Source organism: Phaseolus vulgaris, chromosome 8 (assembly GCF_000499845.2).
Source record: "Phaseolus vulgaris cultivar G19833 chromosome 8, P. vulgaris v2.0, whole genome shotgun sequence".
NCBI classification, from domain to species: Eukaryota; Viridiplantae; Streptophyta; class Magnoliopsida; order Fabales; family Fabaceae; genus Phaseolus; species Phaseolus vulgaris.
The window spans coordinates 31,132,466-31,203,921 of NC_023752.2; the positions used below are offsets into that span (position 1 = coordinate 31,132,466).

At 50.1% G+C, this 71,456-nt stretch overlaps 1 protein-coding gene across 1 annotated transcript; it reads right to left on the reverse strand.

Moving 5' to 3' along the window:
• Window positions 1-30,762: 30,762 nt before the first annotated feature.
• LOC137824930 (uncharacterized) lies at window positions 30,763-32,925 on the reverse strand. Its single transcript, XM_068630605.1, has 2 exons — window positions 32,281-32,925; window positions 30,763-30,795 (listed from the first exon to the last, which is right to left on the reverse strand). The coding sequence occupies exons 1-2, from the start codon at window positions 32,923-32,925 to the stop codon at window positions 30,763-30,765; spliced, it is 678 nt and encodes a 225-aa protein (XP_068486706.1).
• Window positions 32,926-71,456: the final 38,531 nt, after the last annotated feature.

Consider the following 71,456-nt stretch of genomic DNA (forward strand, 5'->3'; position numbering starts at 1 on the left):
TTTCCAGCACCCTCTGTGGCTGGATCCTGGTCTGGGCGCGTGGCCTGACGGGAGCCACACTGCCTCTCTTCTCGGCGACCTCACTCTCGTCAGCGATGTGAGCCACCGCAAGTCGCCTTACTTCAGCAAACGTCGCTGGATGAGCCCTGATCAAGGCTTCGCAGAATGGCCCTGGCTGCACGCCCTTCTTGAAGGCATAAACCAGCATTTCTTCATCCTTGGCCGGCGACCTGACCATCTGCGCTCCGAAGCGATTGAGGTAGTCTCTGAGGGACTCCCCATGGTACTGCCTTATATCAAACAGATCATAGGACACCCTGGGCGGTGCCTTGTTCACAATATACTGCTCGACAAAGATTTTCGAGAATTGCTGAAAATTAGTTATGTGGCCATTAGGCAGGCTCACAAACCACTTCATCGCCGTTCCCTGGAGTGTGCTCACGAACATCTTACAATAGACAGCATCCGACCCCCCTGACAGCATCATCTGTGTGTGGAACGTGGTCAGATGAGCCTCTGGATCTTCCACGCCAGTAAAAACAGCTTTAACCGGGACTACGCTCGTGGGAATTGGCGTGTCGGTAATCGCCTGAATGAAAGGCATTGGGAAAACACGAGGCGGCGTCGACGGTGCCACCTCTTCAGCGGAAGAACGAACCTGTTGCTCCTGAAGAGCTCGACGTAGCTCTTCAGCTACTTTGCTGAGCTCCTCGTTCCTGGCGCGAGAGGCGACCAGGTCTTCATGTATCCTGGCCTGCTCGACGCGCGAGGCTTCTACAGTAGCCTGTAATGAGCGCATCATTTCTGCCATCTGCGCCATGGTCATGGTGGCGTCGCCTTCAGCTGCGACGGGAGCCACGGGACTGGAACGATTGCTCCTCATCTTTCTCATCAACTTCAGCGAACCACAGAAATACAGCAAATAACGTTTCAACCACGAACGAACTAGCGACCGATCGGAGAAGATTCAAGAAACTGCGCAAGAACACCGCGAACCTTCGAAGAAAATCGCAGCTTCACCAAAAACCACCGTTTCTCCGCGAACCAAACAACCACTCGAAAGCACTCGAGTCCACCGATCGAAAAGCCAAACGAACGGTTTAAAACACAAACTTCACCGAACAAAACTCAGAGAAACCAAGAACAACGGTTGCACCAGCACACAACCCGCGCAGAAAACCTCAAAACCTCCACGAACTCACGCTGTGGATGGGAGCACGTTTTACACGGCACCACGGTGGGCGCCTGATGATCCTGCCTGTTGACCGGAGCGCTGGAGAATGCCTCGTCAAAGGATCGATGTGCGCGCCGCTTCTCACTTCCGTTCCTCCTCCGGATCTATCTCAAGAACCTGCAAAGAAACGATACGGCGCCGCTGCGGCCGATCGCACTCCGACGCTCAAGTCAGTGACGGTATCACCAAATACTAAGAACTGGAACCGTGCAAATCTCTCTCACAAACAGCTCTGTCACTCGCAAGCGTAAAGTGTATGAACTGAACGTGCGTACCTTAGAAAATCTGTTAGGAACTCTTATATACCTGGTGGTTTTCTCTCTCCTGGCAGTTACAGGTTTGGACACGTGGCCTGCATCCAACCGTACACATGCCATCATCTGGAGGCTCACTGACTTGGCGCTGCTTCTACTCTCATTTTGGCTAAGTTACCTATGCATGGTACTGCCCAGTGCATAGTTAACTCAGGAGTGCGATCTCTACTGAAACTGGCGAGGTAGGGCCTTCATACACCTTCCCTGTGGTCTCGCCGGCCGCCTTCATAATCTGCTTCTCCTTTAACTTCGGCGATGTGCTTGTTCTGGCGATCTCCGACTGCCTGGTCGCCTGAGTCTGTATCTGGCGACTTCGTCTTCAACCTGGCGATCGCCTATCCTGGTAAGCTAGAGATCGGAACACGCCAACTTAACTATCGGCGACTACACGTGCCTCCCGACTTCCTTCCCAACTGTCAACCTGGCGCCTTGTCAACACGCCTACACTGTAACAGGATGCCACGTCATCGCATCCGACCAGCAGGGCGGTACAGTAATGAAAGAAACAAGAATCAAGCAGAAGAGTAGGATAAAGGGTGCTGCAGAAAGGACGTATTAAACTTCGATGGTGGTTAAGCTTTGGCGGAATTAAACCTTGGTTCTGCGTTTATGTGCAGCAATGCCCCGTTGGCAGCTCATTTGGACATTCATGCAGCACCTGTGGTGCTCAACAGGACAAGGTTGTTATGGCCTATAGGAATTAAGCCAAGTACTTCTGTTCTCGAACTAGTTTGGGGACTGGAAGAACTATTGTCTTCAGATGCTACTCGGTCGGTCGTGTCTCACGCTCCTCCTTCCAACTTCTTCGTCGAACGGCTCCTCAGACTGGTGGGGTACCTGCAGATGGCACTCCAATGCTCAAGTCACTGGGGTATCGTACTCGGCTGGTTAGAATACTGTAGATAATGACATACCTTCTTCCTTGGAATGCGTGATATTTATATTACCTTGATGGGCCCTTGCTGTTGGGCCGAATTAGGGGGTTGTTTAGCGATTAAGGTTGGATTAGGTCGTTTCCTAACCATGGGTTAGTCTTTGCTAATCGGGTCAACCTTTGACTTGAGTATCTTACGTCGGTCGGCCTCATATGCCACGTGGTCGACCTCGTACCTTAAGGTGGGGTCTGGTTACATAGGTTGACCAGGTCAACAGACCGGTCGGTCATCCCAGTACAGTTGCCTCCCAGGCTCGAGAGGTGGTACAGCCGAAGAGTCTGAAGTATAGGCCTCGGGCGGCTCGCGTAATGATGGGTGAAGTGATGTTTTAGGGGCGCCTGAGCGATTGACGTGACGCGCATTTATGAGGGGGTTTTTGGGCGCCAAGTGATATGGACCGTTGGATCGAGCGAATCTAACGGTTGTGGTTTTGTGACGCTTGGAATTCCGAGATCCCTCCGGGCTATAAATAAGGGCTGGGAACAGTTGCGTTTTACGCGTTATCTTTGTTTGAGCTCCGACACCTCGAATCAACTGACCGATCTCAGTCTGCCTTCCTCGTTTGTCCCAAGGTTAGTCATGTCTGCTTCTTCGCGTCCGGACTCTCCCTCTAAATCTCCTCCCGCTTGCTCGTCATCATCTTCTTCTTCCTCTTCTTCTGGTCGAGCCTCCCCTGTCGGAGATGTGGAGGGTGTTCCTTCTCCGGGGTTGGTGAGGGAAGACGCTGGCAATGCGTCGGACCATTCGGCCCCTTTGGAGGGGCCGCGGCCCCATGTGGGGCCGGCTTGGGTTGATCCCTGAGTGTGTGAGGTGTTGTCCTCCTTTTATACCGATACCTCCATCGCCGAGTTTTGGGACAAGGTTCCTGTTTTGAAGGCTTCGGCCGAGGAATCCTTGTTGGCGTTTGGTCCTTGTTCTTTGGAGGATCGTGTGTACAGGGAGCGGTCATCCACCGAGCCTCCCTTTTTCTTTATGTATAGTTGTCTTTTTGCGGACCTACATGTGTCCCTTCCCTTTGATGCCTTCACGGCCGGGGTCCTGAAGGAGCTCAATGTGGCTCCGACCCAGCTTCACCCCAACTTGTGGGCGTCCATGCAAGCGTTTCGCATCGTTTGCCGGACGTTTGGGTTGCGCCCTCTCCCTTCTTGCTTTCTTCATTTCTATTCGTCATACCCGGCTAAGCTTGCTAGTTGGCAATCGCTGGTCAGCCGGGCGGGTAGCGTGTTGTTCAAGCCCTTCACGGCCTCTTATAAGAACTTTAAAGAGAAGTTCTTTAAAGTGTACGTGGAGCCGGCTGGGACACGTTACTTTTTTGACGAGGTCGGTCAGCCTCGTTTCCCGTTGTTTTGGTCGAGGAGTCCAACAAAGATAACGGATTGGCCGAGGCCAGCATATCCGAGCGAGCATGAGCGTCTTATTTTTTCTTTGTTCGATATCCTTCCCAGGAAGCTCCCCGCTCGGCCGCTCATGTCGCTGTACAATGCGACCGACCGCGAGGAGGCTTTTGAGGGTATGCCGTTTAACGCTTGTCTTGTCTTATTTATTGCGTTTTGTTTTGACCGACCTTTTCTTGTTTTGCTTGCAGAAATTGCAAAGAAGGAGATACCCCAAGCAGTCGACATGCTGCATTCTTTTAAGAACAAGTTAAATGAGAAGAGGGGGGCCGCTGGCGCCAAGCCCCGGGTTGAAGAGGGCTCCCGGGGGGGCCCTTCGAAGAAGCGCGGTCGCGAGGGCGACAATATTGCCCGCACCGTGCAGGCGGCGGGACAGATGCCCATTCCTCCTCTAGCTCGGTCGGCTAGACCCGCTTCTCCGCCAACCGATGAATTTAACCGTCCTATTCCGACGGGGGTGGCGGTGCCCTTGGCTTCCTCGGGTGGTTCAACGCTTGCGTTGCTGGGGGGTGATCGGTCCTTCTCACGGGCCGTGAGCTTCAAGTTGCCTCCCAGCATCGAAGGAGAGATAAGGTCGGTCCCCGACGACGACCTTCTTGACGGCGGTATCGAGATGATATGCCGAGGGTTGGTCTTGGCCCGCCGGGGTGCCGACGCTCGGAGGAGTCGAGTCGAGGATATGTCGCGCCTCGAGCACGAGCTTCAGGAGGCCGGGCAGAACCTGAAGCAGGCCGTGGAGGCCAACACAACTTACGAAAAGCAGTTGTGTGCGCAAGCGGCCGAACTGGAGCTGCGCTAGAACAGGTTGGCCGAGCTGGAGAAGTCTGACGCCGACAAAGCCGCGGAGGTTGTTCTTCTTTGCAAGGCATTGGAGGCGGCCGACCGTTGGGCTACTCTGATGGAGGAGGAAGCCGTGGCCGAGCGCGAGGGGAAGAAGGCGGCCGAGGCTGAAGTTTTGAAGACCATGGAGGACACCATGGTTCTTATTGGGCAGAGCTTCGACCTTGCCGTCTGCCAGGCCGAAGTGCTCTACGACGGCCCTCCCCCTTTTGGTCAATTTGACCAAGATATGGAGGTTGTTGATGGCCGTTTGGTTCCTGCGGCGGCCTCCAATGCTATTTTGAATATTGTAGACTAGGCCAATCAGACTTTTGGTTTTGTTCCCCTGGGGCCGGGGTGTGGCCCCCTTCTTCCTGATTAATATAAGTGTTTTTCCTTCAATTGTTTTTACGCTTTTTCTGGACGAACGAGCCTTTACGAGCCTAGTTGGTTGGAATAATTAATCTTGAACTGGGGTAAAATTAACTAAGTAAAAATAACTAAGTAACCGGTCGGTATGTGAAATCAGCTGAGTGACTTGTGATAATTAAGATCAACCAAGTGATTGTGATAATTAAAATCTGATCCTGCTTGTTGACCGGGACGCAAGAACTTTGCCTCGTCAAATCTGGATCGACTCTGCGCCGTGTTAGCTTCGGTCCTTCGCCTTGATTCGCCTCAAGAACCTGCAAAAAGACAGAACGGCGCCGCTGCGGCCGATCACGCTCCGACGCCCAAGTCAGCGACTAAACCACCAAATACTAAGAGAAAACTCAAGAACTCTCTGGAACCGTGCAAGATTCTCTCTCAGCGTACTCTCGTTCTCGCAAGCGTAAAAGAAGTAATCTAAAACGCGCGCGTACCTCAGAAGTTCGTTAGAATCTCTTATATACCTGTGCACTTTCTCTCTCCTGACAGTTACACCTCCGGACACGTGGCTCGTATCCAGCCGTACATGTGTCACCATCTAGAGCATCCTTGACTTGGGCGCCACTTCTTACTCTTCAGGCTTTTTGGCTAAGTTACTTACGCAAGGAACAACTCAGCGTATAACTGCTTGGAGCGTGATCTCTTATGCGTGGCAAGTACGGGTGCCTTCATATACACCTTCCCTGTGGTCTCGCCGGCCGCCTTCATGATCTACTTCACTTGCTTCACCGTGCGTGTTCAGGTAAGCCGTTCCCCGATCTCAACCTCTGGCTAGCTAGGAAATGACTATCTGATGGCTTCATCCTCTGCCTCGAAAGCCTGGAACAAGCTTCGCTGATCTTTCGGCGATGTCCTCCCTTCGGCGATCTCTGATCATTTGGTCGCTTGGGTTTGCATCCGGCGACTTCATCGTAAACCTAGTGACAGCCGGTTTAGGTATGCTAGAGATCGGAGCACGCCAACTTAAAGACTGGCGACTACACGAGCCCCTCGATCTCCTTCCCTTCTGCCAGCCATGAGCCCCGCTCAACACGCCTACATAATAGCTCGCTGCCACGTCATCACCTCCGACTACCTGGGCGGTACACAAGCCCCCCAGTCTTAAGCGAAGACTTGTCCAGCGAAAAGACTAAGTGGTCACGTCACTGGCGATCTACGTGGCACTTGCGCAGAATTCCAAACGTTCGTACCTTCTGCTTTCCTGACGCTCCACCAAACACCTTTTCCAATCGCTCGACACGTGGCTTCATCAACGGTCATCTTCAGCTGTCGTTTGCACTTCCAAAAATCGTTTGAAAAACCCTTAAACCCTTTTCATTTTTACTGTTTCATCATCTTTCTGCTTCGAAATGCTCTGAGTTTTCTCTGCAAACCCACGACGCTCTTCGACTCTCTCAATTCCCAACTCCCTTCAACGTTTATCTAATCATCGAAAGGTACCTCTTTTACTTCCTCTGTTGATATTTGTTGCATTTTAACCGATTCGCATCATCCATTAACTGTCTGGTGCATACGTTGTGGGTTGTTTCTTCTGCTTCTCCCTTCTCGTAACTTAGGGCTTCGTCTTCCATCACAACGAACTTTCGTTCGTTCGTTTTTCATCCTTCTTTCACAATCGAGTCGACCTCTGCAACCTTCGCTCATCTTTCCCTTCCTTTTTCCTTTGCAGTTTCCGCGATGGCTCATTCAAAGATCACGGCGAATCCTCCTCCTTCGTCGCAAAACCCTTCATCCCAAGCGCATAACCCACCGCGAGCACCTGGTGCTCCCTCTTCCCAGGCTGAGAGGCCTGCAACCTCTCACCCCAACCTTGCTCAGGCAACTCCACCCATCGCCGGAGGTGCCTCCATCGCCTCTCCAGACTACAAGAAACTATACCCATGGGCCACCTCAACTTTGCTGAAGGAGACTTCTTCAGTAAACTCTGCTCTGGCGATGCTTCGATTGAAGAAAGGGGACGAACCCAACCTCTCGTTTCACAAGGAGCACGATGACAAACTAACGGTGCTGTCTTGCCCCCCCGACGTGCCAGTCTGCGCTGATGACAAGGGGAACAATGGCGAGTTGTTCTGCTTTGTGTATACTACCCTCTTTAAGAAGGTGAAACTCAGGTTTCCCCTTACCCGTTTTGAACGGGAACTCTTAACCGAGCTCGACATCGCCGCCGCCCAGCTCCATCCCAATAGCTGGGCATTCGTGCGGGCGTTTCAAATTTTGTGCACGCATTTGGGACTACCGGCCTCGGTAGATGTGTTCCTTTTCCTGTTCGAGGCCAAGAACCCTAGAGATCGCCTTTGGGTGAGTCTGAACGGAATTGCTGGGAGGTCGATCCTTTCTATCTTCCAACAATCTTACAAGGATTGGAAGGGAAAATTCGTCCAAGTGCGCCAAAATGACCGGGACACTTCGCTGCTCGACGGCTTTCCCTTGTACTGGGTAAACAAGGGAAATAAAGACTCCAAGGGAAGCTTTAGAAGGCCAAGAAGCCCCGACAACATGGACGAGTTGGACAAGGACCTATGCCTCTTCTGGAAGAGCGTGGCAGCCGCTAACATCACCTTTCCCACCTATTCAATCATCTCCTTCGAGTTCTTCGAGGACCAACTCGAGGCTCACATAGGTTAGTACTTACCTCGACATTTAGGTTTTTGCCCCGTGCTGCATCTCTGTTATCTATTATTGGGCGTCCTGTTTGTTGCGCACTAGACTTGGTTTTTATTTCCTGCTCCATTTGTTTGTCTCATTTGCACATGTACTCACACATTTCACCTTTACCTTTGCGCTTACTTGTATATTTTTGCACTATGCAGATCTCATGCTGAGCAAAGGCAAGTTAGCCGAATTGAGGGCGCTCGCCCGAACCCACGGATTGGCGTCGGGTTCCCAAACTGTGCCTAACTCAGTGGTGGAGATCGCCGCTGCTCAGGGCAGATCGCCCCCTCAAGGCCCATCGCCTCCAGAAGCATTGCCCGCTCCTCAACGAAAGAAACTCATCTTGAGGAAACCAAAGAGGAAAACTCCTCAAGTGGTCCAAGAAGATGAAGAAGAGGACGACGAGGCAACTGAGGATGGCCTCATCACCAAAAGGAGAAGGGTGGCACCTTCTTCACCACCTGCTCCACCTGCTCTTCCGACACCAACACCGCCTTCTCCCCCAGCTCCCACGCCGCCAGTTCAAGCAGTACCTTTGGCGGCTGCATTTCCTGCGGTTGAGGCTAACGAGCCCAACTTCATGGAGAACCCTCCGAGCGCCTCCACGCCATTCGTATCCGCTGGAGAGGGTCCTCCTTCAACAGCCTCAATCGCCGAAGCTGCGCCAGGTGGGGATGAAGGCGCTCATAACTCGCCAATAATCATCACCGAGTCCCCCACGTCACCGCCACGCCAAGAAGCCCAACCTCAACCAATCCAAGAGGGCGGTGGTGAGAGCCAGCACCAGGCTCCTTCAGCGCCTCCACCAACAGCGGTTGCAAGCCTTCCCCTCGCGGTTAAAGGGATCTGGGGACCCTTCACAGCCAAACTTAGAATGATGACAGAGGACCTTCCCTCCATCATAACAAAAGCTGTGGAGAGCTCCAGCAAGAAACTTCAGGACGACATCTCCGTGCTCCAAGAGGAGAATCGCCTAATAAGGATCGAGGCGGAGAAGTTGTCTTGCAACCTCATGATGGCAGAAATCGAGCATTCGAGAGTGGAGGACGCCATGAGAACTAAGCTGAGGGTGGCGCGTAAGGAGGCCACCGATCTGCGCCAGAAGGTGCACCTCTTAGCTCAAGAGAAAATTGAGCTGGAGAGCAAACTGGTTCCCTACCGTCTCAAGGTGGCTGACCTGGAGGCATCAATCAAAGCAGATGCAGCCAAGGTAGAGAGCCTTGAGAAGAGGTCAGTCGATCGGGAGGTCCTCTTAGGAAAAGTTGAAAAAGAGAGGGATGACACCGTGGCTGAGCTCGCCGAAGCCAGAAAGGAGAATGAAAAGATCGCTGCAGAGCTGGCCCAGGCGCAGGAGGAAAACAAGAAGGTTGCCGAAGACCTCGTCCAAGCTCGTGAGAAAACTGAAGAACTAAAGAAACGAGCTGATGAGCTAGAACAGCAAACTGAGGGGCTCAAAAAGCAAACTAAAGAGCTCGAGCTGAGTTCCGCCCAAGTCCTCGCTGCTGGGTTTGACGCCGCCCTGGAGCAATTTGCCTGCCAGTACCCTGATTTGGACCTCTCCATGGTGTCACTAAACAACGAAGTGGTGGATGGGAAGATCGTTCCTTCTAAAGATTAGTTGCTTCCCTCCATCACTTATCTGCCTATTTGCTTTGTACAAACTTGTAATGACTTTCTTTCTTTGTATTTGAACTGATACCACCTTGCTATGAAGTTTTCTGCTTCTTTATATAATCTCTCTGTTTGCCTTGCTTTTCCTTGTACAAAATCGCTTAAACGAAATTGACTTAGTAATTATGCGAGCGCAACTGTTCACTAACTGCTTCAAACTATCAAGTTTTGAACGATAGCATTCTAATAACTTGTGAACTTAAGGCAATCGAGCTTCAGCGTGAGACTATTTACTAAACAACAAGTTTCAATCCAACTGATAGTTTAAGACATAGTTCACCTGATCTGCTCCATCAAAACGGGCCTTTACTCTTGCCATCGTTTGAATTTCTTCTGATCACCAAAGAGCCTTGGCGATACCAGCTTCCTCTTGCCTTCATAACTTGGCCATTGTTCCCTCATCTGGGGGTAGAGGCGCCTTTCGGATCCTTCCCTACCTTCCCTGAATTTCAGAACAGTAAGCCGGATAGCTAGGTGTTCTCTTCGAACCTACCTTAGCTATCCTTTAAACTTCTTCCACCCTCTACACCGTACCTGAACTCGTTCGAGACGAGAAGGATTTTATCTTGCCTGAACTCGCTCGACGGCGAGAAGGTCTTTAACTCGCCTGAACTCGCTCGACGGCGAGAAGGTCTTTATCTCGTGCCTCTACATTGCCCCAGGGGCTACATCTTCTCTCCCCTGGAGGCACTGAGGACTTTTTACTCGTGCCTCTACATTGCCCCAGGGGCTACATCTTCTCTCCCCTGGAAGCACTGAGGACTTTTTACTGGTGCCTCTACATTGCCCCAGAGGCTACATCTTCTCTCCCCTGGAGGCACTGAGGACTTTTTACTCTTTCTCGCTTGCACTCGCTCGACGGCGAGGAGGTCTTTATCTCTTTCTCGCCTCAGGACGCGCGAGGGCGTTGAGGTCTTTTAAACATTGCTGGTGCCTCCGATCGCCGAAAGACGATGAGGACTTTTAACTTTAACTGATGCTGCCAATCGCCGAAAAACGATGGGGACTTAGAAACTGTTTTAGAAAGCATGCAACATATAACTTCAAAACTCGCCTTAAATCACATTCGAGTGACAAGGTCTTTTTTTCAAAACTTTCGCAACAATAACAAGCATGCAATCTAAAACACTTTAAACTTCGAAAACTCTTCTTTATTGGGTGGCCTCATCAAAAACCCTCATTAGGGAAAAAAGAGTGCCCCCTTCAAACTGTTTTAACAGAAAGCTTGCAAACTCTTCGTGTTTGTTTTTACTTACAAAGCTTTTAACTGTAATATAACTTGAGGTGCGTGGCGTTCCAGGTGCGAGGAATCGCCCCTCCTTCCAACGTTTCTAATCGGTAGGCGCCGTTCCCGAGCGCCTCGGTTATCCTGAACGGTCCCGTCCACTTAGGCGACAACTTGTTCTCCATCTCGTACTGGTGGGCCTTCCTCATCACCAGGTCGCCTTCTTTAAACTGCCTTGGCATCACCTTCGAGTTATACCTTCGTTCGATCCTTCTTTTCACTGCCTCAGCCTTTACTTTCGCCTCCTCCCTGACCTCATCCAGCAAATCCAGATTCAGCCTTCTTTCCTCGTTCGAGTCTTCCGCTACAAAATTCTGGAATCTCGGCGAGCTCTCCTAGATTTCCACTAGAATCATTGCGTCGCATCCATAGACCAGGCTAAACGGGGTCTCATGGGTTCCTGACTGCTCGGTGGTGTGGTACGCCCACACTATACGGGGTACCTCCTCAGCCCACGATCCCTTGGCTTTCTCTAGCCTTCTCTTCAAACCTCTAAGCAATACCCGATTGGCTGACTTTACTTGGCCATTTGTCTGAGGGTGCTCGACGGATGCAAATACTTGTTGAATTCCCACCCCTTCGCACAGCTTCTTCAACAGGTGACTTGCAAATTGAGTCCCGTTATCTGACACCAGGCGCTTGGGCACACCAAACCGGCACACGATGCTATTCCACACAAAGCTCTCGATCTTGTGTGCGGTGATCTGGGCCACTGGTTCCGCTTCAATCCACTTGGTGAAATATTCAATTGCCATCACCAAGTACTTCATCTGTCTGATCGCCAGTGGGAAAGGTCCCAGAATGTCGATCCCCCATGTATGAAACGGCCAAGGGCTGTAGATCGACTTCAACTCCTCGGGAGGCGCTTTGTGCCAATCGGCGTGCTGCTGGCATTGCTTGCAACACTGTGCGTACTTCTGGCAGTCCTCCCTCATTGTTGGCCAGTAGTAACCTGCACGGAGGGTTCTTGCGCCAGAGCTCGACCCCCGACATGACTTCTGCAAATCCCTTCATGGAGCTCGGCTATGATTCTTGTACATTTCTCTCCGTGCACACATTCTAGAAGTGGGTGTGTGAACCCAAACCTATACAACTCGCCATCAATCATCGTGAACTTGCTGGAGTTCTTCTTTATCTTCCTGGCCTCCGTCGGATCCAGTGGGAGAAGGCCATCCGCCAGGCATCGCTTGTACTGTGTTACCCAGGTGTCTGGCTCATGGGTAGTGCAGACCTGTGCCACGTTTACCTTCTCCTCCCGACACACTCTTATTCTCGGCGATCTCAAGGTCTCCTGAGTTAAAGACCTGTGACTCCTTGCCGCCTTCTCCATCGACTTGCTTATCTGAAGAACCAGGTGATCTGCCACAAATGCTCTAGGCGTCTTCAGAGTTTCTTGGATCACCGTCCTCTGCCTACCCCCTTTGCCTGAACTGGCGAGCTTAGCTAGCAAGTCAGCTCGGGCATTCTGCTCTCTAGGCACATGGACCACTTCGAAGGAGACAAAGGAACTCTTCAACTTCCGCACATACTCCAGGTAAGCGCCATTTGTGGATCCTTGGTCTGGAACTCGCCTGTTACATGTCCCGTGACCAACAACGAGTCACTCTTAGCCATTAACACCCTAGCTCCCATCTCCTTGGCCAGCAAGATTCCGGCGATCAGCGCCTCATACTCTGCTTGATTGTTGCTGGCTTTGAAGGCAAACCTCAGGGACTGCTCAATCAGCACGCCGTTGGGCCCTTCCAAGATGACTCCCGCACCGCTACCCTGCTGGTTCGACGATCCGTCCACCGAAAGCACCCAACGAAAATCATCCCCCTCAACTCGTGTTGCTTCTGACGAGAGCTCGACCACGAAATCTGCGAAAAGCTGCCCCTTGATCGGACCTTGGGGCTCATACTTGATATCGAACTCCGACAGCTCCACCGCCCACTTCACCATCCTCCCAGCTACATCGGGCTTCTTCAGAACCTTCTGGATGGGCAAGTCGGTCATCACCAGTATTGTGAAACTGTGGAAATAGTGGCGTAACCTTCTCGCCGAAAAAACCACTGCCAGTGCAGCTTTCTCCAAGGCCTGATATCTCACCTCCGGGCCCTGCAGCACCTTGCTGACGAAATAAATAGGTTTTTGAGCCTGGTCCTGATCTTGGGCGAGCACCGCACTCACCGCCCTCTCAGTCACAGCAAAATACAACCTGAGAGGGATCCCCACCAGCGGTTTGCACAAAACCGGCGGGCTCGCCAGGTACTCTTTAAGCTTGACGAAGGCCTCTTCACACTCATTCGTCCAGGCAAACTTGTTGTTTCGCCTTAAACACTGAAAGTACGGATGGCCCTTCTCTCCGCTGGCTGATACGAAACGAGACAGGGCGGCCATCCGTCCTGTAAGTTGCTGCACTTCCTTCACGGTAGCCGGGCTCCTCATCGCCAAGATGGCAGCGCCCTTATCAGGATTGGCCTCTGATCCTGCCTGTTGACCAAAACGCTGGAGCCTTGCCTCGTCAAACTTGGATCGACTTCTGCGCTGTGTTAGCCTCCGTCCTTCACTGCGATCCACCTCAAGAACCTGCAAAAGACAGAACGGCGCCGCTGCGGCCGATCACGCTCCGACGCTCAAGTCAGTGACTGAACCACCAATTACTAAGAGAAAAACTCAAGAACTCTAAGGAACCGTGCAAAAGTTCTCTCTCAGCGTACTCAAGACTCGCAGTTGTAAAGAAGTAATCTAAACGCGTGCGTACCTCAAAGTTTGTTGGAAACTCTTATATACCTGGGCACTTTCTCTCTCCTGGCAGTTACACATCTGGACACGTGGCTCGCATCCAGCTATACACGTGCCATCATCTGGAGCATCCTTGACTTGGGTGCCACTTCTTACTCTTCAGGGTTTTGGCTAAGTCACTTATGCATGACACAACTCAGTGCATAGTTGCCTTGGAGCGTGATCTCTTCTGGGTGGCGAGTTCGGGTGTCTTCGTACACACCTTCCCTGTGGTCTCGCCAGCCGCCCTCATGATCTACCCTTCTTGCTTCACCGTGTATGCTCACGTGAGCTATCTCCCGAGCTCATCCTCTGGCCCGCTGGGAAAGACTATCTGACTTCATCTTCGGCGATGTCCTTGTTTCGGCAATCTCTAATCACTTGGTCGCCTGGATTCACATCTGGCGACTTCATCTTCAACTTGGTGACCGCCGGTTTAGGTATACTGGAGATCGGAACACGCCAACTTAATAACTGGCGACTACACGAGCCCCCCGACTTCCTTTCCTTTTGCCAGCCAGGTGTCCCATCCAACACGCCTATATAGTAGCTCGACGCCACGTCATCACTTCCGACTACCAGGGCGGTACACAAGCCCCCCAGTCTTAAGCGAAGACTTGTCCAACGAAAAGACTAAAGAAGTCACGTCACTCCCGATCTACGTGGCGCTGGCGTAGAATTCCAAGCGTTCGTACTTTCTGCTTTCCTGACGCTTCACCAAACATTCTCCTAATCGCTCGACACGTGGCTTCATCGACGGTCATCTTTAGCTGTCGTTTACGCTTCCAAAAATTATTTGAAAAACCCTTAAACCCATATCATTTCTACTGTTCCATCATCTCTTCGCCTTCTCAAACGCTCTGAGTTTCTTCTGCAAAAACCCACGAAGCTCTTCAACCTTCTGATTCCTCAACTTCCTTCAGCGTTCGTCTGATCATCAAAAGGTACCCCCTTTACTTCTTCTGTTGATATTTGCTGCATTTTAATCGATTCGCATCATCCATTAACTGCCTGGTGCATACGCGGTGGGTTGTTTCTTCTGCTTCTCCCTTCTCGTAACTTAGGGCTTCGTCTCCATTACAACGAACTTTCGTTCGTTCGTTTTTCATTCTTCTTTCACAATCGAGTCAGCCTCTGCAACCTTCGCTCACCTTTCCCTTTCTTCTTCCTTTGCAGTTTCCGCGATGGCTCGTTCAAAGATCACCCCGAATCCTCCTCCCTCGTCACGAAACCCTCCGTCTCAAGCTCACAACCCACCGCGAGCACCTGGTGCTTCCTCCTCCCAGGCTGAGAGGCCTGCAACCTCTCATCCCAACCTTGCTCAGGCAACTCCACCCATCGCCGGAGGTGCCCCCATTCCTTCCCCAGATTACAAGGAGCTATACCCATGGGCCACCTCGACTTTGCTGAAGGAGACCTCTTCAGTAAACTCCCCCTGGCAGTGCTTCGATTGAAGAAAGGGGACGAGCCCAACCTTTCATTCCACAAGGAGCATGATGACAAGCTGACGGTGCTACCTTGCCCCCCCGACATGCCAATTTGTGCAGACGACAAAGGGAACAACAGCGAGTTGTTCTGCTTTGTATACACCACCTTATTTAAGAAGGTGAAACTTAGGTTTCCCTTCCCTCGTTTTGAAAGGGAGCTACTAACCGAGCTCGACATCGCCACTGCCCAGCTCCATCCCAACAGCTGGGCATTCGTGCGGGCGTTTCAAATCATGTGCGTACATCTGGGACTGCCAGCATCAGTGGACGTTTTCCTTTTCCTTTTTGAAGCTAAACATCCAGGAGATCGCCTATGGGTGAGTCTGAACGGGATTGCTGGGAGGTCGATCCTCTCTATCTTCCAGCAATCTTACAAGGATTGGAAAGGCAAATTTGTCCAAGTGCGCCAAAACGACCAGGACGCTTCGCTACTCGACGGCTTTCCCTTGTACTGGGTAAACAAGGGAAATAAAGAATCCAAGGGAAGCTTCAGGAGGCCAAGGAGCCCTGACAACATGGGCGCTTTGGACAAAGATCTGTGCCTCTTCTGGAAGAGCGTGGCAGACGCCAACATTACTTTCCTCACCTCTGCGATCATCTTCTTCGAATTCTTCGAAGGCCAGCTCGAGGCCCGCATAGGTTAGAACTCGCTTTAATGTCTAAGTTATTGCATCGTGTTGTACCTCTGTTACCTGTTGCTGGGTGTCTTATCTGTTGCGTAATAGACTTGGCCTTCATTTTCTGCACCACTCGTTTGCTTCACTTGCATACTTACTCATGTGTTTATCTTTGTCTCTGAGCTGACTTGTATACTTTCGTATTACGCAGATCTCATGTTGGGCAAAGGAAAATTGGCTGAATTGAGGGCGCTCGCCCGAGCCCATGGGTTGGCATCGGGCTCCCAAACTGTGCCCAATTCAGTGGTGGAGATCGCCGCTGCCCAGGGCAGATCGCCCCCTAAAGGCCCAGCTCCTTCAGAAGTCTTGCCCGCCCAACAACGCAAGAAGCTGATCCTCAGGAAGCCAAAGAGGAAAACCCCTCAGGTGGTCCATGAGGATGAAGAAGAAGACGATGAGGCAACTGAAGATGGCCTCATCACCAAAAGAAGAAGGGTGGCGCCTTCTTCACCACCTGCTCAACCTCCTCCTCCAACATCAACACCACCTTCACCACCAGTTCCAACTCCAACACCGCCTCCTCCCCCAGCTCCCACATCGCCAGTCCAAGCAGTTCCCTTGGCAGCTGCATCCCCTGTGGTTGAGGCGACTGAGCCCAACTTTATGGAGAACCCCCCGAGCGCCTCCACGCCATACGTATCCGCTGGAGGGGGTCCTCCTTCAACCGCTTCCAACGCTGAAGCCGCGCAAGGTGGGGATGAAGGCGCTCACAACTCGCCTATCATCATCACCGAGTCCCCCACGTCACCACCGCGCCAAGAAGCTCCAACTCCCCAACCAATTCGAGAAGGTGGTGGCGAGAACCAGCACCAGGCTCCTCCAGCGCCTCCACCACCAGCGATTGCCAAGCTTCCCCTTTCAGTTAAAGGGATGTGGGAACCCTTCTCAGCAAAACTCAAGATGATGGCAGAGGACCTCCCCTCCATCATATCAAAAGCTGTGGAGAGTTCCAGCAAGAAACTCCAGGATGACATCTCCGTGCTCCAAGAGGAGAATCGCATAATAAGGATTGAGGCGGAGAAGTTGTCCTGCAACCTTATGCTAGCGGAGATCGACCACTCGCGAGTGGAGGATGCTATGAGCACCGAATTGAGGGTGGCACGCAAGGAAGCCACCGATCTACGCCACAGGGTGCACCTCTTAGCTCAAGAGAAGATCGAGCTGGAGAGCAAACTGGTCCCCTACCGTCTCAAGGTGGCTGACCTGGAAGCGTCGATCAAAGCCGATGCAGCCAAGGTAGAAAACCTTGAGAAGAGGTCAGTAGATCAGGAGGTCTTCTTGGGGAAAGTTGAAAAGGAGAGAGACGACACCATGGCCAAACTCGCCGAGGCCAAAGAGGAAAATGAGAAGATCGCCACAAAGCTGGCCCAGGCGCAGGCGGAATCCAAGAAGGTTGCTGAAGACCTCCTTCAAGCTCGGGCAACAAATGAAGAATTCAAGAAACGAGCTGAAGAGTTGGAGCAGCAGACCGAGGGGCTCAAGAAGCAAACTGAAGAACTCGAGCTGAGCTCTGCCCAAATCCTCGCTGCTGGGTTTGATGCTGCCTTGGAACAATTCGCCTGCCAATACCCTGACTTGGATCTCTCCATGGTGTCGCTGAACAATGAAGTGGTGGACGGGAAGATCGTTCCTTCTGAAGACTAGCTGCTTGCTGCTTCCCTCCATCACTTACTCATCTGTCTCTCTCTTATACAATTTACTTGTAATAAATTTCTTCCCTTTTGGTACATGTAATTCGAACCGATGCCACTGCGTTATGACATTTCCTATCTCTTTATATAATCTCTCTTGTTAACTTTATCTTCCTTGCATAAATCTCTTAGACGAAATTGACTTAGCAACTCCGCGAGCGCAATTGTATGCTAACTGCTTCGAATCATCAACTTACGAACAATAACATTTTAACAACTTGTAACCTTAAGGTAACGAACCTTAGCGCGAAACCGCTTTCCACATAACGAGCTTCAACCCAACTAGTAGCTTAAGACATGGCTTACCGGATCTGCCTTATCAAAACGGGCCTTGGCTTCTTGCCATCGCTTGAATTTCTCCTGGCTGCCAAAGAGTCTTGGCGATACCAGCTTCCTCTTACCTTCACAACTTGGCCATTGTTCTCTTATCAGGGGGTAGAGGTGCCTTTCAGATCCTTCTCTACCTTCCCTGACCTTCAGAACAGTAAGCCGGATAGCTAAGTGTTCTCTTCGAACCTACCTTAGCTATCCTTTTAAACTTCTTCCACCCTCTACACCGTACCTGAACTCGCTCGAGACGAGAAGGATTTTATCTTGCCTGAACTCGCTCATCGGCGAGAAGGTCTTTAACGTGCCTGAACTTGCTCATCGGCGAGAAGGTCTTTAACGCGCCTGAACTCGCTCATCGGCGAGAAGGTCTTTAACTCGCGCCTCTACATTGCCCCAGGGGCTACATCTTCTCTCCCCCAGAAACACTGAGGGCTTTTCACTGGTGCCTCTACATTGCTCCAGAGGTTACATCTTCTCTCCCCTGGAAGCACTGAGGACTTTTTGCTGATGCCTCTACATTGCCCCAGAGGCTACATCTTCTCCCCTCTGGAAGCACTGAGGACTTTTTATTCTAACTCGCCTGCGCTCGCTCGACGGCGAGGAGGTCTTTATCTCTTTCTCGCCTCAGGACGCGCGAGGGCGTTGAGGTCTTTAACTGGTGCCTCCGATCGCCTAAAAACGATGAGGACTTTAAACTTTAACTGATGCCGCCAATCGCCGAAAAACGATGGGGACTTAGAAACTTTTTTAGAAAGCATGCAACATAACTTCAAAACTCGCCTTAAATCACATATAAGCGACAAGGTCTTTCTTCAAAACTTTCGCAATAACGACAAGCATGCAATCTAAAACAACTTTAAACTTTGAAAACTCTTCTTTATTGGGTGCCCTCATTAAAAACCCTCCTTAGGGAAAAAAGAGTGCCCCCTTCAAACTGTTTTAACAGAAAGCTTGCAAACTCTACGTGTTTGTTTTTACTTACAAAGCTTTTAACTGTAATATAACTTGAGGTGCGTGGCGTTCCAAGTGCGAGGAATCGCCCCTCCTTCCAACGTTTCTAAGCGGTAGGCGCCGTTCCCGAGCGCCTCGGTTATCCTGAACGGTCCCGTCCACTTAGGCGATAGCTTGTTCTCCATCTCGTACTGGTGGGCCTTCCTCATCACCAGGTCGCCTTCTCTGAACTGCCTTGGCATCACCTTCGAGTTATACCTTCGTTCGATCCTTCTTTTCACCGCCTCAGCCTTCACTCTCGCCTCCTCCCTGACCTCATCCAGCAAATCTAGATTCAGCCTTCTTTCCTCATTCGAGTCTTCTGCTACAAAGTTCTGGAATCTCGGCGAGCTCTCTTGAATTTCCACTGGAATCATCGCGTCGCATCCATAGACCAGGCTAAATGGGGTCTCATGGGTTCCTGACTGCTCAGTGGTGTGGTACGCCCAAACTATACGGGGTACCTCTTCAGCCCAACTTCCTTTGGCTTTCTCTAGCCTTCTCTTCAAACCTCTCAGCAATACTCGATTGGCTGACTCTACTTGGCCATTCGTTTGAGCGTGCTCGACGGACGCAAATACTTGTTGAATTCCTACCCCTTCGCACAGCTTCTTCAACAGGTGACTTGCAAACTGAGTTCCGTTATCTGACACCAGGCGCTTGGGCACACCAAACCGGCACACGATGTTCTTCCACACAAAACTCTCGATCTTGTGCGCGGTGATCTGTGCCACTGGCTCTGCTTCGATCCACTTGGTGAAATATTCAATCGCCACCACCAAGTACTTCATCTGCCTGATCGCCAATGGAAAGGGTCCCAGAATGTCGATTCCCCATGTATGTAACGGCCAAGGGCTGTAAATCGACTTCAACTCCTCGGGAGGCGCCTTCTGCCAATCGGCGTGCTGCTGACATTGCTTGCAACACAGCGCATACTTCTTGCAGTCTTCTCTCATCGTTGGCCAGTAGTAACCTGCACGGAGAGTCCTTGCGGCCAGAGCTCGACCCCCAACGTGGCTTCCACAGATCCCTTCATGGAGCTCAGCCATGATTCTTGTACATTTTTCTCCGTGCACACATTCCAGGAGTGGGTGTGTGAACCCAAACCTATACAGATCGCCATCAATCATTGAGAACTTGCTAGAATTCTTCTTTATCTTCCTATCCTCCGTCGGATCCAGCGGGAGAAGGTCATCCGCCAGGCATCGCTTGTACTGTGTTACCCAAGTGTCTGGCTCATGAGTAGCGCAGACCTGTGCCACGTTCACCTTCTCTCCTCGACATGCTCTTATTCTGGGCGACCTCAAGGTCTCCTGAGTCAAAGACCTGTGACTCCTCGCCGCTTTCTCCGTCGATTTGCTTATCTGAAGAACCAGGTGATCTGCCACAAATGCTCTAGGCGTCTTCAGGGTTTCTTGAATCACCGTCCTCTGCCTACCCCCCTTGCCGGAACTGGCAAGCTTAGCTAGCAAGTCAGCTCGGGCATTCTGCTCTCTGGGCACATGCACCACTTCGAAGGAGACAAAGGAACTCTTCAATTCCTGTACATACTCCAGGTAAGCCGCCATTTGTGGATCTTTAGCCTGGAACTCGCCTGTTACTTGTCCCGTGACCAACAGCGAGTCACTCTTAGCCATCAACACCCTAGCTCCCATCTCCTTGGCCAGCAAGATTCCGACGATCAACGCCTCATACTCTGCTTGGTTGTTGCTGGCTTTGAAGGCAAACCTCAGGGACTGTTCAATCAGCACGCCGTTGGGCCCTTCCAAGATGACCCCAACACCGCTACCCTGCTGGTTCGACGATCCGTCCACTGAAAGCACCCAACGAAAGTCATCCCCCTCAACTCGTGTCGCTTCAGACGAGAGCTCGACCATGAAATCTGCGAAGATCTGCCCCTTAATCGGACCTTGGGGCTCATATTTGATGTCGAACTCCGACAGCTCCACCGCCCACTTCACCATCCTCCCGGCGACGTCGGGCTTCTTCAGGACCTTCTGGATGGGCAGGTCGGTCATCACCAGTATTGTGAAGCTGTGGAAGTAGTGGCGTAGCCTTCTCACCGAAAAAACCACTGCCAGTGCAGCTTTCTCCAAGGCCTGATATCTCACTTCGGGGCCTTGCAGCACTTTGCTGACAAAGTAGATTGGCTTCTGGGCCTGATCTTGGTCTTGGGCGAGCACCGCACTCACTGCCCTCTCAGTCACAGCAAAATACAACCTGTGAGGGGTCCCCACCAACGGTTTGCACAAAACCGGCGGGCTCGCCAGGTACTCTTTAAGCTTGACGAAAGCTTCTTCACACTCCCTCGTCCAGGCAAATTTGTTGTTCCGCCTTAAACACTGAAAATACAGATGGCCCTTCTCTCCGCTGGCTGACACGAAGCGAGACAGGGCGGCCATCGGACCTGTAAGCTGCTGCACTTCCTTCACGGTAGCCGGGCTCCTCATCGCCAAGATGGCAGCACACTTATCAGGATTGGCTTCTATTCCTCTTTCCGTCAAGAGGAACCCCAAGAACTTTCCCGCCTCAACGCCAAAGATGCACTTCTCGGGATTCAGCTTTAACCTGAACTTGGCGATCGTAGTAAACAATTCCTCCAAGTCCGCAACGTGCTTGCTCTTTTCTGGCGAGGTCACGACCATGTCATCTACGTAGGCTTGCACGTTCCTTCCCAACATTGGTGCAAGTACCCGATCCATCAACCTCTGGTACATGGCCCCCGCATTCTTCAGCCCAAATGGCATCACCTTGTAGCAGTAGCACGATCTCTCGGTCATGAAGGCAGTCTTCTCTTCATCCATGGGATGCATCTTTATCTGGTTGTACCCATCCAGAAAACTCAGCAACTTACACCCTGCGGCACTGTCAACCAGGGCGTCTATGCTCGGAAAAGGATACGAATCCTTTGGGCAGGCCTTGTTTAGATCGGTGAAATCGACGCACATGCGCCATTTCCCATTGCTCTTCTTCACCAGCACGACATTAGCTAGCCACTCAGGGTACTGGACTTCCCTGATATGGCCTGCAGCGAGGAGCTTTTGTGTTTCATCCCTGATCGCCTGCCTTCTCTCCTCGTTGAATTTCCTTCTTCTCTGTCGTACCGGTCTGACCTGGTTGTCCATCGCCAAATGATGGCACAAGAAGTCGAGATCGATCCCGGGCATGTCCATCAATACAATATGAAGTCCTATTCCACTCTCTCTTGATCAAAGCAATCTCAAAGCAATCTTTAACTCTTGAAAAACAAAAACAATGAAAAACTCAAATATGTTTTTCTATGATTAAATCTCTGTTGTTGTTTGTTATAAAAACTGAACAAACTATTTATAGCTTTTAAAGAATGGTCAAAGCATTTCAAACAAGAGCGCATTCAGTTAGAAAATCATTTAAAGCTCAGTCAACACTCAAAACAGTTTTCTGTTATGATTTAAAAACAAACAATTGGTTGAATGTGCAAATCAGTCGGTTATTTTGGTTTGACAGCAAGTCAACCACCAAAAAACAGTTTTCAACCTTTCTCAAAACACCTAAGAGTAAAACAGTCGGTTGTTTTGACAAAACAACAAGTTGTTTTTCACTTAGTTTGAAAAACACTTTCAATTCAAAAAGTTTGAAAATGCTTAAGCTTTGGATTCAATCAAGAGTGGATTTACACAGATAATCTACCCCAGATCCTATTCTAAAGCAACTCAAGAACAACAAGCACATCCAGCCTTCCATCAAACTTAAAGGATTTGGATTCTTCAAAGCTTGAACACACTTGATTCAATAGTTTCCACAAGGGCGACCTCGTCTAGAGAATGCGCAGCAACGCTAGGAAGGCGGACGGCAAGTTCTCGTCGAACTGGGAAGGACCATTCTGAATCCGAGAAGTAGGAGAAGGGGGAGCTTACCACCTAGAACAACTATAAGGAAAAATTATACCGAGGACGTGGAATGCCATGCACCTCAAGTTTTATTTAAGCTAAACATGAATAAAATGTACGCACTCTTTCCTCGCCCGGCAGCACCATCGATCAGAGAGGTTTTAACGAGGCGTTTACTTCAAACTGTGCAGACTGCAAATTATGCACACAACTCGACCATGATGTAGCCCTAACCGGCATACCCTCCCGATGCCCAAATATAGACGTTGGCCAGGACGAAGCCTCCCACGACATACCCTCCCAATGCCCCACCCATGGTTAGTCAAGGATGAAGCCTCAATTGGCATACCCTCCCGATACCTAAACACGGGCGGGGGCCCTCAACGCCCCATCCACGATTCGGACAGGATGAAACCTCAATGGGCATACCCTCTTGATACCCAAACACGGGCGTGGGCCCCCAACCCCCCACCCACGGTTCGGCCAGGATGAAGCCTCACACGCAATACCCTCCCGACACCCCGAACGAATAATTTAACTCGCACAAATAAATACCCATCGAAATGTCTCACTACAAAGGCTGACCACCCACCCAGTTCGTTAAGTTTAGTTCGATAATGACACGCATCAGCTAGGTTTTTCAATTCGTTAAAGGTCGACCGCTTGCCCGTTAAAGTTAGTTCGTTATTAACACACCGACTGGGTTTGTTTTATACCAACCACCTCAACACACACACGCCGACCGAAGAGAAACACTCGCTAAAATTTTCAAAGTTAAACGGACTAATTGCATTAAAAAAGATTAAAGGTGGGGGCCACACCCCGACCCCAAGGGAACAAAACAAAAATTAAAAATACAAAGATGACGCCCTAGTCTTCGACGTTCAGGATCGCAGTGGAAGGATCAGCCTCTTGAACAACCTAGCCGTCACCTGCAAAGACCAAGGGGCCATCAACGACCTCCATCTCTTGGTCAAATTGACCTGAAGGTGGAGGCCCCCCGTACTGTTAGAATGGATGACTTTAAACTAGAGGGGGGAGTGAATTGTTTAAAGAGGGTTTTCACAAACTTTTAAGTCAAGAATGAAATTATCTCAAGAAACAATTGAAAAGGAATCCAGTTTGCCAAAGCAGCAAGCAAAAACAGCAGTACTAGAAAAACAATTGGTTGTTTCGCTAAAACAATCGGTTGTTTATACCAGCAAACAAAAATAAAACTGAATTTAAAGAGATTAAGGATAGAGAGATTGCACACATATGTTTATACTGGTTCACTCTAAACCCAGAGCTACATCCAGTCTTCTCAGAAACTACTGAGGAAATCCACTAAGCAACCACACCTTGATCACTTACACCACAACCAAGAAAGTGACCTTGATCCCCTCAAGACACACACTTCTCTTGGCCAACACACCAACACTAAGATTTCTGATCTTGATCCCCTCAAGAACACACATCAAATCTCAGTAAACACACAAATGAAACTTGTTTAACAGAGTACAAGGATTACACTTGTTACAGAAGATAATCTGAAATCAATACAAGCCAAAATCCTATTCCACACACTTTGATCAATCACAAACTCTAAGCAATCTTAGCTCTTTGAAAAACTCAAAATCTGTATTCAAAAAACTTGTTACTCAAATCTATTTTTCTGAATTTATTCAAAGATATTGTTTGTTATCAAATCTTAACAAACTTATTCATTACATTTAATGATTGGTCAAAGCATTTAAAGACTGGAGCGTAAGCAGTTAAATCATTTAAAGCATTTAAAGCTCAGTCAAAGATAAAACAGTTTTTCTGTTATGGTACCAAAACAAACAATCGGTTGTTTCCTCGAATCAATTGGTTGTTATTGTTAGAATATATGGCCTTAAACGAGAGGGGGGGTGAATTGTTTAAGAAGGATTTTCGTAAACTTTTAAGCCTAGAATGAAAAATACTTCTTGAAAACCTTGATTAAGAATTCAGTTTTTCAAAACATAAAGCAAAAGCACAATACTGGAAAAACAATCGGTTGTTTTACCGAAACAATCGGTTGTTTATACCAGTTTTTAATTGACAAAACTGAATTTAAAAAGATAGGGATAGAGAAATTGTACACAGTTGTTTATACTGGTTCACTCCAAATCCAGAGCTACATCCAGTCTTCTCAGAAACCCTGATGATATCCACTAAGCAATCACCACTTGATCACTTACACAACAACCAAGAGAATGACCTTGAACACCTCAAGAAACACACTCTCCTTGGCCAACACTAAGATTGTTGATCTTGAACACCTCAAGAACACACAGCCAATCTCAGCAAACACAAAAACGAAATTGTTCAACAGAGTACAAGGATTACACTTGTTACAAAAGACAATCTGAAATCAATACAAGCAGAATCATATTCCAGCACTTTGATCAATCACAAGAAACTTAGCAATCTCAACACTTTGAAAAACTCTCTTAGAAAAACTTTGTCAAAGATTCTTAATTCTTAAATCTGTTTTTCTGAATATATTCAAAGATGTAGTTTGTTATCAAATCTTAACAAACTCTTAAATTGCATTAAAAGATTGGTCAAAGCATTTAATGACTGGAGCATAAACAGTTAAATCATTTAAAGCTCAGTCAAAGAAAACAGTTTTTCTGTTATGGTCCCAAAACAAACAATCGGTTGTTTCCTCGAATCAATCAGTTGTTTTGGTACTTAACAGTTTTAACCGTTCAAAACAGTTTTCAAACTTTTTCTCAAAACACCTAAGTACAAACAATCGGTTGTTTCGACAAAACAATTGGTTGTTTTTACTTAGTTTGAAATCATTTCGTTTTCACAAAGATTGAGAATGCTAATGCTTTAGATTTAATCATAGGGTGGATTACAACATATAAACTACCCTAGAACAAAGCTTAAACCAGCACAGCAACATCAAGCACAACAGAGGCTTCAACATCCTTCAAAGGATTTGGATTCTTCAAAGCTTGAACACCACTTGGTTCAACAATCTCCCCCTATTTGATGAAGACAAATCCCTGGTGCTTGTGTTTGTTCTGATTGAATCTGAAGCAGTTCCTGCAAAAATAACATTTATACTACCCAATGTTTCTTACAGCAGAAATTTAGATTTTTACATATTCTAAGCATAAGGCATGATAAACAATCGATTGTTTACACAACAATCAATTGTTTCTATCAGCAGCAGCAAAAAATACTTTCATATTAGAGATTTTTAACATTTTATGCAGTATCAGACAAAGATATACAAGAACCAATAAATTTCAAGGTGCAACCTAGCACGTAACACGCTCTAGAACGCCACTTGACAAGGCGAGTATCGGATGCAACAAAGTACACCATCTGTGTGATATCGCTTGTCGCAGGTGCCACCTTCCTCTTTGCCACGCCATGCATGTTCTAACTGAGAGGAACTCGCCATCGACGAATGTCCACTCTGGGAATCCCGTCGTCGAGGAGCAAGCTGTTTACTCCAACTCATTTAACCTTCATGCCTTATGCTGGCGTAACAATGATCTTGACTGAACTTACACACTTGAACTTCCTCGCCTGAACCCCCAACAGCTCCAACTGACCTCCTGGGAAATCCGGCGATGTCAGACCACCTGATCTTCCGTTATCTAACACGGCGACGACACCAACCTGGCGACAACCGGCGATGTGCTTCTTTCGGCGACAACCAATCATGTGCACCGCAGAACGCCACTTCTCCAAACGATGACCATGTACACTTCTGAACCATCCCTCTTTCTCTTGTCCACGTGTCCTGCTGAGCACGTCATCACACCCGGTGACCTGGTCGGTACACAAGCCCCCCAGTTTTAAGCTGTGATTTGATCAGCGAAAAGACTAAAGAGTCGAAATTTCGGCGACCTACGTGGCACCGCGCGTTGGCGCTCATACTGTTCACTGATTTGACATTTCACCAACCCCCTCGATCGCGCGACACTTGGACGCATCAACGACCATTACTCATTGCCGTTTGCGCTTCTCGCAACGTTTGAAATTCTTAAAACCTTCGCGCCACTTCACTGTTTCATTATCTTCTTCTTCACTCCAACCCCCTGAGTACTCCAGAGAAAATACTCCGGCGAACGCTTCGTCCCCTTAATCACCATCTTTCTGAACGCTCTTCTGATAATCTAAAGGTAACTTTTTTATCACTTCTACTGACATTTGTTGCATTTCAATCGGTTTGCATCATCCATTAACTGTCTGGAGCATACGTTGTGGGATGTTTTCTCTGTTTTTGCTTTTTCTTTTCTGCGTTTAGGGTTTCTGGACCTTTTCTCTGCGAGCCCCCCTTTTTCTTCTATCTCCTTCCCTTCTGTTGAGTCTCTTCGCTTACAAACTCTCATATCTTCCCTTTTCGTCTTCTTGCAGCTTCTTCGATGGCTCGCTCAAAAATTACACCAAACCCTCCTCCATCTCCTCGCAACCCTCCGGCGAACACCCGTAGGGCAAACCCCTCCTCCTCCCGCGACCCCCCAAAGGACCCCAACGTCCCTTCGAGCCCGGTCTTGAGACCCGCGCCTTCTCAATCCAACCAAGCGCAGCCAAACCCACCTCACACCAGCGCAGCTGTGAGGCCCCTTCCCAACTACAAGCAATTATATCCGTGGGCCTCCGCAACCCTGCTGGGTGAGACTTCATCCATCAACTCTGAACGCTATATCCTCCGTCTCAAGAAAGGTGACCAAACTCACCTTTCTTTCAGCAAGGAACTTGATAACAAAGTATCTGTGCACCCTTGTCCTCCTGGTGAGCCTATCTGCACTGATAACCAGGGGAGCGACGACGGCCCCTTCTGCTTAATCTACGCCACCATGTTCAAGAAAGTGAAACTCCGATTCCCCTTCACCCACTTCGAGAGGGAGCTCCTGACCGAGCTGGATATAGCCCCCGCCTAGCTTCATCCCAACAACTGGGCGTTCGTCCGGGCCTACCAAATCGTATGTGCACACTTGGGGCATTCGGCCTCAGTGGACGTGTTCCTCTACCTGTTCGAGGCTAAGAACCCGGGCGATCGTTTATGGGTTAGCCTCAACGGGGTCGTCGGGAGGTCTATCCTTTCCATCTTCCAGCAATCTTATAAGGACTGGAAGGGAAAGTTCGTTCGTGTTTGCTGCAACGACCGAGACCCCTCCCTCCTCGACGGGTTTCCTTTGTACTGGGTGAACAAGGGAAAGAAAGAGTCGAGCTTCAGGAAGGCCAGGGAGCCAGAAAAAATGGGGGAGCTCGACAAGGACTTGTGCAACTTCTGGAAAAGAGTTGCCTCTTCCAACGTGACTCTACCTACTTCATCCATCATCGCCTACGAGTTTCTCGAAGGCCAGCTGGATGTTCACATAGGTTTGTCCCTAAGTCCTTGGGTTTCCCTAGTTTACACTTGCATCGCCCTGCCTTCACTTGATGTTGCCTTTCTGATTTGCGTATGGTTTTAACTTTCCCCATGCATTGTCATACACTGCTTATCTTCCTGTGCATTGTTAACTGCCTATGCATTATTAACTGTCGAATCTTTGTGCCGGTTGGTAACTGTTGGCCTCTTTATGCAGATATGATGCTGGGGAAGGATAGGATGGCTGAGCTACGCTCTATAGCCAAACTCCACAATCTCGCGGCAGGCTCCCAGACTGTTCCGAACTCTGTTGTAGAGATCGCAGCTGCCCAAGGCCAATCTCCGCCAGTCGGCCCACCCGCTGCCGCTGCTCTTCCAGCCCCCCAGCGTAAGAAACTACCACTCAAAAGGGCTAAGAGAAAAGCCCCCAGGGTGGTGTCGGACGAAGAGGCAGACGAAAGCACCGAGGATGGGCTAGTCTGCAAGAGGAAGATGAGAGCTGCGATCGAGCCCCCAGCAACTGAGAGCGCCGTCCCAGACTTCGTCGAGAACCCCCCCAACGCCTCCACGCTGTTCGAGTCCGCTGGGGATGTTCTTGCTTCAAACGCCTCAGTCGCTGAAGCTGCGCCTGGACAACTTGTCGATACGCAAGCCTCTTCTCAAGCCGCCAAAGAACTTCCCGCCTCATCACCACGCCTCGAGACTCCCCCTGCCATCCAACCTTGCAAGGGTGGTGGTGAGCACCAGCCCCCACCTCCTCCTCCAACACCAGGCCTCCCAACTTCCCTCCAAGAAGCCTTGAGAACTTTCAACGTGCGCCTACACGCCATGGCCGACGAGTGCCTCCCTCAAATCGTCGCCGAAGGGCTGAAGGGCTCCTTGGAGAAACTTGAGCTCGATTGTCGCATCCATCAGGAGGTGGCGAGCACCGCGAGAGCCAAAGCCGAGAAGATCAAATGCGACATGATGATGTAAGGCCTCGAGTTCTCGCGGGTCGAAAACGCTCTCAAAGACGAGCTTCAAAGTGTGCGCAAGGACAATAAAGAACTGCACAAGAAGCTTCATGACAAACTTCAGGACACCGTCGAGTTGGAGAACAGAATCGTCCCTCTGAGAGAGAAAATTGCCACGTTGGAGGAGGCAAAGAAAACCGACGCCCAAAAGATGGCCAACCTGGAGAAGAGGTCGATTGAGAGGGAGACTCTTCTGGCTAAAGTCGAACAAGATTAGGATAAGGCAACCAAAGAGCTGAGCGAAACGGCCACCGAGCTTGCTCGAGTTCGTGAAGATAACAGCGGATTCAAGAAGAAATTCGACGAACTTGAACTTGAAGTCACCCAGGTTCGCGAAGAGAACAACGGGTTCAAGACAAAGATCGACGACCTTCAGCTTGAGGCTGCCCAAGTTCTTACTTCCGGCTTTGGAGCAGTTCGCCTGTAAATTTCCCGATCTTGACCTTTTGGAGTTTTCGGTGTACAATGAAGTGGTGGATGGCAAGATCATGCCACCGACTTAACTGCCGCTCCCATCTGCTACTTCTACTTTACTGCCTTTGAAACTCTTGTATTTGATCTTGACTTGCATGTAATAATTTTCCTTCTGCTCGAACTATTTGATATACATGTGTATATATTTATGACTTCTAATTTTATCTGTTGTGCGATCACCTGGTATGGCTGATTTCATTCAACCCAATGTACTTCGCACGAACTGGTACTTAATTCTCTAGAAACCACCTTAACTTAAACAAAAAGTTAGTTTGTAACAATAACGTTGAATGAGAAATTACTTACTCGGCAAAAAGGGCGTAAGTCGATCTTAGTATCTGAAATCTCTCTCGCTCGATCTACCAAGAAACAAACGTATTTCTACGTTGTCGCCCAGAACTTCGCTGATGCGGCCCTCGCCGTGCGATCCTCTTTCTATTTCGATCTCAAGCCATGGGCTTCTGGCGACGTCGTCTTCCTTTTAACTGAGAACGTCCCCTGCGGGACCACCTCCTGACTTCATCTTTGCTCATCTGGAAGGAGAGCTGTCTTTCGGATCTCTCCCTACCTTCCCCGAGTCTTTACCCTGAGATAACATACATCATTGTTCCCTCATATGGGGGTAGAGCCGCCTTTCGGATCCTTCTCTACCTCCCTGAGTTTTAGAACAATGATTTAGGTGGTGAGGTGTCCTCTGCAAACCTCCTCCAACCACCCTTTAACTTCTAATTTAACTGGTCTTACTAGGTCAATATTGGTGTTTCACTCGAGGGAAAGGAGTTTTTTCTCCAACCCTCCTTTCCCATACTTAAGATTATTAACACCCTTGACTTTTCAGCTTCATTCTGCCTGAACTCACTCGAGGGTGAGAAGGACTTTTTCTGATGCCTCGACTTGCCCAGGGGTTACATCTCCTCCCCCCTTGGGTGTGTTGAGGGCTTTCAACTTGCCTCAATTTGCTCACGCAAAGAGGTCTTTTGATCTGCTCTTGCTTGTACTTGCTCAGTGCGAGGAGGGCTTTTACTCTTTTCTCGCCTACACTCGCTCGAAGCGAGGAGGTCTTTTTAAAATCTCTTTCTCGCCTACACTTGCTCGAGGCGAGGAGGTCTTTTAAAATCTCTTTCTCGCCTACACTCGCTCAAGGCGAGAAGGTCTTTTAAATCTTTTCTTGCCGACACTCGCTCGAGGCGAGGAGGTCTTTTTGATCTTTTTCTCGCCTAGTGGCGGTCAGAAAATTTGATACTTGTGCCTCCGATCACCGGGTGACGGTGAGGACTTAAAACTTGAACTTGCACCTCCGATCGCCGGGTGGCGACGAGGGTTTAAAAACTTCATGTTTTGAAAATTTGTACTGGATGCATGCGATTTGGATTTACCATTGTTTAAAACTACACATGGGCAATAAAATCTCTCCCCACAAGCTTGAAAAACAAACAGCATGCAAACTTAATAACTGGGAGACTTCGATAAACTTCGAAACCTTCTTTATTGGGTGGCCTCATTAAAAACCCTCCTTAGGGAAAAAAGAGTGCCCCCTTGAAAAATTGTTTAAACTGATACATCTTAAATTGTTCGAGTTAATTGCTACTTACAATGCCTTAACTGTAGTAAAACTTGAGATGGGTAGCATTTCAAGTGCGAGGAATCGCCCCTCCTTCCAGTGTCTCCAAGCGGTAAGCGCCGTTCCCGAGTGCTTCGGTTATTCTGAATGGTCCTGTCCACTTGGGTGACAATTTGTTCTCCATCTCATACTGGTGGGCCTTCCTCATCACCAGGTCGCCATCTCTGAACTGCCTCGGCTTTATCTTGGAGTTGTACTTACGCTCAACTCTTCTCTTTACTGCTTCAGCCTTCACCCGTGCTTCCTCCCTGACCTCATCCAGCAAATCCAAGTTCATTCTCCTTTCTTCGTTCGAGTCTTCCGCCACAAAGTTCTGGAATCTCGGCGAGCTCTCCTGGATTTCGACTGGAATCATCGCTTCGCATCCATACACCAAGCTAAACGGGGTTTCATGGGTTCCCGATTGCTCAGTGGTATGATATGCCCACACTATGCGGGGAACCTCCTCGGCCCAAGACCCCTTGGCCTTTTCCAACCTCCTCTTCAAGCCTCTCAGCAGAACCCGATTAGCGGACTCCACTTGCCCATTCGTTTACGGGTGTTCCACGGAAGCAAACACCTGTTGTGTCCCGATGTCCTCGCACAACTTCTTCCACAGGTGGCTTGCGAACTGAGTCCTGTTGTCCGATACTAGACGCTTGGGCACGCCAAAACGGCACACAATATTCTTCCACACGAAACTCTGGATTTTGTGCGCGGTGATCTGGGCTACTGGTTCTGCCTCAATCCATTTCGTGAAGTACTCGATCGCCACGACCAAATACTTCATTTGCCTGATCGCCAACGGGAAAGGTCTCAGAATGTCGATTCCCCACGTGTGGAACGGCCAGGGGCTGTAGATTGACTTCAACTCTTCTGGGGGCGCCTTGTGCCAATCGGCGTACTGCTGGCATTGCTTGCAGTGCTGGGCATATCTCTTGCAATCTTCCCTCATTGTGGGCCAGTAATAACCTGCACGGACAGTCCTTGTTGCCAGAGCTCGACCCCCGATGTGGCTCCCACAAATCCCTTCATGGAGCTCGGCCATAATTCTCGTGCACTTCTCTCCGTGTACACATACAAGAAGAGGGTGTGTAAATCCGAACCTGTACATTGGGAGCACGCCATCTGCCAAGTAGCGCTGGTATGGCGTTATCCACGTATCTGGCTCGTGGATAGCGCAAACTTGCATCGTTCTTACCTCTTTCGCTGGGCGCGCTCTGATCCTCGGCGTCCTCAAAGTTTCCTGCGCTAGGGATCTATGGCCCCTCGCCGTCCTTTCCGCTGACCTGCAAACATGAAGAACCTGGTGATCTGCTACGAATGCTCGAGGTGTTTTCAAGGTTTCTTGAATAACAGTCCTCTGTCTGCCCCCTTTGCCCGAACTGGCGAGCTTGGCTAGCAAGTTAGCTCGGGCATTCTGCTCTCTTGGCACGTGCACCACTTCGAACAAAACAGAGGATCTCCTTAACTCTTGCACGTACTTCAGGTAGGCTGCCATCTGCAGATCTTTGGCTTGGAACTCACCAGTTACCTGCCCAGTGACCAACAACGAATCACTTTTGGCCATCAGCACCTTTGCCCCCATCTCCTTTGCCAGCAGAATACCGGCGATCAAAGCCTCATACTCTGCTTGTTTGTTGCTTGCTTTAAAAGCGAACCTCAGGGATTGCTCTATCAACACCCCGTTGGGTCCCTCCAAAATAACCCCAGCCCCGCTACCAAGCTGGTTAGACGACCCATCCACCGAGAGCACCCAACGAAAGTCATCCTTGGCGTTTTGCGCTGTTCCGGAAGACAGCTCGACCACAAAATCGGCGAAGATTTGCCCCTTGATCGGTCCCCGGGGCTCATATTCGATGTCAAATTCTGACAGTTCCACCGCCCACTTCACCATCCTCCCAGCCACATCCGGTTTCTTCAGAACCTTCTGGATGGGTAAGTCAGTCATTACCAACACCGTAAAGCTCTGGAAGTAATGGCGCAACCTCCTTGCCAAAAATACAACCGCTAGCGCCGCCTTTTCTAAGGCCTGATACCTCACTTATGGGCCTTGCAACACCTTGCTAACAAAATAGATGGGTTTCTGGACCTGATCTTGATCCTGGACGAGCACCGCGCTTATTGCCCTCTCAGTTATGGCAAAATACAGCCTGAGTAGCGTTGCTGCTTGGGGTTTGCATAGAACTGGTGGGCTCGCCAAGTATTCTTTGAGCTTTATGAAGGCTTCTTCACACTCCTTCGTCCAGACAAACCTGTTATTCCTCTTCAAACACTGGAAGTATGGGTGGCCCTTCTCTCCACTGGTTGATACGAATCGGCACAGGGCGGCCATCCGCCCCGTGAGTTGCTGCACCTCTTTCATAGTGGCAGGGCTCCTCATCGCCAAAATGGCGGCACATTTTTCGGGGTTGGCCTCTATTCCCCTCTCCGACAAGAGAAATCCCAGAAATTTCCCTGCCTCTACGCCGAAAATACACTTCTCAGGATTCAGTTTCAGCTTGTACCTGGCTATCGTAACGAACAATTCTTCTAGATCAGCGACGTGCCCGCTCTTTTCCAGGGATGTCACGACCATGTCGTCAACATATACCTGGACATTTCTCCCGAGCATAGGGGCGAGCACCTTGTCCATTAGCCTTTGGTACGTGGCCCCTGCATTCTTCAACCCGAAGGGCATCACCTTGTAGCAATAGCATGACCTTTCCGTCATGAAGGCGGTCTTTTCTTCATCCATGGGGTGCATTTTGATTTGGTTATATCCTGAGAAGGCATCCAGAAAACTGAGCAACTTGCACCCTGATGCACTGTCTACCAGGGCGTCTATACTTGGCAAAGGATAAGAATCCTTTGGGCAAGCCTTATTCAAGTCTGTGAAGTCAACACACATCCGCCATTTCCCGCTACTCTTCTTGACCAGAACGACGTTGGCGAGCCATTCTGGGTACTGGACCTCCCTGATGTGGCCTGCTGCAAGGAGTTTCTGCGTCTCGTCCTTGATCGCCTGCCTCTTTTACTCGTTGAACTTTCTTCTTCTTTGGCGGACATGCCTGACTTGGGGATCCATTGCTAAGCGATGGCACAAAAAATCGGGGTCGATTCCCGGCATGTCTGAAGCGGACCAAGCAAATGCGTCAAGGTGTCTACTTATCACCTTGGCGATTTGGTCTTGTGTCTCGTTGTCTAAGGCTTTTCCCAATTTGAACGTCTTGCCATTGATCTTCCTCTCAAGCCATTCCTCCACCGGCTGAGGCTTCTTCTCGCTGGCGATCACCGCCCTCGCGATACCTGTCTCCTTGGCGGTCACCGGGCAACTTCTTTCTCCCTCCACCCAGGCGGCGCCTTCGGACCTCGTCTCGATATCCTCCATCGGCACATTGCCCTCGGGGGCCACCTCCAACACCGTATCCGCAACTTGCCGGTTATCCTGTGCGGGCTCCACGCCAGGGGGCGGCGTTGTGGTTACGTGGCATACAGATCTCTTGTTCTTGAGGCTGTTTTCATAGCACTTCTTCGCCTCCTTTTGGTCAGAACAGATGGTGATGATCAAACCTTCCATAGACGGTAGTTTGACCTTCATGTGCCTTGTTGAAGGCACAACTCCTGTCCTGTTGAGCGTTGGCCTTCCCAACAGTATGTTGTATGCCGATGGAGCGTTCACGACAAGATACCTGATCTTCTCTGTTCGTGAGGCCAAACCATCTGTGAACGTCGTCCTTAACTCAATATACCCCCTGACCTCCACTTGATCGCCGACGAAACCGTACAAGCAGCCCCCATATGGCCTCAGTTGGTCGGGGGACAATTGTAACTTTTCAAAAGTCGGCCAAAACATTACATCTGCCGAGCTTCCTTGGTCGACCAACACCCGATGGACGGTCCTTCCCGCCGTGACAAGAGAGATCATAATAGGGTCGTTGTCGTGAGGCACAACGTCCCTAAGGTCTCCTTTGGTGAATGTGATGTCCACGTCGGGCGAGTGATCCTCGAAAACTTCCACCGACATCACCGACCTTGCGTACTTCTTGCGCTGCGATGCAGTGCAACCTCCTCCCGAGAATCCACCAGCTATGGTGTGGATCTCACCGTGAATGGCAACCGGTGTCCTTGCCGTCCTTCGTTGCCCGCCGGTTGGGAACCTGTTGATTGGCCCGCTTGCTTTTCCAGCAAGTAATCTTTCAGGAATCCACACTTGACCAACTCGGCGAGTTGGTATCCCAAAGCCAAACACGAGTTGATGGAGTGGCCAAAGCTCTTGTGGAACTCACACCACGCATCCGGTATTGGACCCAAAACCTTTTCTGTTGTCTTCTCAGGCACCTTGAGCCTGGCAGCAATATTCGGGATGACGATCAGATCAGCCAACCCCATCACAAACTCATACCTTGGTGGGCGATTAGTCTCTCTGGGCCGCCCCGGCCCCTTCCCCTTATTCTTCTTAGGGTCATAAGGATGACGCATCCTTTGGTCCCTCTTCCCCGCTGCTGCCTCCATTACCCTCTGCGGCTGGACCCTCGTCTGGGCGCGCGGCTTAGCTTGGGCCACGTTTCCCCTTTTCTCGGAGACTTCGCTTTCAGCGGCGATGTGAGCCACGACACGTCGCCGGATTTCAGCAAACGTGGCGGGGTGACTCCTGATAAGCGACTCACTAAAGGGTCCGGGCAACACACCCTTCTTGAAGGCATGTACAAACATTTCCTTCTTGGGTGCAGATCTGTCCTCGACCGCACGCTCCTCCCGCTCTTGAAGAGCTTTACGCAGCTCTTCGTTGACCCTGTTGAGCTCCTCATTCCTAACTTGCGAGGCCACCAGCGCCTCGTGCATCCTCTTCTGTTCAGAACGTGATGCAGCCACGTTCTCCTGCAGCGTCCTCATCATGTCCATGACCTGCGTCATAGACACAACATCCTCATCTGTTGACGGCGCGACTGAACTAGACCGCGTTGTCCTCATCCTTTCCCAGCAAACTCAACAACTCAAAGAAACTCCAAATGAACGGTGAGAACTTCGAAAACCGACTGCGACAGCAAGCGGTTGGACAGAAAACACCAAAACTTCAGTAGACTCAAACTGCGGTTGGGAATCACCTTTTATACGGCCCCACGGTGGGCGCCAGATGTTCCTGCCGGTTGACCTAGCGCAAGAGCGTTGCCTCGTCACGATCTTCCTCACCATCTTCACGCCACGTGCCCTTCATGTCCACACCACAAATAGCCTCTCTGGGAACCTGAAAAACACAAGGTGGCGCCTCTGCGGCCAGTGGCGCTCCGACGCTCAAGTCAGTGACACGAACACCCAAAACTCAGAGAAAAATATACTTTGTAGAACCGTACTAAAGTGCACACAACCCTAGCAATGAGCCGTAATGAAAACGTACCTCTGCAAATTCTGTTAAGTTTACCTTTATAGCTAGGTTTTTTCTCTCTCCAGGCCGTTATACTTTGGACGCGTGGCTCGCATCCAACCCTGCACGTGTCATCATCTGGGTTGGGGTAACAGGTAGCATCCAACCCTACACGTGTCATCATCTGAGCTAGGATAACTTGAGCGTAGCATCCAACCCTACACATGTCATTATCTGGGTTGGGGTAATAGGTAGCATCCAACCCTACACGTGTCGTCATCTGGGTTGGGGTAACTTGAGGACCATTTCTATGTAGCATGCAGTTACGCGACCAAGTCTCCTATTCAAGGTGCAACCTAGCACGTAACACGCTCTAGAACGCCACCTGACAAGGTGAGTATCGGATGCAACAAAGTACACCATCTGTGTGATATCGCTTGTCGCAGGTGCCACCTTCCTCTTTGCCACGCCTTGCATGTTCTAACTGAGAGGAACTCGCCATCGACGAATGTCCACTCTGGGAATCCCGTCGTCAAGGAGCAAGCTGTTTACTCCAACTCATTTAACCTTCACGCCTCATGCTGGCGTAACAGTCATCTTGACTGAACTTACACACTTGAACTTCCTCGCCTGAACCCCCAACAGCTCCAACTGACCTCCTGGGAAATCCGACGATGTCAGACCACCTGATCTTCCGTTATCTAACACGGCGACGACACCAACCTGGCGACAACCGGCGATGTGCTTCTTGCGGCGACAACCAATTATGTGCACCGCAGAACGCCACTTCTCCAAACGGCAACCATGTACACTTCTGAACCATCCCTCTTTCTCTTGTCCACGTGTCCTGCTGAGCACGTCATCACACGTCATCACACCCGGTGACCTGGTCGGTACAATAGCAAAGATCCAATCAAACCTCTATATTTTGTTTGATCTATACTCTTTCCAGCAGAATCAACATCCATGTAACAGCTTGATGGCATTGAAGTGCTTGCTTCTTTGCAATTCTCCATTTCAAATTTCTTGAGAATCTCCTTGCAATACTTTGATTGACTTAAGAAGATCCCATCCTTTGTTTGCTTAACTTGCAATCCAAGTAAGAAACATAGTTCTCCCATCATAGACATTTAAAACTCACCTTTCATTGCAGCCACAAATTCTTCACACAAGCTATCTTGTGTAGCACCAAAGATGATATCATCAACATAGATTTGCACAAGAATTATTTCTGCGTTTGACTTCTTGATGAAGAGAGTCTTGTCTACCATTCCTCTTTCATAACCATGAGATAGCAGAAAGTTGCTAAGCCTCTCATACCACTGCCTTGGAGCTTGTTTCAGTCCATACAAAGCTTTCTTCAACTTGAAGACGTGGTTGGGATACTTGTGATCTTCAAAGCCCGGTGGTTGATCTACATAGACTTTGATCCTGCCTGTTGACCAGAACGTTGGAACTTGCCTCGTCAAACTTGGATCGACGTGTGCACCGCTTCCGCCTCCGTCCTTCGTCACGATCCACCTCAAGAACCTGCAAAAGAACAGAGCAGCGCCGCTGCGGCCGATCGCACTCCAACGCCCAAGTCAGTGACTGAACCACCAAATACTTCAAGAGTAACACTCAAGAACTCTCAAGGAACCGTGAACCAATTCTCTCTCACAGTATGCTCAAGAACTCGCAAGCGTAAAGAATACAATCTGAACGTGCGTACCTCAGAAGTTCGTTGGGAAACCCTTTTATACCTGGTCACTTTCTCTCTCCTGGCAGTTACGCACCTGGACACGTGGCTCGCATCCAGTCGTACACGTGCCATCATCTGGAGCCTCCTTGACTTGGGCGCTGCTTCTGACTCTCTCTTGGCTAAGTTACTTATGCATGGTACTGCCCAGTGCATAGCTAACTTGGAGCGCGATCTCTACTGGGATTGGCGAGCTAGGGTGCCTTCGTACACCTTCCCTGTGGTCTCGCCGGCCGCCTTCATGATCTGCACCGCCTTCATCTTCGGCGATGTGCTTACTCCGGTGATCTCCAATCACTTGGTCGCCTGAGTTTACAACTGGCGACTTCATCTTTTACCCGGTGATCGCCGGTTCTGGTATGCTGAAGATCGGAGCACGCCAACTTCATAACTGGCGACTACACGAGCCCCCCGACTTCCTTCACTTCTGCCAACCTGGCGTCTTGTCAACACGCCTATACTGTAGCTTGATGCCACGTCATCACTTCCGACTACTAGGGCGGTACACAAGCCCCCCAGTCTTAAGCGAAGACTTGTCCAGCGAAAAGACTAAAAGAGTCACGTCAATACCGATCTACGTGGCACTGGCGCAGAATTCCAAGCGGTTGTACTTTCTGCTTCTCTGACGCTCCACCAAACACCTCACCCATCGTTCGACACGTGGCTTCATCAACGGTTATCTTTAGTTAACGTTTGCGCTTCCCAAACCCATTTCGAAAAACCCTTAAACCCATTTCGCTCCACTGTTCCATCACTTTCTTCGTATTCTCAGACACTCCAACTCTCTTCTGCAAAAAGCTCTCAACGTTCTTCAACCTCCTGAATCACCAACTTCCTTCATCACTCTTCTGATCATAAAAAGGTACTTCCTTTCCTTCTTCTGCTGGGTTTTCCTGCATTTTAACCGATTCGCATCATCCTTTAACTGTCTGGTGCATACGTTGTGGGTTGTTTTTCTATTTCTCCTTCTTCGTAACATAGGGCTTCGTCTTCGTTACAACGAACCTTCGTTCGTTCATTTTTTCACCCTTCGTTTATGATCGAGTCAGCCTCTGCGAGTCCTGATCACCTTTTCTTTTCTTCTTCCTTTGCAGCTTCCGCAATGACTCGCTCAAAGATCACCCCAAATCCTCCTCCTTCATCACGAAACCCCTCCTCACAAGCACACAACCACCGCGAGCACGCGGTGCTTCTTCTTCTCAGGCTGAGAGGCCTGCACCCTCCCGCCCCAACTTGGCTCAGGCCACTCCACCCGTCGCCGGAGGAGCCTCCGTGCCTTCTCCAGATTTCAAAAAACTATACCCATGGGCCACCTCGACCTTGCTGAAGGAAACCTCCTCAGTAAACTCTGCTGGGGCGGTTCTTCGACTGACGAAAGGGGATGAGCCTCACCAATCGTTTCACAAGGAGCATGACGACAGAATGACGGTGCTACCTTGCCCCCCCCGACCTGCCCGTGTGCGCCGACGACAAGGGGAACAACGGCGGGTTGTTCTGCTTCGTCTACACCACCCCGTTCAAGAAGGTGAAACTTAGGTTTCCCTTCACCCGTTTTGAAAGGGAGCTTCTCACCGAGCTCGATATCGCCGCCGCCCAGCTCCATCCCAACAGCTGGGCGTTCGTACGGGCTTTCCAAATAATGTGCGACCACTTGGGGCTGCCAGCGTCAGTGGACGTTTTCCTATTTCTTTTCGAAGCCAAGCACCCAGGAGATCGCCTGTGGGTAAGCTTGAACGGGATTGCTGGGAGGTCGATCCTCTCTATCTTCCAGCAATCCTACAAAGACTGGAAAGGCAAGTTCGTCCAGGTGCGCCCCAATGACAAGGACGCTTCTTTGCTCGACGGTTTCCCCTTGTATTGGGTAAACAAGGGGAACAAAGAGTCCAAAAGCAGCTTCAGGAGGCCAAGGAGTCCTGATAGCATGGGTGCCTTGGACAGGGACCTCTGCTTCTTCTGGAAGAGTGTGGCAGATGCCAACATCACCTTCCTCACCACCACGCTCATCTGCTTCGAGTTCTTCGAAGATCAACTTGAAATCCGCATAGGTTAGAACTCACCTCAATGTCTAAGTTTTATTTTTGATATTACCTCTGTTAACTGTTTCTGGGCGTATTGTGCGTTGTGCGCAAGACTTTGGTTTTATTTCTCTGCACCATTTATCTGCTTTGCTACTTACTGCCTTATGCATTTATTTTCTCTCTGAGCTAGCCCATGCATTTTTGCTTTATGCAGATCATATGTTGGGCCAGGGGAAGCTCGCTGAACTGAGGGCGCTCGCCCGAACCCACGGGTTGGCATCGGGTTCCCAAACCGTGCCAAACTCTGTGGTGGAGATCGCCGCTGCTCAGGGCAGATCGCCACCCAAAGGCCCAACTCCCCCCGATGTCCAACCCGCCAACCAACGCAAAAAGCTTGTCCTCAGGAAACCAAAGAGGAAAGCCCCCCAAGTAGTCCATGAGGAGGAAGAGGAAGACGACGAGGCAACTGAAGATGGCCTCGTCACGAAGAGGAAGAGGGTGGCACCTTCTTCACCATCTGCTCCACCCCCTCTTCCAACATCAACACCACCATCTACACCTGCCCTGCCTCCAACATTGCCTCTTCCACCAGCTCCCGCCTCTCTAGTCCAAGCAATCCCTTTGGCATCTGCGCCTCCTGTGGTTGAGGGCGCCGAAGCCAACTTCTTGGAGAACCCCCCGAGCGCCTCCACGCCTTACATATCAGCTGGAGGGGGTCCTCCTTCAAACGCCTCCACCGCAAACGTCGCACCAATCGGGGATGAAGGTGCTCACCACTCTCCAATTCTTATCACTGAATCCCCGACGTCGCCACCACGCCAAGAAGCACCCGCTGAACAACCAATTCAAGAAGGTGGCGGCGAAAACCAACAACGAGCCCACCCGGTGCCTCCACAAGCAAACCTCTCCCTTGAGGTCACGAGGATGTGGGAGCCTTTCTTAGCGAAACTAAAGATGATGGCGGAGGATTTCCCCACCATTATATCTAAAGCTGTGGAGAGCTCCACCAGGAAGCTCCAGGATGACCTCTACGCCCTTCGAACTTAGAATAGCACTATAAGGATTGAGGCGGAGAAGTTATCCTGCAATCTTACACTCGTCGAGATTGAACACTCCCGAGTAGAAGATGCAATGAGCACCGAGCTCCGGGTGGCGCCCAAGGAGGCCACCGATCTCCGCCATAAGGTACAGCTCTTGGCTCAAGAGAAGATCGAGCTAGAGAGCAAGCTGGTGCCTTATCGCGTCAAAGTGGCTGACCTGGAGGCCTTGATTAAAATTGACGCCGCCAAGGTGCAAAAACTGGAACAAAGGTCAGCCGATCGGGAGGTCTTCCTGGGACAGGTGGAGAAGGAGAGGGACGACACCATGGCTAAGCTTGCTGAAGCCAACAAAGAAAAAGGGAAGATTGCTGTTGAACTGGGCCAGGTGCAGGCAGAATCCAAGAAGGTTGCTGAAGACCTTCTTCAAGCTCAGGAAACCATCGAAAAACTTAAGAAGCAAGCTGAAGAGCTGGAGCAGCAGAACGAGGGGCTGAAGAAACAAACTGAAGAACTTAAGAAACAGATCGAAGAGCTTAATCTGAGTTCTGCCCAAATTCTTGCTGCTGGATTCGAGGCCGCACGGGAACAGTTTGCCTGCTTGTTCCCCGATCTAGATCTTACAATGGTGTCCCTCAACAACGAGGTGGTGGATGGGAAGGTTGTTCCCGCTGAAGACTGATCGATTCCCTCCATCCACTACCTTTATGCTTTCCCTTTGCACATAATTGTAATGAACTTCTTTTTTCTTTTTTTTTGTATATGTGCCTTGAATCTGATACTCACTTAAATGACAAAGTCCTTGTATTTCTTCTTATAACTTCTTTGGCTGCTTTAACTTTCATTGCACAATTTGCTTCAAGAAATTAACTTAGCGATTTCGTAAGCGCGATCACATACTTAACTGCTTCGAACCACTTCGATTTCAAATAACAATCACTTTAACAACTTGTAATCTCAAGGCAATGAACCTTAGCGCAGAATCACCCTTCAAACAACGAACTTTAACTTAACTAATGGCTTAAGATATCGCTTCACCCGATCTGCCTTGTCAAAACGGGTCTTAACTTCTCGCCATTGCTTGAACTTTTCCTGGTCGCCAAAGACTCTTGGCGATATCAGCTTCTTTCTGGCTTCATACCTTGGCCATTGTTCCTTTATCTGGGGGCAGAGGCGCCTTTCGGATCCTTCTCTACCTCCTTGAGCTTCAGAACAAGAGACCGGGTGGCTAGGCGTTCTCTTCGAACCTACCTTAGCCATCCTCCAAACTTCTTCCACCCTTTACACCATACCTGAACTCGTTCGAGACGAGAAGGATTTTATCTTGCCTGAACTCGCAAATAGGCGAGAAGGTCTTTAACTTGCCTCTACATTGCCCCAGGGGTTACATCTTCTCGCCCCCAGAAACACTGAGGACTTTTTACTGGTGCCTCTACATTGCCCCAGGGGTTACATCTTCTCGCCCCCAGAAACACTGAGGACTTTTTACTGGTGCCTCTACATTGCCCCAAGGGTTACATCTTCTCGCCCCCAGAAACACTGAGGACTTTTTACTCTTCCTCGCCTGCACTCGCTCGACGGCGAGGAGGTCTTTATCTCGCCTCAGAACGCGCGAGGGCGTTGAGGTCTTTTAACTCGTGCCTCCGATCGCCGAAAGACGATGAGGACTTTAACTTTAGCTGATGCCTCCGATCGCCGAAAGACGATGAGGACTTTAACTTAAACTGGTGCCTCCGATCGCCGAAAGACGATGAGGACTTAAAACTTTTTAGAAAGCATGCAATATATCTTTACTTGCCTTAAGTCACATATAAGTGACAAGGTCTTTCTTCAAAACTTTCTGAAAACAACAAGCATGCAATCTAAAACAACTTAAACTTTGAAAACTTCTCTTTATTGGGTGGCCTCGTTAAAAACCCTCCTTAGGGAAAAAAGAGTGCCCCCTTCAAACTGTTTTAACAGAGACATTGTAATATAACTTCGTGTTTGTCTTTACTTACAAAGTTCTTAACTGTAATATAACTTGAGGTGCGTGGCGTTCCAAGTGCGAGGAATCGCCCCTCCTTCCAATGTCTCTAAGCGGTAGGCGCCGTTCCCGAGCACCTCGGTTATTCTGAACGGTCCTGTCCACTTGGGCGACAGCTTATTCTCCATCTCGTACTGGTGGGCTTTCCTCATCACCAGGTCGCCTTCTCTGAACTGTCTCGGCATCACCTTCGAGTTATATCTTCGTTCAATCCTTCTCTTCACCGCCTCAGCTTTTAACCTCGCTTCTTCCCTGACTTCATCCAGTAGATCCAGGTTCAACCTTCTCTCCTCATTCGAGTCTTCCTCTACGAAGTTCTGGAATCTCGGCGAGCTCTCCTGGATCTCCACTGGAATCATTGCGTCACATCCATAGACCAAGCTGAACGGGGTCTCATGGGTTCCTGACTGCTCGGTGGTGTGGTACGCCCAGACTATACGGGGTACCTCCTCAGCCCAGCTTCCTTTGGCTTTCTCTAGCCTTCTCTTCAAACCTCTCAGCAACACCCGATTAGCTGACTCTACTTGGCCATTTGTCTGAGGGTGCTCAACGGATGCAAACACTTGTTGAATTCCCACCCCTTCGCACAGCTTCTTCAACAGGTGGCTTGCAAACTGAGTCCCATTGTCCGACACCAGGCGCTTGGGCACACCAAACCGTCACACAATGTTCTTCCATACGAAGCCTTCGATCTTGTGTGCGGTGATCTGGGCCACTGGTTCTACTTCGATCCACTTGGTGAAATACTCAATCGCCACCACCAAGTACTTCATCTGCCTGATCGCCAGCGGGAATGGTCCCAGGATGTCGATTCCCCATGTATGAAACGGCCAAGGGCTGCGGGCCACATCAGGGAGGTTCAGTACCCTGAATGGCTGGCAAATGTCGTGCTGGTGAAGAAGAGTAATGGGAAATGGCGCATGTGCGTCGATTTCACTGACCTGAACAAAGCTTGCCCAAAGGATTCGTATCCTTTACCAAGCATAGACGCCCTGGTGGATAGTGCTGCAGGGTGTAAGCTGTTGAGCTTCCTGGATGCCTTCTCGGGGTATAATCAGATTAAGATGCATCCCATGGATGAAGAGAAGACAGCCTTCATGACGGAGAGGTCGTGCTACTGCTACAAGGTGATGCCGTTTGGACTGAAGAACGCAGGGGCCACGTACCAGAGGTTGATGGATCGAGTACTTGCACCAATGCTGGGAAGGAACGTGCAAGCGTATGTCGATGACATGGTCGTGACCTCGCCGGAAAAAAGCAAGCACGTTGCAGACTTGGAAGAATTGTTCACGACGATCGCCAAGTTCAGGTTAAAGCTTAATCCAGAGAAATGCATTTTCGGCGTGGAGGCTGGAAAGTTTTTGGGTTTTCTCTTGACTGAAAGAGGCATAGAGGCCAACCCCGACAAGTGTGCCGCCATCTTGGCGATGAGGAGCCCAGCTACGGTGAAAGAGGTCAAGCTGAAGGAGTATCTGGCGAGCCCGCCGGTTCTGTGCAAACCGCTGGTGGGAACCCCTCTCAGGTTGTATTTTGATGTAACTGAGAGGGCGGTGAGTGCGGTGCTCGCCCAGGATCAAGATCAGGCTCAGAAGCCTATTTATTTTGTTAGTAAGGTGTTGCAGGGCCCCGAAACGAGATATCAGGCCCTGGAGAAGGCTGCGCTGGCTGTGGTGTTTTCGGCGAGGAGGTTGCGCCACTATTTCCATAGCTTCACCATACTGGTGATGACTGACCTGCCCATCCAGAAAGTTTTGAAGAAGCTCGACGTTGCGGGAAGGATGGTGAAATGGGCAGTGGAGCTATCAGAGTTTGACATCAAGTATGAGCCCCGAGGCCCGATCAAGGGGCAAATCTTTGCAGATTTCGTGGTCGAGCTCTCGTCTGAGGCGACACGAGTTGAAGGGGACGGTTTCCGTTGGGTACTCTCGGTGGATGGATCGTCGAACCAGCAGGGTAGCGGCGCTGGAGTCATTTTAGAAGGGCCCAATGGCGTGCTGATCGAGCAATCTTTGAGATTTGCCTTCAAAGCCAGTAACAATCAAGCAGAGTATGAGTCGCTGATCGCCGGAATTTTGCTGGCCAAGGAGATGGGAGCTAGGGTGCTGATGGCTAAGAGTGACTCGCTGCTAGTCACAGGGCAAGTAACAGGCGAGTTCCAGGCTAAAGATCCGCAAATGGCGGCCTATCTGGAATATGTGCAGGAGTTGAAGAGTTCCTTTGCCTCCTTCGAAGTAGTGCATGTGCCCAGAGAGCAGAATGCCCGAGCTGACTTGCTAGCTAAGCTCGCCAGTTCAGGCAAGGGGGTAGGCAGAGGACGGTGATCCAAGAAACTCTGAAGACGCCGAGAGCCTTTGTGGCAGATCACCTGGTCGTTCAGATAAGCAAATCGACGGAGAAAGCAGCAAGAAGCCATAAGTCCCTGACGCAAGAAACTCTGAGATCGCCGAGAATCAGAGCATGTCGGGGAGAGAAGGTGAGCGTGATGCAGGTCTGCGCTACCCATGAGCCAGACACGTGGATAACCCAGTACAAGCGGTGCCTGGCAGATGGCCTTCTCCCACTGGATACGACTGAGGCTAGGAAGGTAAAGAAGAATTCTAGCAAGTACACCCTGATTGATGGCGATCTGTACAGGTTTGGGTTCACTCACCCGCTCCTGGAATGTATACATGGCGAGAAGTGCACGAGAATCATGGCGGAGCTCCACGAAGGTATATGCGGAAGCCACGTCGGGGGTCAAGCTCTGGCCGCAAGGACTCTCCGTGCAGGCTACTACTGGCCAACGATGAGAGAAGACTGCCAGAAGTATGCGCAGTGTTGCAAACAGTGCCAACAACACGCCGATTGGCGCAAGGCGCCTCCCGAGGAGTTGAAGTCGATTTACAGCCCTTGGCCGTTTCATACGTGGGGAATCGACATCCTGGGACCTTTCCCGCTGGCGATCAGGCAGATGAAGTACTTGGTGGTGGCAATTGAATATTTCACCAAGTGGATCGAAGCAGAACCAGTGGCCCAGATCACCGCACACAAGATCGAAGGTTTCGTGTGGAAGAACATCGTGTGCCGGTTTGGAGTGCCTAAGCGCCTGGTGTCGGACAATGGGACTCAGTTTGCAAGTCACCTGTTGAAGAAGCTTTGCAAAGGGGTGGGAATTCAACAAGTGTTTGCATCCGTCGAGCACCCTCAGACAAATGGCCAGGTGGAGTCAGCTAATCGGGTGTTGTTGAGAGGTTTAAAGAGAAGGCTAGAAAAAGCCAAGGGAAGCTGGGCTGAGGAAGTGCCCCGTATAGTCTGGGCATACCACACCACCGAGCAGTCAGGAACCCACGAGACCCCGTTCAGTTTGGTCTATGGGTGTGATGCAATGATTCCAGTAGAGATCCAAGAGAGCTCGCCGAGATTCCAGAACTTTGTAGAGGAAGACTCGAATGAAGAGAGAAGGCTGAACCTGGATCTACTGGACGAAGTCAGGGAAGAGGCAAGATTGAAGGCTGAGGCGGTGAAGAGAAGGATTGAACGAAGGTACAACTCGAAGGTGATGCCAAGGCAATTTAGAGAAGGCGACCTGGTGATGAGAAAAGCCCACCAGTACGAGATGGAGAATAAGCTGTCGCCTAAGTGGACGGGACCGTTCAGAATAACCGAGGCGCTCAGGAACGACGCCTACCGCTTAGAGACGCTGGAAGGAGGGGCGATTCCTCGCACCTGGAACGCCACGCACCTGAAGTTGTACTACAGTTAAGAGCTTTGTAAGTAAAGACAAACATAAAAGTTATATTACAATGTCTCTGATAAAACAGTTTGAAGGGGGCACTCTTTTTTCCCTAAGGAGGGTTTTTAATGAGGCCACCCAATAAAAGAAGAGTTTTCGAAGTATAAGGCGTTTTCAGATTGCATGCTTGCTGTTTTCCAAAGGTTTTGAAGAAAGACCTTGTCACTTGTACGTGACTCAAGGCGAGTTAAAGATATATTGCATGCTTTCTAAAAAGTTTTTAAGTCCTCATCGTTTTTCGGCGATTGGAGGCATCAGTTAAAGTTTTTAAGTCCTCATCGTCTTTCGGCGATAGGAGGCACCAGATGAAAGACCTCAACGCCCTCGCGCGTCCTGAGGCAGGTTAAAGACCTCCTCGCCGTCGAGCGAGTGTAGGCGAGAAATAGTGAAAAGTCCTCAGTGTTTCTGGGGGTGAGAAGATGTAACCCCTGGGGCAATGTAGAGGCACCAGTGAAAAGTCCTCAGTGTTTCTGGGGGCGAGAAGATGTAACCCCTGGGGCAATGTAGAGGCACCAGTGAAAAGTCCTCAGTGTTTCTGGGGGCGAGAAGATGTAACCCCTGGGGCAATGTAGAGGCACCAGTAAAAGTCCTCAGTGTTTCTGGGGGCGAGAAGATGTAACCCCTGGAGCAATGTAGAGGCGCCAGTAAAAGTCCTCAGTGTTTCTGGGGGCGAGAAGATGTAACCCCTGGGGCAATGTAGAGGCACGAGTTAAAGACCTTCTCGCCTATGAGCGAGTTCAGGCGAGTTAAAGACCTTCTCGCCTATGAGCGAGTTCAGGCAAGTTAAAATCCTTCTCGTCTCGAACGAGTTCAGGTATGGTGTAGAGGGTGGAAGAAGTTCTGAGGGTGGCTAAGGTAGGTTCGAAGAGAACGCCTAGCCACCCTGTCTCTTGCTCTGAAGCACAAGGAGGTAGAGAAGGATCCGAAAGGCGCCTCTACCCCCCAGATGAAAGAGCAATGGCCAAGGTGTGAAGGCAGGAAGAAGCTGGTGTCGCCAAGAGTCTCTGGCAATGTTCAAGCAACGGCAAGAAGCCAAAGACCCGTTTTGATGAAGCAGATCGGGTGTAGCGACGTTATAAAGCCAGGGGTTGAGTTAAAGTCCATGGCTTGAAGTATCATTTCACGCTAAGGTTCATTGCCTTAAGTTACGAGTTGATAAATGTGATCATTATTCGAAGTTGAGATGGTTCGAAACAGCTAAGTACAAGATCGTGCCTACGAGATTACTAAGTTATTTCGTTGAAGTAAATCACGCAAGGAAGGTTAAAAGTAGACAAAGAGGTCACAAGAAGAAATGCAAGAGTAATTTCATTAAGTAAAGTATCAGCTCAAAAGTACATGTACAAGAAAATGCGAGTTCATTACAGAATTATATACAAGGGAAAGGCGCGAAGGTAGCAGATGGAGAGAATCTATTAGTCTTCAGCGGGGACCACTTTTCCATCCACTACCTCGTTATCAAGAGACACCATGCTGAGGTCCAGGTCGGGGAACAAGCAGGCAAATTGTTCCCGCGCAGCTTCGAATCCAACAGCCAGAATTTGAGCAGAATTCAGCTTGAGTTCTTCAATTTGTTTCTGAAGTTCCTCAATCCGTTTCTTGAGATCTTCAGTTTGCTCTTTCAGCTCCTTATTCTGCTGCTCCAGCTCTTCAACTTGTTTCTTGAGTTGTTCATTGGTTTCTTGAGCTTGGAGAAGGTCTTCAGCAACCTTCTTGGATTCTACATGCGCTTGTCCCAATTCGGCGGCAAGCTCCCCGTTTTTCTTGTTGGCTTCACCGAGCTCAGCCATGGCGTCATCCCTCGCCTTTTCCACCTTTCCAAGGAGGGTCTCTCGGTCGGCTGACCTTTGCTCCAATTTCTTCACCTTGGCGGCGTCAGTTTTTATGAGAGCCTCCAGGTCAGCCACCCTGACGCGATAAGGCACAATCTTGCTCTCCAGTTCAATCTTTTCTTGAGCCAGTTGCTGCACCTTATGGCGGAGATCAGTGGCCTCCTTGCGCGCCAATCTGAGCTCAGTGCTCATTGCGTCTTCCACTCGGGAGTGTTCAATCTCCGCGAGCGTCAAGTTGAAGGACAACTTCTCCACCTCAACCTTCATGGTGCTGTTCTCTGTTTTGAGGTTGAAGAGGTCGTCCTGGAGCTTCCTGGTGGAGCTCTGCACCGCCCTGGTTATGATGGCGGGAATGTCTTCTGCTATTGTCTTCAACTTAGCAGATAGAGGCTCCCACATCCTCGTGACCTCGAGAGGGAGGTTTGCCGCTTGGAGAGGTGCTGGTGGGGCCTGTTGTTGGTTTTCGTCGCCACCCTCTTTAGTTGGTTCTTCAGTGGGTGCTTCTGCTCGGGGTGGCGACGTCGGGGACTCGGTGATCAGAATCGGAGAGGTGTGGGCAACCTCATCCCCGATTGGAGCGGCATCTGCAGCTGAGGCGTTAGAGGGAGGACCCCCTCCAGCTGATACATGTGGCGTGGAGGCGCTTGGGGGGTCCTCCAAGAAATTGTCCTCGGCGGCCTCGACCGCAGGTGGCGCAGTTGCCAATGGAATGGCTTGGACTGGGGAAGCGGGTGCTGGTGGAGATGGCATTGTTGGAGGCGGAGGAGGCGTAGATGGCGGTGTTGAGGTTGGAAGAGGGGGCGGGGCAGGTGGTGAAGAAGGTGCCACCCTCTTCCTCTTTGTAACGAGGCCGTCTTCGGTGACCTCGTCATCCTCTTCCTCATCCTTGTGGACTGTTTGGGGAGCTTTCCTCTTAGGCCTCTTGAGGACAAGTTTCTTTCGCTGGGCGGCAGGTTGGACGTCAGAGGGAGCTGGGCCCTTAGGTGGCGATCGGCCCTGAGTGGCGGCGATCTCCACCATGGAATTCGGCACTGTTTGAGAGCCCGTCACCAACCCGTGGGTTCGGGCGAGCGCCCTCAATTCAGCGAGCATACCCTTGCCCAACATGTTATCTGCATAAAACGAAAATGCATGAGTTAACTCAGAGAGAAAATAAGTGCATAAGGCAGTATGCAGCAAAGCAGATGATCGGTGCAGAAAAACAAAACCAAAGTCTTGCGCATAACGCACAAGACGCCCATAAACAGTTAAACAGAAGCAGTATTAAAACAACAGTTCAAATGTTCTAACCTATTCGAATTTCGAGTTGGTCCTCGTAGAATTCGAAGCAGATCAGGGTGGTGGTAAGGAAGGTGATGTTGGCATCCGCCACCCTTTTCCAGAAAAGGCAGAGATCTCTGTCCAACACTCCCATGCTATCAGGACTTCTGGGTCTCCTGAAGCAGCTCTTGGACTCTTTTTCCCCCTTGTCCACCCAGTACAAGGGGAAGCCGTCGAGTAGGGAGTCGTCTTTGTCGTTAGGGCGCACTTGGACGAACTTCCCTTTCCAGTCCTTATAGGATTGCTGGAAGATGGAGAAGATTGACCTCCCAGCAATCGCATTCAAGCTAATCCACAGGCGGTCTCCTGGGTGCTTGGCCTCGAAGAGAAACAGAAATACGTCTACGGATGCGGGCCACCCCAGATGGTCGCACATCACTTGGAATGCTCGCACAAACGCCCAGATGTTGGGATGAAGCTGGGCGGCGGCGATGTTGAGCTCGGTAAGGAGCTCCCTTTCGAAACGAGTGAAAGGGAACTTGAGCTTCACCTTCTTGAATAAGGTTGTGTAGACGAAGCAGAAGGGCCCGTCAGCGCTCACCTTATCGTCGGCACAAACGGGCAGATCGGGGGGGCAAGGTAGCACTATCATCTTTTCATCGTGCTCCTTATGAAATGATTGGTGAGGCTCATCCCCCTTAGTCAATCGCAAGACTGCTCCAGCAGTGTTCACGGAAGACGTTTCCCTCAACAGGGTCGAGTTGGCCCAGGGGTAGAGTTTTTCAAAGTCTGGCAGGGGAACGGGGGCTCCTCCGGCGATAGGTGGAGTCGCCTGGGCCAGGTTGGGGCGGGAAGGTGCAGGCCTCTCAGCCTGGGAAGATGAAGCACCGCGTGCTCGCGGTGGGATGAGTGCTTGAGAAGAGGGGTGTCGACATGAAGGAGGAGGATTCGGGGTGATCTTTGAGCGGGTCATTCTCGAAGCTGCAAAGGAAGAAGAAAAGGAAAAATGATCAGGGATCGCAGAGGCTGACTCGATCGTAGGAGAAGGGTGAAAAGCGAACGAACGAAGGTTCGTTGCGACGATTGACGAAGCCCTAAGTTACGCAAAAGGATAAATGGAAAAAGCAACCCACAGCGTATGCACCAGACAGTTACAGGATGATGCGAATCGGTTAAGATGCAAGAAAAACCAGCAGAAGAAGGAAAGTAGGTACCTTTTGATGATCAGGAAGACGATGAAGGATGATGGTGATTCAGAATGTTGGAGAGCGCGGAGAGTTTTTTGCAGGAGGAAGTTAGAGCGTTTGTGAATACGAAGAAAAGTGATGGAACAGTGTGGAGTGAAAATGGGTTTAAGAGTTTTTTCGAAATGGGTTTGGGAAGCGCAAACGGTAACTGAAGGTAACCGTTGATGAAGCCACGTGTCGAACGATGGGTGAAGGGTTTGGTGGAGCGTCAGAGAAGCAGAAGGTACAACCGCTTGGAATTCTGCGTCAGTGCCACGTAGACCGGTGTTGACGTGACTCTTCTAGTCTTTTCGCTGGACAAGTCTTCGCTTAAGATTGGGGGGCTTGTGTACCGCCCTGGTAGTCGGAAGTGATGACGTGGCATCCAGCTACAGTATAGGCGTGTTGACAAGGCGCCAGGTTGGCAGAAGGGAAGGAAGTCGGGGGGCTCGTGAAGTCGCCAGTTATTAAGTTGGCGTGTTCCGATCTCCAGCATACCAGAACCGGCGATCACCCGGTTAAAGATGAAGTCGCCAGATGTAAACTCAGGCGACCTAGTGATTAGAGATCGCCAGAGCAAGCACATCGCCAGAGATGAAGGTGGTGCAGATTATGAAGGCGGCCGGCGAGACCACAGGGAAGGTGTACGAAGGCACCCTAACTCGCCAATTCCAGTAGAGATCGCACTCCCAAGTTAGCTATGCACTGGGCAGTACCATGCACAAGTAACTTAGCAAAATGAGAGTAGAAGTAGCGCCCAAGTCAAGGAGGCTCCAGATGAAGGCACGTGTACGACTAGATGCGAGCCACGTGTCCAAGTCTGTAACTGCCAGGAGAGAGAAAGTAACCAGGTATATAAGAGTTCTCAACGAACTTTTTGAGGTACGCACGTTCAGATTATACTCTTTACGCTTGCGAGTTCTAGAGCACACTGTGAGAGAGAATTTGTACGGTTCCTGTTCTCTTAGTATTTGGTGATTCGGTCACTGACTTGGGCGTTGGAGTGCGATCGGCCGCAGCGGCGCCGTTCTGTTCCTTTGCAGGTTCTTGAGGTGGATCTCGAAGAGGAACGGAGGTTCGAAGCGGTGCGCACGTCGATCCCTTGACGAGGCAGTTTCCAGCGTTCCGGTCAACAGGCAGGATCAGGATCCACGGGCAAAGAAGGCTCTTTTTTAGGGCTTTATTCCTGGAGTGAAGGGATATCGTTTGTGGTGTCTAGAGGCAAAGAAGACGATTATCAACAGGGATGTTACCTTTGATGAATCTGCCATGTTAAAGAAGGTAAATCCAAAAGGAGTTGAAAATACTCCGTAACAGGTGGAGTATGCTCCGAAGCAGGTGGAGTTTAAGCAGACAGCGGTGATCCCAACACGAAACACCACTAGTGACTCTCCTATGACAGAAGAATAGTCAGATAAGGAAGAGGTTCCTACCCAAGAACCTCAACAGTAATCAACGCCAATTGCAGTTAGAAGACAGAGACGAGATATTTAGAAGCTTGCTCGTTTCATGGATATGGTTGCTGTACCGCCCTGGTGGTCGGATGCGATGACGTGGCATCCTGTTACAGTGTAGGCGTGTTGACAAGGCGCCAGGTTGACAGTTGGGAAGGAAGTCGGGAGGCACGTGTAGTCACCGATAGTTAAGTTGGCGTGTTCCGATCTCCAGCTTACCAGAATAGGCGATCGACAGGTTGAGAACGAAGTCGCCAGATGCAGACTCAGGCGACCAGGCGGTCGGAGATCGCCAGAACAAGCACATCGCCGAAGTTAAAGGAGAAGCAGATTATGAAGGCGGCCGGCGAGACCACAGGGAAGGTGTATGAAGGCCCTACCTCGCCAGTTTCAGTAGGGATCGCACTCCTGAGTTAGCTATGCACTGGGCAGCACCATGCATAGGTAACTTAGCCAAAATGAGAGTAGAAGTAGCGCCAAGTCAGGGAGCCTCCAGATGATGGCACGTGTACGGTTGGATACGAGCCACGTGTCCAAATCAGTAACTGCCAGGAGAGAGAAAATCACCAGGTATATAAGAGTTCCTAACAGATTTCCTAAGGTACGCACGTTCAGTTCATACACTTTACGCTTGCGAGTGACAGAGCTGTTTGTGAGAGAGGTTTGCACGGTTCCAGTCCTTAGTATTTGGTGATACCGTCACTGACTTGAGCGTCGGAGTGCGATCGGCCGCAGCGGCGCCGTATCGTTTCTTTGCAGGTTCTTGAGATAGATCCAGAGGAGGAACGGAAGTGAGAAGCGGCGCACACGTTGATCCTTTGACGAGGCATTCTCCAGCGCTCCGGTCAACAGGCAAGATCATCAGGCGCCCACCGTGGGGCCGTGTAAAGCGTGCTCCCATCCACAGCGTGAGTTCGTGGAGGTTTTGAGGTTTTCTGCGCGGGTTGTGTGCTGGTGCAACCGTCGTTCTTGGTTTCTCTGAGTTTTGTTCGGTAAAGTTTGTGTTTTAAACTGTTCGTTTGGCTTTTCGATCGGTGGATTCGAGTGCTTTCGAGTGGTTGTTTGGTTCGCGGAGAAACGGTGGTTTTTGGTGAGGCTGCGATTTTCTTCGAAGGCTCGCGGTGTTCTTGAAGTTCTTGCGCAGTTTCTTGAATCTTCTCCGATCGGTCGCTAGCTCGTTCGTGGTTGAAGTGTTATTTGCTGTATTTCTGTGGTTCGCTGAAGTTGATGAGAAAGATGAGGAGCAATCGTTCCAGTCCCGTGGCTCCCGTCGCAGCTGAAGGCGACGCCACCATGACCATGGCGCAGATGGCAGAAATGATGCGCTCATTGCAGGCTACTGTGGAAGCCTCGCGCGTCGAGCAGGCCAGGATACATGAAGACCTGGTCGCCTCTCGCGCCAGGAACGAGGAGCTCAGCAAAGTAGCTGAAGAGCTACGTCGAGCTCTTCAGGAGCAGCAGGTTCGTTCTTCCGCTGAAGAGGTGGCACCGTCGACGCCGCCTCGTGTTTTCCCAATGCCTTTCATTCAGGCGATTACCGATACGCCAATTCCCACGAGCGTGGTCCCGGTTAAAGCTGTTTTTACTGGCGTGGAAGATCCAGAGGCTCATCTGACCACGTTCCACACACAGATGATGCTGTCAGGGGGGTCGGATGCTGTCTATTGTAAGATGTTCGTGAGCACGCTCCAGGGAACAGCGATGGAGTGGTTTGTGAGCCTGCCTAATGGCCACATAACTAATTTTCAGCAATTCTCGAAAATCTTTGTCGAGCAGTATATTGTGAACAAGGCACCGCCCAGGGTGTCCTATGACCTGTTTGATATAAGGCAGTACCATGGGGAGTCCCTCAGAGACTACCTCAATCGCTTCGGAGCGCAGATGGTCAGGTCGCCGGCCAAGGATGAAGAAATGCTGGTTTATGCCTTCAAGAAGGGCGTGCAGCCAGGGCCATTCTGCGAAGCCTTGATCAGGGCTCATCCAGCGACGTTTGCCGAAGTCAGGCGACTTGCGGTGGCTCACATCGCTGACGAGAGTGAGGTCGCCGAGAAGAGAGGCAGTGTGGCTCCCATCAGGCCACGCGCCCAGACCAGGATCCAGCCACAGAGGGTGCTGGAAACGGCAGCGGCGGCCAGAAAGGATCAAAGGACTCGCTATCCTTACGATAGGAGAAACAAGGGAAGAAGCCAAGCGCGCCAACCGCCAGCACGCCAACAACCGGCACGCCGGGAATACAATCGCCCGCCTAAGCACAAATTTGTCATGGGACTAGCGGACCTGATCGCTATCCCTAACATATCTGCTAGGTTGAAGGCGCCCGAGAAGGTGGGCGACAAGGTGCTGGGGTCGAAGCCGGACGTCTGGTGCGAGTTTCACCAGTGCTTTGGCCACAACCTGGACTCGTGTTTGTCTTTAGGATACCAGCTCGACGATCTGGTTAAGAGCGGGTTCCTAAACGACTATCTGCTGGACAGAAGGACCGGAGGAGCGTCGAGTTCCCAGCCGGCAGGGGGAGAAGCCCAGCAACACGAGATGCCCATCCATGGGGAGATCCACACCATTGCAGGGGGTTTCTCAGGTGGTGGATGCACCGCGTCGCAGAGGAAAAAGTACGCGCGATCGGTGATGTCATTAGACATGTTTGAAGATCACTCGCCCGAAGTGGACATTACGTTCACCAAGCAGGATCTTCGGGACGTTGTGCCTCATGACAACGATCCCATTGTTATTTCGTTGATCACGGCGGGGAGGAAGGTCCACCGAGTTCTGGTGGATCAAGGAAGTTCGGCAGACGTGATGTTCTGGCCGACTTTCACGCAGTTGGAGTTGCCCCTTGACCAGCTAAGGCCCTATGGAGGGTGCTTGTATGGGTTCGCTGGCGACCAGGTGGAGGTCAGGGGGTACATCGAGCTGAGAACCACGTTTACCGATGAGGCTGGGTCGAGGACGGAGAAAATCAAGTACCTCATCGTAAACGCCCCTTCAGCATACAACATCCTGCTGGGAAGGCCCACTCTCAACAGGATAGGCGCAATTCCATCGACTCGGCACATGAAGGTGAAGCTGCCGTCCATGGAAGGGGTGGTAATCACGATAAAGTCTGATCAGAAGGAAGCGAAAAAGTGCTATGAAAATAGCCTGAAAAATAAAAGATCAGTGAGCTATGTTACAACCACCCCACCGCCCGGTGTGAAGCCCAGACCGCCGATAATGGAGGAGGCCGCTGGAAGGGACGTAGAGATGGTAGATGCTGAGCTGGGGGAGAGGAATGCTGCCCTGGAGGAGGAAGAGGCGCGGAATCGCCCGGAGGAAGCAAGGGAACTCGGAATCACCAAGGCGGTGATCGCCAGAGAGTCCAGGCCCAAACTCGTCGAGCAGTGGCTCGAGAAGGAGATCGGGGGAAAGGTTTTCAAGCTCGGAAGATCTCTGGAGGTCGATCTCCAGGACCAGATCGCCAAGGTGATTGAACGGCATCTGGACGCGTTTGCCTGGTCTGCTTCGGACATGCCCGGGATCGATCCCGACTTCTTGTGCCATCATCTGGCGATGGACAGCATGGTGAGACTGGTGCGGCAAAGAAGGAGGAAGTTTAACGAAGAAAGGAGGCAGGCGATCAAGGATGAGACCCAGAAACTCCTCGCTGCAGGCCACATCAGGGAAGTCCAGTACCCTGAGTGGCTGGCAAATGTCGTGCTGGTGAAGAAGAGCAACGGGAAATGGCGCATGTGCGTCGATTTCACCGACCTGAATAAGGCTTGCCCAAAGGATTCGTATCCTTTACCAAGCATTGATGCCCTGGTTGATAGTGCTGCAGGGTGCAAGCTGCTAAGTTTCCTGGACGCCTTCTCGGGCTATAATCAGATCAAGATGCATCCCATGGATGAAGAAAAAACAGCCTTCATGACGGAGAGGTCGTGCTACTGCTATAAGGTGATGCCGTTCGGGCTGAAGAACGCGGGGGCCACGTACCAGAGGCTGATGGATCGAGTACTTGCACCGATGCTGGGAAGGAACGTGCAAGCTTACGTCGATGACATGGTCGTGACCTCGCAGGAGAAAAGCAAGCACGTTGCAGACTTGGAAGAGTTGTTCACGACGATCGCCAAGTTCAAGTTGAAGCTCAACCCGGAGAAATGCATTTTCGGCGTGGAGGCTGGAAATTTTTGGGTTTTCTATTGACTGAAAGGGGAATAGAGGCCAACCTGGACAAGTGTGCCGCCATCTTGGCAATGAGGAGCCCGACTACAGTGAAAGAAGTCCAGCAGCTGACTGGTCGGAAGGCGGCCCTATCCCGCTTCGTGTCAGCGAGCGGAGAGAAGGGACATCCCTATTTCCAGTGTCTGCGGCGCAATAACAAGTTCGCTTGGACGAAAGAGTGCGAGGAAGCTTTCGTCAAGTTGAAGGAATATTTGGCGAGCCCGCCGGTTTTGTGCAAGCCACTGGCGGGAATCCCTCTCAGGTTGTATTTCGCTGTGACTGAGAGGGCGGTGAGTGCGGTGCTCGCCCAAGACCAGGATCAGGCTCAGAAGCCTATTTATTTCGTGAGCAAGGTGTTGCAGGGCCCAGAAACGAGATATCAGGCCCTAGAGAAGGCTGCTTTGGCTGTGGTGTTTTCGGCGAGAAGGTTGCGCCACTATTTCCACAGTTTCACAATACTGGTGATGACTGACCTGCCCATCCAGAAGGTCTTGAAGAAACCTGACGTTGCAGGAAGAATGGTGAAGTGGGCAGTCGAGTTGTCAGAGTTTGACATTAAATATGAGCCTCGAGGACCGATCAAAGGGCAAATCTTTGCAGATTTTGTAGTCGAGCTCTCTTCAGAGGCGACGCGGGTTGAAGGAGATGATTTCCGTTGGGTACTCTCGGTGGATGGATCGTCAAACCAGCAGGGTAGCGGTGCTGGAGTCATATTGGAAGGACCCAACGGCGTGCTGATCGAACAATCGTTGAGATTCGCCTTCAAAGCCAGCAACAATCAAGCAGAGTATGAGGCGCTGATCGCCGGGATTCTGCTGGCTAAAGAAATGGGAGCCAGAGTGCTGATGGCTAAGAGTGACTCGCTGCTAGTCACAGGGCAAGTAACAGGCGAGTTCCAGGCTAAAGATCCACAAATGGCGGCTTACTTGGCGTATGTGCAGGAATTGAAGAGTTCCTTTGCCTCTTTTGAAGTGGTGCATGTGCCCCGAGAACAGAATGCCCGAGCTGACTTGCTTGCTAAGCTCGCCAGTTCGGGCAAGGGGGGTAGGCAGAGGACAGTGATTCAAGAAACTTTGAAGACGCCGAGGGCATTTGTAGCAGATCACCTGGTCCTTCAGATAAGCAGGTCGACGGAGAGAGCAGCGAGAAGCCATAAGTCTTTGACGCAAGAAACCCTGAGATCGCCAAGAGTTAGAGCTTGTCGAGGGGAGAGGGTGGACGTGATGCAGGTCTGCGCTACCCACGAGCCAGACACTTGGATAACACAGTACAAGCGGTGCCTGGCAGATGGTCTCCTCCCGTTAGATCCAACAGAAGCTAGGAAGGTAAAGAAGAATTCCAGCAAGTATACACTGATTGATGGCGATCTGTACAGGTTTGGATTCACTCACCCACTCCTGGAATGCATACACGGCGAGAAGTGCACAAGAGTTATGGCAGAGCTCCACGAAGGAATATGTGGAAGTCATGTCGGGGGTCGAGCTCTAGCCGCCAGGACTCTCCGTGCAGGCTACTACTGGCCATCCATGACAGAAGATTGCAAGAAGTATGCCCAGTGCTGCAAACAATGCCAGCAGCACGCCGATTGGCACAAGGCACCTCCCGAGGAGTTGAAGTCGATCTACAGCCCTTGGCCGTTTCATACTTGGGGAATCGACATCCTGGGGCCTTTTCCACTAGCGATCAGGCAGATGAAGTACTTGGTGGTGGCGATTGAGTATTTCACCAAGTGGATTGAAGCAGAACCAGTGGCCCAGATCACCGCGCACAAGATCGAAGGCTTCGTATGGAAGAATATTGTGTGCCGGTTTGGAGTGCCTAAGCGCCTGGTATCAGATAATGGGACTCAGTTTGCGAGCCACCTGTTGAAGAAGCTTTGGAAAGGGGTCGGAATTCAGCAAGTGTTTGCATCCGTCGAGCACCCTCAGACTAATGGCCAGGTGGAATCGGCTAACCGGGTATTGCTGAGAGGTTTGAAGAGAAGGCTCGAGAAAGCCAAGGGAAGTTGGGCTGACGAGGTACCCCGAATAGTTTGGGCATACCACACCACCGAGCAGTCAGGAACCCATGAGACCCCGTTTAGCTTGGTCTATGGGTGTGATGCCATGATCCCAGTCGAGATTCAGGAGAGCTCGCCGAGATTCCAGAACTTTGTGGAGGAAGACTCGAATGAAGAGCGAAGACTGAACCTGGATCTGCTGGATGAAGTCAGGGAGGAGGCAAGGCTGAAGGCTGAGGCGGTGAAGAGAAGGGTCGAGCGGAGGTACAACTCAAAGGTGATGCCAAGGCAGTTTAGAGAAGGCAATCTGGTGATGAGAAAGGCCCACCAGTACGAGATGGAGAACAAGCTATCACCCAAGTGGACTGGACCGTTCAGAATCACCGAGGCACTCGGGAACGGAGCCTATCGCTTGGAGACGTTGGAGGGGGGGCGATTCCTCGTACCTGGAACGCCACACACCTGAAGTTGTACTATAGCTAAGAGCTTTGTAAGTAAAGACAAACACAAATATTACATTGCAATGTCTCTGTAAAAACAGTTTTAAGGGGGCACTCTTTTTTCCCTAAGGAGGGTTTTTAATGAGGCCACCCAATAAAAGAAGAGTTTTCGAAGTATAAGGTGTTTTCAGATTGCATATGTGTTATTTCCAAAAAGTTTCGAAGAAAGACCTTGCCATTCGTACATGATTTAAGGCACGAGAAGATATGTCGCATGCTTTCTAAAGTTTTAAAGTCCTCATCGTTTTTCGGCGATTAGAGGCACCAGGTAAGTTTTTAAAGTCCTCATCGTTTTTCGGCGATTTGAGGCGCCAGTTAAGGTTTTAAAGTCCTCATCGTTTTTCGGCGATCGGAGGCACCAGATGGAAGACCTCAACGCCCTCGCACGTTTTGAGGCAAGTTAAAGACCTCCTCGCCGTTGAGCGAGTGCAGGCGAGAAAGAGAAAAAGTCCTCCGTGTTTCTAGGAGCGAGAAGTTGTAACTCCCGGGGCAACGTAGAGGCAAGTTAAAGACCTCCTCGCCGTTGAGCGAGTGCAGGCGAGAAAGAGAAAAAGTCCTCCGTGTTTCTGGGAACGAGAAGATGTAACTCCCGGGGCAACGTAGAGGCAAGTTTAAGACCTCCTCGCCGTTGAGCGAGTGCAGGTGAGAAAGAGCAAAAGTCCTCCGTGTTTCTGGGAGCGAGAAGATGTAACTCCCGGGGCAACGTAGAGGCAAGTTAAAGACCTCCTCGCCGTTGAGCGGGCGCAGGCGAGAAAGGTCCTCAGTGCATCCAGGGGGGAGGAGATGTACGCCCTGGGCAAGTTGAGGCACCGGATAAAGTCCTTATCGCCGTTGTGCGAACTAAGGCCCATCAAAGACCTCCTCGCCGTCGAGCGAGTGCAGGCGTGAGAAAAGAAAGGTCCTCAGTGCATCCAGGGGGGAGGGGATGTACACCCTGGGCAAGTTGAGGCACCTGACAAAGTCCTTCTCGCCGTCGAGCGAGTTAAGGCCGTTTAAAGTCCTTCTCGCCGATGAGCGAGTTCAGGCGAGTAAAAGACCTTCTCGCCTGTGCGCGAGTATAGGCGAGATAAAATCCTTCTCATCTTGAACGAGTTCAGGTATGGCGAAGAGGGTGGAAGAAGCTTGAAGGGTGGCTAGGGTAGGTTCGAAGAGAACGCCTAGCCAGCCAGTCTTTAGCTCTGAGGTTCAGGGGAGGTAAAGGAGGGTCCTAAAGGGCATTTCTGCCTCAGATAAAGAGATGACTGCCAAAGCCTGAGGCTAAGGAAAGTTGGTGTCGCCAAGAGGTCTAGGTGATTGCGAAAGTTCAAATACGGCGAGAAGGTTGAAAGACTTGTTTGATAAAGCGGGTCAAGTGGGACGTTGTTTGAACCAATGATTGAATCACAGTTCATTGCTTGGAACTTTTCTTACGATCAGGTTAGTGCCTCAGGGGTACAAGTTGTTTAAAGCGATTATTAGTTAAGTTCGAATTGGCTCGAAGCGGTTACGCCAAAGGTCATGTTTGCGAAATCGTTAAGTTAAACGCAGCAGAGTTAAACATACAAAGAAAGTAAAGCACTCAAGAGAAGTCAGAAGACATATCCAAATTTTGCTATTGAAGTAAATGGCTGTTCAAAATATATGTGCAAGAGTTTTTACAAGATAAAATACAAGTGAATTCATAAAGAGGCAGATGGGGTAGAGTTGGTTGAGCCTTCGGCGGGAACGACTTTCCCATCTACCACTTCGTTGTCTAACGACACCATGCTAAGGTCAAGATCAGGGAAGAGGCATGCAAACTGTTCTCGAGCGGCATCAAACCCAGCAACCAGAATCTGAGCAGAGCTTAGCTTAAGTTCTTCGATTTGCTTTTGAAATCCTTCAACTTGCTGCTTAAGCTCCTTGTTCTGCTGCTCCAGCTCTTCGACCTGTTTTTGGAGTTGTTTGTTGGTCTCTTGAGCTTGGAGAAGGTCGTCAGCCACCTTCTTAGATTCTGTTTGAGCCTGGGCCAACTCGGCAACCATCTTCACCTTCTCTTTGTTGGCCTCGGAGAGATCAGCCATGGCGTCGTCTCTTGCTTTCTCTACTTGCCCGAGTAGTTTCTCGCGGTCGATCGACCTCTGCTCCAGCTTCTGTACCTTGTCGGCATTGGCTTGAATTTGAGCCTCCAGGTTGCTCGCCTTGGTACGCAGAGGCACGATTCTGCTTTCAAGTTCGACCTTTTCTTGGGCAAGTTCGTGGACTTTGCGGCGAAGGTCGACAGCTTCCTTGCGCGCAAGCCTAAGCTCGGTGTTTAGGGCATCCTCCACTCGAGAATGTTCCATCTCCGCGAGCGTTAGGCTGAATGACACCTTTTCCACCTCGACCTTCATTGTGCTGTTCTCGGTCTTGAGGTTGTAGATGTCATCCTGTAGCCGCCTGGTGGAGCTCTCCACAGCTCTCGTTATGATTGATGGGATATCCTCTGCAATAGTTTTGAGTTTCGCAGTCAGAGGTTCCCACATCCTCGTCACCTCGAGGGAAAGATTTGCAGCTTGGAGAGGCGCCAGGGGGGCTTGTTGAGGGTTCTCGTCGCCGCCTTCCTTAGCAATATTTTCGGTGTTTGCTTCTTGGCGCGGCGACGCAATCGGGGACTCGGTGATTAGGATTGGAGAGGTGTGAGCGACCTCATCCCCGATTGGAATGACCCCTGCAGCTGAGGTGTTGGAAGGAGGGCCCCCTCCTGCTGATATATGTGGAGTAGAAGCGCTCGGGGGGTCCTCTAAGAAGTTTGGCTCTTGGGCCTCAGTTGCAGGTGGCGCAGTGGCCAATGGAACCGCTTGGACTGGTGGTGAAGGGGCTCTTGGCGCTGGCGATGAGGGAGGAGGGGCAGGTGTTGACGGTGGTGTTGAAGCTGGAAGAGGGGGTGGGGCAGGTGGAGAAGGTGGTGCCACCCTCTTCCTTTTTGTGACAAGGCCGTCCTCCGTGACCTCGTCGTCCTCTTCCTCATCCTCTTGGACAACTTGGGGGGCTTTCCGTTTTGGCCTCTTAAGGACCAGTTTCTTTCGTTGGGCGGGCGCCTTAGGCGGTGATCGCCCCTGGATAATGGCCTTCTCGACCGCCGAGTTGGGAACCGTCTGGGAGCCGGTCGCCAACCCGTGGCTGCGGGCGAGCGCCTTTAGATCGGCGAGCATATTCTTACCCAACATGGTATCTGCGTGAAATGAAAGTGCATAAGTTAGTTTAAAGGAGAATGGGGTAAGTATACAAGACAATAAAACAGCAAAGGCAGGCATATGCGGAAAAGATAAAACCAAAGTCTTGTGTGTATTGCACAAGACGCCCAGAAGCAATATCAGAAGCATGTCAAGACAAGGATGTAGCGTCCTAACCTATTTGGAATTCCAACTGATCCTCAAAGAACTCGAAGGAAATCAGGGTGGGGGTCAGGAATGTTATGTGGGCATCTGCCACCCTCTTCCAGAAGAGACAAAGGTCTCTGTCCAAAGCTCCCATGCTGTCAGGACTTCTGGGCCTCCTGAAGCAGCTCTTGGACTCTTTTTTCCCCTTGTCCACCCAGTACAAGGGGAAACCGTCGAGAAGGGAAGGGTCTTTGTCGTTTGCGCGAACCTGGATGAACTTCCCCTTCCAATCCTTATACGACTGCTGGAAGATGGTGAAGATGGATCTCCCAGCAATTGGCGTTCAGACTGACCCAAAGGCGATCGCCTGGGTGTTTGGCCTCAAACAGAAATAAAAATACGTCCACTGACGCAGGCAACCCCAGGTGGGCACATGTTACCTCAAAAGCTCGGACGAACGCCCAGCTGTTGGGGTGAAGCTGGGCGGCGGCGATGTTGAGCTCGGTTAAGAGTTCCCTCTCAAATCGAGTAAGAGGGAACCTGAGTTTGACTTTCTTGAAGAGAATGGTGTAGACGAAGCAGAAGGGCCCGTCGGCGCTCACTTTATCATCAACACACACTGGCAGGGTGGTTGGGCAAGGCAGCACCATCATTCTCTCATCGTGCTCCTTGTGGAATGATTGGTAGGCCTCGTCCCCATTGGTCAATCGCAGAACCGCTCCCGCGGTGTTCACCGACGACGTTTCCTTTAAGAGGGTCGAGTTAGCCCATGGGTATAACGTCTTGAAGTCTGGCAGTGGGGTGGGGGCTCCTCCAGCGTTTGGTGGAGTCGCCTGGGCCAGAGTGGTTTGAGAAGACGCTGGCCTCACAGCCTGCAATGAGGGAGCACCACGGACTTGCGAAGAGTCGTGTGCTTGTGAAGGGGGGTTTCGCGCTGACGGAGGGGGGTTCGGGGTGATCTTCGTGCGAGTCATGGTAGCAACTGCAAACGAAGGAGGAAGGAAAAATGATCAGGAGGGTTACGAAGGCTGACTCAATCATGAATGGAAGGTGAAAGACGAACGAATGTGAGTTCGTTGCGACAATCGGCAAAGCCCTAAGTCACGCAGAAGGGGAAATGGAAAAACAGCCCACAACGTATGCACCAGACAGTTATAGGATGATGCAAATCGGTGAAAATGCAAGAAAACCCAGCAGATAAAGGAAAGTAGTTACCTTTCGATGATCGGGAGAATATTAAGGGGAGTTGGTGATCTAGAGCGTCGAGGAACGTCGAGAGCTTTCGCAGAAGAGAGGGAGAGCGTATGCAAGTGTGAAGAAAGTGATGGAACAGTAGGAGCGTAAGGGGTTTAAGGGTTTTCGAACGGTTTTGGGAAGCGCTAACGGCAGATGAAGATGGCCGTTGATGAGAGCCACGTGTCGAAGGATGCGCGAAGAGTTTGGTGGAGCGTCAGAGCAGCAGAAAGTACTACCGCTTGGAATTCTGCGCCCATGCCACGTAGACCGGTGTTAACGAAGGCTTTTTTCAGTCTTTTCGCTAGACAAGTCTTCGCTTAAGACTGGGGGGCTTGTGTACCGCCCTGGTGGTCGGATGCGATGACGTGGCATCCTGTTACAGTGTAGGCGTGTTGACAAGGCGCCAGGTTGACAGTTGGGAAGGAAGTCGGGAGGCACGTGTAGTCGCCGATAGTTAAGTTGGCGTGTTCCGATCTCCAGCTTACCAGAATAGGCGATCGACAGGTTGAGAACGAAGTCGCCAGATGCAGACTCAGGCGACCAGGCGGTCGGAGATCGCCAGAACAAGCACATCGCCGAAGTTAAAGGAGAAGCAGATTATGAAGGCGGCCGGCGAGACCACAGGGAAGGTGTATGAAGGCCCTACCTCGCCAGTTTCAGTAGGGATCGCACTCCTGAGTTAGCTATGCACTGGGCAGCACCATGCATAGGTAACTTAGCCAAAATGAGAGTAGAAGTAGCGCCAAGTCAGGGAGCCTCCAGATGATGGCACGTGTACGGTTGGATACGAGCCACGTGTCCAAATCAGTAACTGCCAGGAGAGAGAAAATCACCAGGTATATAAGAGTTCCTAACAGATTTCCTAAGGTACGCACGTTCAGTTCACACACTTTACGCTTGCGAGTGACAGAGCTGTTTGTGAGAGAGGTTTGCACGGTTCCAGTCCTTAGTATTTGGTGATACCGTCACTGACTTGAGCATCGGAGTGCGATCGGCCGCAGCGGCGCCGTATCGTTTCTTTGCAGGTTCTTGAGATAGATCCAGAGGAGGAACGGAAGTGAGAAGCGGCGCGCACGTCGATCCTTTGACGAGGCATTCTCCAGCGCTCCGGTCAACAGGCAGGATCAGTTGCCTATGCACTTCTAGTTGTTGATGACATTCCATCCACTTACCCAAAAGCCATTCTGATTTCAGAGAGTGGTAATCAAGAAGGTGCGATGGAAGAAGAGATGCAATCTTTGAAGAAGAACAAGATGTGGAAGTTGGCACAATTACCAAAAGGTAAGAAAGCAATCTTAGGACCGTACTAAAGGCACACAACCCTAGCAGAATGAGCCGTATGAAAAACGTACCTCTGCAAATTCTGTTAAGGTTACCTTTATAGCTAGGTTTCTTCTCTAATGGAAACCAAGTAGAGGATGCTCAAGCCCATGAAGCCCAAGCCCAACAAGGGGCCCAAGCCCAACAAGGGGTCCAAGCCCAACAAGGGGCCCAAGCCCAACGAATCACTAGGAGCATGGCAAGAGCTTTGGGACAAGAGTATAATGAGATGGCTCTTCTTATTTCTTTTATAGAATAGGGGTGCGGATGTAATAAATAGGTGTAAGTAGTAAGGGAGGCTAGGGGGGAGTGTAGATAGGAGTTAGGAGGTGCCAAACTAGGAAGGAAAGTCACACTTCCTTCATGCACTAGTTGGCGCCGAATTTGAGTCTCATTTGAGGCACATTTGGCTTTGCATTTCAGCACCTTATAGGCTATAAATAAAGGTGCTGCCCTTGTACAAATCAGATTTGGAATTTAGAGTAGAGAGACTATACTCAAATTTAGAGAGAAATTGTGAGTCTTGAGTCTTCTTCTTGCTTTGCCTTATCTTGTGAGCTATGGTGAGCTTCAAGTGGCGGCACTCCTTCACTTATCTTGGAACAAGGCTCCAAGTGGCGTGAATGGCTTCTCCAAATCTCAAAATCCAGCAACCTCCTTTCTATAAGTGTTCTTCTTTCATTTCTTCAATTTTCATTCGGTAGTTTCTTAGTTTCTAGTGTTTCCTTTCATGAGTACCGATTACAATTTGTGTTTCTAGCTTGGTTTCCATTTTTCTGTTCGGTGCAGTAGCTTTCCTTTTCATTTCTGTTCGGTTGTTTAATTTTGTTCTTCATTCTTTGTTGCTGATTCCATTTGACAATATATGGACTTCCATATGAGCTTTGGTTTGGTGCAAAGTCTTGGTGAGTTCTTGAATTAGAACATTGATCCAATTCTAAGTAAAGTGCCATTTCATGACCAACTCAAGTTGCTCCTAAGAATGTCAAAGAATCATGTATTCTTGTTGTTGCATTCACATCATTCTCTCTCTAGGCCGTTATGCTTTTGGACGCGTGGCTCACATCCAGCCCTGCACGTGTCGCCATCTGGGCTGGGATGGCAAGTAGCACCCAGCCCTACACGTGTCGCCATCTGAGCTAGGACAACTTGAGCGTCATTTCTCTATTGCACCCAACCCTACACGTGTCATCATCTAGGTTGGAGTAACTGGTGACATCCAACCCTACACGTGTCGTCATCTCGATTGGGGCAACGTGAACGTTATTTCTGTGTAGTAACCAGCCGCACAACTAAGTCTTCTACTCAAGGAGCAAGCTAGCGCACAATGCGCTGTGAAACACCACCTGACAAGGCGAGTATCGGATGCAGCAAAGTGCATCATCTCTGTGATACCCCTTGTCGCAAGCGGCACCTTTCTTATCGCTGCGCCGTGCATGTTCTAGCTGGGGAAACCTTGCCACCAATGAATGTCCACTCTGGGAATCCCGTCGCTGATGAGCAAGGTGTTCCCCCCAACCCACTCGACCTTCATGCCCCATGCTGGTGCAACAATCGTCTTACTGAACTTACACGCTTGAAATTACCCTTTTGAGCCTTCAACAGCTTTAACTAAGCTTACTGGGAGATCCGGCGATGTGCTCCTTGTGGCGGCGTGTAAACCACCCGATCTCCTAGCATTCCCCAGCGAAATCTGATCATCTGATCTCCTAGCACTCTCATACGGCGATTGTGACGTAACTCTGGTGACCGCCGGTTACGCACACTAGAGATCGGAGAACGCCAATTTAGCGATCGACGACTATGCCCACTTCTGAACCATTCATCTTTTCTAGCCTACGTGTTCCACTGAGCACGCCCCACCCGAGCACGTGCAAGATACGTCATCACACCTGATGACCTGGTCGGTACAAGATTGAAGATAAAGAAAAATTAACCTTTGCTTTTGGTATGACCTTAACAGCCATTGCACACCCTTCTTGAACCTAGCAGAACAAGTATACGCAAAATGCCCTCGACCCACTAATTCATCAACGTCCAACCTACTAGTTAACTCTTTAGAGAACCCAAACCTCTTATCCAAATTCGCCGCACATGCATCGCCATCCTCCCCTTCCTCCAATATAGTTGTTGTTGCCTTCTTCCCCTGTCGTCATGCCAACAAAACCCTAATGTTCTTAGTCCGTGATTACGGAGGAAACGACCGCTTGAAGAACTTCCTTGACGTGGAGGTCACGCTCCTGCTCCCTCTCATCGGCGCCGGAGACTTCTTCAGGAAGCGCTTCAAGCTCAGGCTATTGAACAGGAAGAACGGAGACTGTTTCCAGGAGTTACGTCACCTTTCCTGTGGTGGTGATTGCTGCCAGCCGAACTAAGTGGGGCTTTGGGATTTGCAAAGGGTTGCCTCCGTGAAGCACGTAAGGATTCGTCTTCTACGGCTTCGATGTACAAACTCCCATTAATGGAAAGATTACAAAGTTGATAGCTAATCAATGATTAGTCATGCCATTGCAGAGAAGCTTCTGTAGAATGAAGAGCCAACTACGAAAAAAAATGGCGATCGCGAATTCCATTAGCTTTGTTTTGGCTTTACTGTCAAACAGAATCAACCGGTTGTTTCGATAAATCAACTGGTTATTTTTTAAGAAAACTTTAATAGAATTCTATTAAGTTGTTTAAACTGTTTTAAATGATTCCAATTGCTTTTGGTTTTTGATTTAACTATTTTAACCATTTGATTGGGGTATATAAAGGTTGTTTTACGCTCCTATGCAAAAACTAAGAAAGAGAGATTAATCAAAAACAGTTTTCAATATTTCAAAAGCTTTGGATCTCAAGTGTGTGGAATAGAATTGGGTTTTGTACTTCTGAACCTTAATCTTTGATTTACCCAGGTGTATTCTATTCCTCTTCTTCAAACATTGTATTTCTGTATTAAGGAATTTTCAAGAAAGGTGTTTTCTAGAAACTGTATGGTGCTAAAGAGTGGTGTGTGTTCTTGAGGGGTTCAAGATCATCACTCTTCGTGGGTGTGTTTTGTAATCTAAGTTTGATTACATAGTGAATTCTCAGTGGTTAGTCGAGGAGTGGATGTAGCTCTTGGTTAAGAATGAACCAATATAAACATCTTGTGTGATTTTCTCTATCCCTACACTCATATACTGTTTTAAAATTGTTTTGCATTCTGCTGGTATAAACAATCGGTTGTTTCGTGAAAACAACTGGTTGATTTTCTGGAAACAAACTTAAAATTGAAATTTTATTAAGTTGAGCAAAAAATCAATTAATTGATTCTTCATAGTTTTTCACTCTACCTTCAATGTTTGCGGAAATCTTTTAGAAACAATTCATCTCCCTCTTGTTTAGGCAACTAATTCTACCATTAATAAGTCGTCATTGTTTCCATTTTTTGTACTAGTTTAAACAAGCTTCAAATTTAATAGAATGCGCTTGTCCAACAAAACTCGCAGGTTATATGTGATTAGCAACACCCCTACAAAAGTATAACTAAAAATAAGTGTAATATACTTCAAAAAGTGTTCCTTAAATTAAACTAAATTCAAAAATAAAAAATTTAAAAATTCAAATACATAATGCATCAAACATTAAATTACATAAAAAAAAATACAAAAATAGTTTGCAAAATAAGACATATCAACATCATATTTCAACTCAAATGAGTGAAACTTAACAATATTGATAGATAAAAGAACAAAGGAGAGTGAGAGAACCTAGTTGTGCATGACTTCAAGGACTGAGGTAAGCAAAGAGTTTTAAGTGTCAAAATTCAAGTTGCACAACACGTGTTGGAAAGTGAGTTGGATCTTCAAATTGAAGGAAAACTCAAAAATCCTCTTTTAAGATGTGGAGTTGGTGGCGACAATGGAATGTGAAAGTTAAATGTGACTCAAAATGGAATAAGGAACATCATTGTTGAACTTTTCATTTTTTAAAATAACCCTAACATGACATTGAAAACCTAATGTGTTGAGTTGTAGTACTGAGCTTGTTTTACATTAATGGAAGTTGATCCTGCCTGTTGACCAGGACGCAAGAACCTTGCCTCGTCAAACCTGGATCGACTTCTGCACCGTGTTAGCCTCCGTCCTTCACCGCGATTCACCTCTAGAACCTGCAAAAGACAGAACGGCGCCGCTGCGGCCGATCACGCTCCGACGCCCAAGTCAGCGACTGAACCACCAAATACTAAGAGAAAACTCAAGAACTCTAAGGAACCGTTCAAAATTCTCTCTCAGCGTACTCAAGACTCACAAGCGTAAAGAAGTAATCTAAACGTGCGTACCTCAGAAGTTCGTTAGAATCTCTTATATACCTGTGCACTTTTCTCTCTCCTGACAGTTACACATCTGGACACGTGGCTCGCATCCAGCTGTACACGTGTCACCATCTGGAGCATCCTTGACTTGGGCGCCACTTCTTACTCTTCAAGCTTTTGGCTAAGTTACTTATGCACAACACAGCTCAGTGCATAGCTGCCTTGGAGCGTGATCTCTTCTGAGTGGCGAGTTCGGGTGCCTTCGTACACACCTTCCCTATGGTCTCGCCGGCCGCCTTCATGATCTGCTTTACTTGCTTCACCGTGTATGTTCAGGTAAGCTGTCTCCCGACCTCATCCTCTGGCTAGCTAGGAAATGACTATCTGACTTCATCTTCGGCGATGTCCTTGTTTCGGCGATCTCTAACCACCACGTGGTCGTGGGTTCGCATCTGGCGACTTCATCTCAAACCCGGTGACCGCCGGTTTAGGTATGCTAGAGACCGGGGCATGCCAACTTAATAACTGGCGACCACACGAGCCCCCCGACTTCCTTCCCTTCTGCCAGCCATGGGCCCTGCTCAACACGCCTTCATAATAGCTCGATGCCACGTCATCACTTCCGACTACCAGGACGGTACACAAGCCCCCCAGTCTTAAGCGAAGACTTGTCAAGCGAAAAGACTAAAGAAGTCACGTCACTACCGGTCTACGTGGCGCTGGCGCAGAATTCCAAACGTTCGTACTTTCTGCTTTCCTGACGCTCCACGAAACACCTTTCCAATCGCTCGACACGTGGCTTCATCAACGGTTATATTTAGCTGTTGTTTACGCTTCCAAAAATTGTTTGAAAAACCCTTAAACCCATTTCATTTCTACTGTTCCATCATCTCTTTGCCTTCTCAAACGCTCTGAGTTTCCTCTGCAAACCCCACGACGCTCTTCAACTCTCTTAACCCCCAACTTCCTTCAGCGTTCGTCTGATCATCGAAAGGTACTCCGTTTACTTCTTCTGTTGATATTTGCTGCATTTTAACCGATTCGCATCATCCATTAACTGCCTGGTGCATACGTTGTGGGTTGTTTCTTCTGCTTCTCCCTTCTCGTAACTTAGGGCTTCGTCTTCCATCATAACGAACTTTCGTTCGTTCGTTTTTCATCCTTCTTTCACAATCGAGTTGACCCCTGCAACCTTCGCTCACCTTTCTTTTCCTTTTTCCTTTGCAGTTCCCGCGATGGCTCGAACAAAGACCACCGCGAATCCTCCTCCTTCGTCACGAAACCCTCCATCTCAAACTCATAACCCACCGCGAGCACCTGGTGCTTCCTCCTCCCAGGCTGAGAGGCCTGCAACCTCTCACCCCAACCTTGCTCGGGCAACTCCGCCCATCGCCGGAGGTGCCTCCATCCCTTCCCCAGACTACAAGAAGTTATACCCATGGGCTACTTCAACTTTACTGAAGGAGACTTCTTCAGTAAACTCCGCTCTGGCGGTGCTTCGATTCAAGAAAGGGGACGAGCCCAACCTTTCGTTCCACAAGGAGCACGATGATAAACTGACGGTGCTGCCTTGCCCCCCGACGTGCCAGTCTGCGCAGATGACAAAGGGAACAACGGCGAGTTGTTCTGCTTTGTGTATACCACCCTTTTCAAGAAGGTGAAACTCAGGTTTCCCCTTACCCGTTTCGAACGGGAACTTTTAACCGAGCTCGACATCGCCGCCGCCCAGCTTCATCCCAACAGCTGGGCGTTCGTGCGGGCGTTCCAAATTGTGTGTGCGCATTTGGGACTACCGGCCTCGGTAGATGTGTTCCTTTTCCTGTTCGAGGCCAAGAACCCTGGAGACCGCCTTTGGGTGAGCCTGAACGGAATTGCTGGGAGGTCGATCCTCTCTATCTTCCAGCAATCTTACAAGGATTGGAAAGGT

Excerpts from the sequence above, each read along its gene's own strand:
- LOC137824930 (XM_068630605.1), bottom strand. The coding sequence starts at position 32,925 with ATGACTGACTTACCCATCCAGAAGGTTCTGAAGAAACCGGATGTGGCT. Across the intron at positions 30,796-32,280 it reads CATTCGTAGCAGATCACCAG|CTTGTGGGGAGAGATTTTAT; the intron begins GTTCTTCATGTT and ends TTGTTTTTCAAG.